Here is a 72,089-nt window from a genome sequence, read left to right as displayed (position 1 = left end):
TTAAATGCCCAACCTTTTCCCTACAATGCTTGTAAGTGACACCTGTTTTCAGAAGGATCTGAGAAGGAAAGACAAAATCTCTGGAGCAAATGGGGAACTGAGGGGGATCCCCAGAAAAACGCTCTGTTTTGGAGTGGAATTAGGCTCATATTTGCAAAATGCTGTGTATGATGCCATTGCATTTTGTTGCGTGACCAAGACAAAATACTTGTCATCACACATGTCTCAGTGTCCTACATCTGTGAGGGTAGTCAGGGGCAATCTTAGCTCAGGGGCATAGTCAAGTCAAAAATGTAGTCAAACAATCCTCAGGATCACACACTCTGATGTGCAGATTATACAGAGCATGGATGCACTGTTTGTTTTCTTGTCCTCTTTATATTTGCCCTAGGAAAGTTGGCTAATATGGAATTAATTATTCAAAAATTAAAGGGGAGATTATAAAGAGAACAGTTCATGTGTTACTAACTTTTTGGAAATAATACTTGGCATCTCAATAGCAAGATTCCTAGGGTGACACAATAATTACCTGTTCTTTATCCTTTATTCTTCAGGCATTTTAGAATACAGATATTTCATAATGGGGAGGAGACACTGAAAGAAAGAGAAATGGGAAGAAAGGGTGGAGAAAGAGACAGAGGAATAGAGTTATAATAAATAGTCATAGCACCTGGTGGGCACTGTGCTCAAAGGCATCAGGAAAGGGAAAGAAAAGGACTAAACAAGCCAATCTTTCATCCTCCGTTTCCCTTTCTCACAACTGCAGGAAGAACTGCACCTCCAGCAGACATCTTGACATCTTGAGCATGAGAGGGTCCATGAGAGAGTTTGAACTTCCACCCGCTGGTCCTTTTATTTCTCCTAATAGAATTTAGGGATCCACACCTTCTCTCTCATTGGCTTCAAGGTTTGTTGATGTGATGCCAATTTTTTTTAATAAAACACTTTGGACCAAACTGAGGGATGAGCCATCAAGGCTTTCAAGAAGTAGGCTCCTTATTTTCCATTCAGACACTACACTGGGAGACTAATGTAGTGCCTAAGTGAACTGAATAATAATAATAATGATAATGGTGGTATTTGTTAAGCACTTACTATGTGCCAAGCACTGTTCTAAGCGCTGGGGGGAATACAGGGTGATCAAAGTTGTCCCACGTGGGGCTCACAGTCTTAGTCCCCATTTTACAGATAAGGGAACTGAGGCCCAGAGAAGTTAAGTGACTTGCCCAAGGTCACACAGCTGACAAGTGGAGGAGTGGGATTCAAAGCCATTACCTCTGACTCTCAAGCCTGTGCTCTTTCCACTGAGCCTGTGATCTCTCAATTCCTCTGAGACTTCAGATGGGATGATGGGCTAGAAAAGGGTCTACAAACTACAAGCTTAGCTATTCTGTATGCTGCGCTGTCACAAGTGAACTCCAGGTCCTTCCCAGAGATGTTGAGTTAAACCTGGGCTTCCATGAAGAAAATCTCAGTGATTTCATTACTGATTTGCATAAGCTTTAGCAGTGCAAACTGTATTTCACTACAAAGCCAGGTCCCAGAATCCTCTGCTTCACTTTTCAGGCTTACATACTAATCTCGTCTTGTTCAGGCTTTTACAGTATGTCCAAGTTGAGTTTAATGTCATGAGCCATCAAATAGTAGAAGAGTCTGAATGAAGAACAAGCAGAGTTGGGGAGCGTGGCTTAGTGAAAGAGCACAGGCCTTGGAGTCGGAGGACCTGAATTCTAATCCTGACGCCGCTACTTGTCTGCTATATGACCTTCTCTGTGCCTCAGTTCCCTCATCTGTGAAATGGGGACAAAGACTGTGAGCCTTTTGTAGGACTGGGATTGTGTCTGACCTGATTATCTTGTATTTCCCCCAGCACTTAGTACAATGCCTGTCACATAGTAAGCGCCTAACAAATACTGTTATTATTATTATCATTATTCAAAGGTCTTCGGTGGTCACCAGGATAGTGATTGGGGCAAAAGGTGAAGAAGAGCTAATTCCAGTCTAATTATTTGTACTATGAGCCCCATGTGGACAGGGACCATGCCTGACCTAATTAATTTGCATCTACTTCAGTGCTTACAACAGTGCTTGACACATAGTAAGGGCTTAACAAATGTAATAATAATCATCTTCATCATCATTATCACACAAACATCTTTTCCTTATGTATCCATAGCTGACCCTCCCCTATTTAATCCTAGATTGTGAATTCTTTGAGGGCCAGGGATGGTGCTTAATTCTCATCCGTGTCCTTTTTTTACAGCACTTAGTACAATGCTTTGCACACATTTAGGCATTTAATAAGTATTATTATTGTTTCTACAGCATACTTACTGGAGCTGCAGGGATAAACATATACAAAAATGCCAATTCTCTATTGCAGACATGCTATAATGTAAAGAGATTGCCGTTTCATCATTTTTGAAGCATTACTGTTGGGGGAAAGAGATCAGAGCCGCCCACATGACTACAGTCTTCATATTATTTCCAAAATTCCAGCATGCTTCAATCAGTGCTCCCGGTCATTTGAATATTCATGTTAGTAATTATCCCCCTACTGGATTAGAATGATGGCTATCCAAATCCCAACAGTCAAGACTCTGCTGAGAAAGACTTCACCATGTTTACTTTGGCAGATTTTGTCATTGCTCTGGCATAAAAGGAAATACTTACTTTAGATTCTGGATCATAAAAGTGTGGAGAATTGAAGACACCTCAAGCAGCCATAAGTACCAGCCTCCTGTCTCCAACAGAAGAGTTGCCCAGGTATAAAGACTCCAATCCTCTTGTTGTTGCCTGCTGTGGAGTTTTATCACTCTGACAGTTGAGTGGGAGTCAAGAGACCTGAGTTCTAGTCCCAGCTGTGCCAGGGCCTGCTGGATAATTTTAGTAAACTTGCTTAACTTCTCTGTGCCTCATTTTCCTTGCCTGTAAAATTGAATTAAAATACAAGCTTCCCCTACCTCATAGGTTGTATACTTCATGTGGGAGAGGAACTGTGTTTGATCTGATTGCCACAGCAGTGCTTAGCACAATGATTGACACATAGTAAGTGCTTAACAAATACTGTAACTAACTGAGGTTGCCCAAGGGTATCCAATGTGTGTATAGAGGGAGTTGGATGGTCTGGAAGGAAGGGGATTGGACCTGAAGGGAATCCAAAGGGACTCTGAAAATTCAAGGGGCAGGGTGGGGGGTCAAATCAAATTGTCCATTAAACAGGGTGCCAGCAGATGCATAACTCTTCAAAAAGTCAAAGGCAAAATTTTCAAATGATTCTACAAATTAGTTTAAGAAACTTGCAATGCAAAAATAGAAGCTTTGGAAAACAGCGTTTAGTGAGAATTTTAATATAATTAATATTCCTCAAATTTGAAGGAGATAAGAGAACCACTAAGATGCAGTTCCACCCAGATCTACATCTCTGCCCCTGCTCTCTCCCCCTCCCTCCAGGCTCGCATCTCCTCCTGCCTTCAGGACATCTCCATCTGGATGTCCGCCCGCCACCTAAAGCTCAACATGTCGAAGACTGAGCTCTTTGTCTTCCCTCCCAAACCTTGTCCTCTCCCTGACTTTCCCATCTCTGTTGACGGCACTACCATCCTTCCCGTCTCACAAGCCCGCAACCTTGGTGTCATCCTCGACTCCGCTCTCTCATTCACCCCTCACATCCAAGCCGTCACCAAAACCTGCCGGTCTCAGCTCCGCAACATTGCCAAGATCCGCCCTTTCCTCTCCATCCAAACTGCTACCCTGCTAATTCAAGCTCTCATCCTATCCCGTCTGGACTACTGCACTAGCCTTCTCTCTGATCTCCCATCCTCGTGTCTCTCTCCACTTCAATCCATACTTCATGCTGCTGCCCGGATTATCTTTGTCCAGAAATGCTCTGGACATATTACTCCCCTCCTCAAAAACCTCCAATGGCTGCCGATCAATCTGCGCATCAGGCAGAAACTCCTCACCCTGGGCTTCAAGGCTGTCCATCACCTCGCCCCCTCCTACCTCACCTCCCTTCTCTCCTTCTACTGCCCAGCCCGCACCCTCCGCTCCTCCACCACTAATCTCCTCACTGTACCTCGCTCTCGCCTATCCCGCCGTCGACCCCCGGCCCACGTCATCCCCCGGGCCTGGAATGCCCTCCCTCTGCCCATCCGCCAAGCTAGCTCTCTTCCTCCCTTCAAGGCCCTGCTGAGAGCTCACCTCCTCCAGAAGGCCTTCCCAGACTGAGCCCCTTCTTTCCTCTCCCCCTCGTCCCCCTCTCCATCCCCCCGTCTTACCTCCTTCCCTTCCCCACAGCACCTGTATATATGGTTGTACATATTTATTACTCTATTTATTTATTTATTTATTTATTTTACTTGTACATTTCTATCCTACTTATTTTATTTTGTTGGTATGTTTGGTTCTGTTCTCTGTCTCCCCCTTTTAGACTGTGAGCCCACTGTTGGGTAGGGACTGTCTCTATGTGATGCCAATTTGTACTTCCCAAGCACTTAGTACAGTGCTCTGCACATAGTAAGCGCTCAATAAATGCGATTGATTGATTGATTGATTGATTGATATAAAAAAAGCAGAACTATAGGGAGATAGACTGGGAAAGAGAACTGTATGTGATGGATAGCATTAATAGTAATAACAATAAAAAACATTACTAGGCAAGAGGAGTATTTTGGGTTCCCTTTGGGTAGATATTCCACCTGAAGAACAAGAGTATTGTATTGAAATTATACCCTAGATATCTGATTAGGATGAGAAACATGAGCAGAAAATATTAAGCAAATTAAGAAGCTGCAAGCTGAGTATTACTAGCAACATTAGAAGGGTTCAATTCTCTTCAAATAGATTGTCTGAATTATTCATCAGAAAGAACTGCAGTAAGGTTTTTTTTTAGGTATGATTAATTATTTTCTGGAACATTTAGCCCTCAATCCATAAAGAAAATAATGCACTCGATTTAATTCTGAGTATTAGACAGGGCTTGGTGCACACAATATAATTGGGAGTGCCACTCTCCCATAATAATTACACATAATTGACTTTAATATTCTTGTTGGGGACAAGAGAAAATAACAACATGGATACTAAATTTTAGAAAAGGGAATGATGGTAAAATATGAACCACGGTTGAGAAAAACAGAGCATTAGCTATTACTGTGGATTGTAAGATCATTGTGGGCAGGGAACAAGAGCGCTATCTCTACTGAATTGTATTTTTCCAAGTGCTTAGTGCAGTGTTCTGCACATAGTAAGTACTCAATACATATGACTGATTAACCATTGACTGATTTTTAAAAAAAGAACCTACAATAATCCAGAATGTGGTAAACACCAATTCAAAGATGAGGTAAAATGTGATCCACATAATTTAAAAATTCCATCAAAAAGAAATTGTGCATGCCTAATAGGCAAAGTAATAGAAGGTGTCAGTGTAAAGAGTCCTCTTTAAAAAACAGAAAGTTCACCCTACTGAAGAGAACAGTAAAAGCCCCTCAAGAGAGGCCATTTGGGTGTAAAGAGGAAATAAAGTATTCCAAAAATGCATAAAACCTCCCAAGGGATGACAAAGTTAATGATAAAATATTCTTTAAAAAATCATAAGCAGAAAAACAAGTAGGGAATTTGGCAGCACTTGATGATCATATAGTATTTACAGCATTCACTTATGAACAGGAGATAGCTGAGTCTCTCAATGAATTCCTTAACATTGTCCCTACAGAGGAAGCTATGGCAGTTATCATACCCAGATTGTTTTTCATAGCAGGTAGGTCAGAAGAACTGGATCAGATCTTTGATAGACACAATACGTTTTAGACCCTTTGGCATTGCATCGACCCAAGAATGCTGCAGGAACTGAAAGGAGAAACTGCAGAACTCCTAGCAAGAGTGAATATAAACTATCATTACCAGCAGTCTCTGTACCAGAGGAATAGTAGATTGTCAGTGCACCTTCCATCTATGAAAAGGATTCCAGGTCATCCCTAGGAATTAAACTGACGAACTTCCTGGAAAATTGACAGGTTTTACCACCAAGTTTATGATCAGCGAACATTTGAAAATATTTAGAATAATTTTTGTTGGGAGAAAGTAAACATGGTTAGTGCTAGAGCTCTTTGAAAGGGGACAATAAGCATGTGAAGAGAGAGGAACTACTGGTTGTACATTTAGATATAATATGTTTCTCAGTGAACTGAAAACTGGGAGTCAACTGTTCAGGATAGACCAGCTTGATGTGCTGCTACCATGAAAAGAGTAGCTCTTTTTGAGCAAAAGCTCTGTGAGGAATGAGACATATGCTGGCAAAAGAGAACATGACTCCAGGTGCCGCAAGGGATGAATGCTGCCAGGATTGAGTGCATCACAATGGTTTTTCCACCTCCACACCCCTATAGGTGAATTTCACTGGCAGTGGTATCTTCTTCAAGTATGAAGTACAACATTTTAGATAATTAGATCATGAAGCAGAGTGGCTTACTGGCAAGAGCCCGGGCTTGGAAGTCATAGGTCATGGGTTCTAATCCCGACTCCTCCACTTGTCAACTGTGTGACTTTGGGTGAGTCACTTCACTTCTCTCAGTTACCTCATCTGTAAAATAGTGATTAAGGCTGTGAGCCCCACGTGGGACAATCTGACAACCTTGTATCTAACCCAGCACTTAGAACAGTGCTCAGCACATAGTAAGCACTTAACAAATACCATAATTATTATTATTATTATATATTCAGAAAGTTCTAGCCCAAGGAAAATAAGCCTGGAATTAGTAAGAATTGCCCATCCTGAGGAAAATGGACTAAAAGATAGGGACAAAGAGTAGTTATCCCAACACTATACACAACACCATCATCCTTCATCTCTCACAGGTCCAGAACCTTGGCATTATCCTTGATTTCTCCCTCTCATTCAACCTCTTTATTCAGTCTGTCACCAAATCCTGTCAGTTTTCTTCCACAACACTTTCTTAATCTGTCCCTTCCTCACTATCCAAATAATCTCCACACTGGTCTGGGCCCCTGTCATATCCCTGTTTAACTCTTGCATCACCCTCCCCATTGATCTCCCTGCCTCAAGTCCATACTTCCCTCTGCTACCAAGATCATCTTTATAAAATGTCATCCTGTACAGATCTCCCCACTTCTCAAAAGCCTCCACTGTTTGCCCATTCCTGTCAACATCAATCAGAAATTCCTTTCAGGCACTCAGTCCTCTCTCTCCCTCTATTTAGCCTTTCTCTTACCTCAACTAAACTCCAGTTCCCGTGCTTCTTTTCATTCAAGCCCACTCATGATAACTTTTTCCTGTCTCTTCTGCTGCCAACCTCTTGCTCATACCTCACTCTGCTTGAAACTCTCCTCTTCTTCAAATCCACCTACCGCAAGCTCATTCCATCTTCAAAGCCCCATTGAAACTTCACGTCCTCCAGGAGGCCTTCCTTTACTGATCTCTAATCTCCTCAGTTTATGATTCCCCCTAACTGCCACTTCACACTACTAAGCACTTAAGTATTCAAAGTCCTCTGTAGCACTCATTAAGGTTATATAACTTTATATTCTATTCCCTCATTTATTTTGGTGTTTGTCTCCCTCTCTAGATTGTAATTTCTTAAATGCAGTATGTCATGTCTGCTAACTATTGTATTCTTCCAAGTGCTTTGTACAGTGTTCTACACAGAGAAAATGCTCAATAAATGTTATGGATTGATTGACTGATTTGAAAGTTAATAATAATAATAATAATAATGGTATTTTTTAAGCACTTACTATGTGCCAAGCACTGTTCTAAGAGCTGGGATAGATACAAGGTAATCAGTTTGTCCCAGGTGGGGCTCACAGACTGTAAAATCCCCATTTTACAGATGAGGTAGCTGAAGCACAGAGAAGGTAAGTGACTTGTCCAAAGTCACCCAGCTGATAAGTGGCAGAGCTGGGATTAGAACCCAAGACCTCTGACTCCCAAGCCCATGCCCTTTCCACTATGCCATGTGCTTTTAATGCCCTCTTAGAGACTGTATAGACCATTCTTCTGAACCAGTGGTGGCATTTCTTATGTTTTAGCATACATAAAATTTAATTAGCTCACAATGACAGAAAAAGGAGTTCCTTTTTGTGTCTAGTGCTCAAAACGTAAGTGCTTGTATACCAGGTCTAGAGAAGTGATCTATGACTTTCTATGTGAGCAAGAGCAAGGGAGAGAATGTATCTAGGAAAAAAAATCCTCTGAGTTACATGATGATGGACTCCTGAGTTATCGGTCATGACTCAGGAAAGAGATCTTTGTGATAATTTTGTCACCTATTTTCTTAAACCATCTGGCCAATATACAGTGGCATCCAAAAAGGCTAATAAAGTCCTGCACGTTATCAGGAAATGACTGGAATGGACAGCAGAAGTCTACCATTAGTTAAAACCATGATACTTCTGCTCCTGGAATACCACATGCACTTCTGGATGCTACACTTTAGTTTGGATAGAAAGAGCTAGAAAAGGCATAGAGGATGGTAACCAAAATGACCAGCTTCCAAATCAGAAAGACTGAAATGATCCGTGCTTCTCAGCCCTGAAAGATAAAGGCTGAGAAGAAAGCATGTCTGAAGTTTACAATGTCATGAAAAGAGTGGGCAAAGTAGATACGGAATTGTTATTCACTAAATTTTAAAACAGCAGGACTACAAAACACCCACTGAAACAGGAAGGTAGAAAGCTAAATATATATCAAAGGAAAAACCCTGTCCCATCTCTTCTTCCCAGGGAAGTGAGGCATTGAGTAGCCCAATGGTCAGAGTGAAGACGTGAAGACTAAGGCCAGGAATACAGGATCCCAAACAGGAAAAGTTTGATGTGGTTGGGTAGACAGAGCCCAGGTGGTAGTAATGATAATGATGATGATCATAATAATAGGCATTCATTAAGCACTTACTGTGTGCCAAGCACTATATTGCACATTGGGATATATATAAGATCATTCATTCAGTCTTAGTTTTTGAGTGCTTACTGTGAACAGAGCACTGTACCTTAGTACAATGGGAGAGTACAATATAACAATAAACAGACATATTCCCTGCCCACAATGAGCTTACAGTCTCAGCCAGACAGTCCCTATCCCACATGGGGCTCACAGTCTAAGCAAGAGAGAGAGAACAGATACTGAATCTTCATTTTACAGATGAGAAAACTGAAGCACAGACAAGTTAAATGGCTTGCCTGAGGTCACACAGCAGGCAAGTTGTGGACCTGGCATTAGAACCCAGGTCTTTTGGCTCCCAGGCCCAGGTTCTTTACACTAGAGCACACTGCTTCCACCGGAGTACACTCAGCAGGCCAGTACAACTGATGGGACTGTTAGGGCAGGCAGCAGACAAAGCAGGATAGTTAACAGCCAAATAATAAAAAATTCAATAAAAAAACCTCACTGTATGGTCTTGAGAGTTCCCAGTTCTAAGCATTTGCTAACCTGACAAATGCTGGATGTAAACCCTGGAGGTGCAAACTAGGTTCTGCATCTCTGACCATTACAATCAATCAATCAATCAATCAATCAATCATATTTATTGAGCACTTACTGTGTGCACAGCACTGTACTAAGCGCTTGGGAAGTACAAGTTGGCAACATATAGGCACAGTCCCTACTCAACAGTGGGCTCACAGTCTAGAAGGGGGAGACAGAGAACGAAACGAAATGTATTAACAAAATAGAATAAATAGAATAGATATGTACAAGTAAAATAAATAAATAGAGTAAAAAAATGTACAAACATATATACATATATACAGGTGCTGTGGAGAAGGGAAGGAGGTAAGACGGGAGGATGGAGAGGGGGATTAGGGGGAGAGGAAGGAGGGGGCTCAGTCTGGGAAGGCCTCCTGGAGGAGGTGAGCTCTCAGTAGGGCCTTGAAGGGAGGAATAGAGCTATCTTGGCAGATGTTGGGAGGGAGGGCATTCCGGGCCAGGAGGATGACGTGGGCTGGGGGTCGACGGCAGGTCAGGCGAGAATGGGGCACGGTGAGGAGATTAGCCGCAGAGGAGCGGAGGGTGAGGCCTGGGCTGTAGAAGTAGAGAAGGGAGGTGAAGTAGGAGGGGGTGAGGTGATGGAGAGCCTTGAAGCCGAGGGTGAGGAGTTTCTGCTTGATGCGTAGGTTGATTGGTAGCCACTGGAGATTTTTGAGGAGGGGAGTAATATGCCCAGAGCATTTCTGGACAAAGACAATCCGGGCAGCAGCATGAAGTATGGATTGAAGTGGGGAGAGACACGAGGATGGGAGATCAGAGAGAAGGCTGATGCAGTAGTCCAGATGGGATAGGATGAGAGCTTGAACGAGCAGGGTAGTGGTTTGGATGGAGAGGAAAGGGTGGATCTTGGCAATGTTGTGGAGCTGAGAGCAGCAGGTTTTGGTGACAGCTTGGATGTGAGGGGTGAATGAGAGAACGGAGTCGAGGATGACACCAAGTTTGCAGGCTTGTGAGATGGGAAGGATGGTAGTGCTGTCAACAGTGATGGGAAAGTCAGGGAGAGGGCAGGGTTTGGGAGGGAAGACAAGGAGTTCAGTCTTGGACATGTTGAGTTTTAGGTGGCGGGCAGACATCCAGATGGAGATGTCCTGAAGGCAGGAGGAGATGCGAGCCTGGAGGGAGGGGGAGAGAGCAGGGGCAGAGATGTAGATGTAGAGATGTAGACAAATGAAGGGGATATTTGTCAAAGACGGCAACAATCATACTAGTGCCACTGGACAAGGCAGAAGTGGACCTAGGAGTCAGAAGGGTATGGGTTCTAATTTCCACTCTGCCATTTGTCTGCTGCGTGACCTTGAGCAAGTCACTTCACTACTCTGTGCCTCAGTTATCTCATCTGTAAAATGGGAATTAAGGTTGTGAGCCCCGTGCAGGACAGGGACTATGTGCATATCAATTTGCTCGTATCCACTTCAGTGCTGAGTAGAGTTGCCTGGCACGTAGTAAGCACTTAACAAATACCATCATCATCATGAACAAATACTATAATTATTATTTGATTTGGTCTAATTATAATTACTCACAACTTACCTATTTGCACTTCAGATCCCTGGCTTTGATCAAGCTGACATCTTGTTTATTCCTGATGAATTTCTTCACCATCTTCCTCATCCCACATCTCAACACCCTCCTCAGTATTCATGCATTTATCTGTTTATTTATGGTTTATGTATTTGTTTGTGTGCATCATTTACATGTGCCCCCACCCTTATACATTGTATTTATATATCAATTTGTCTACTATCTTCCCATTCTGATTATAAACTCCTCAAGAACCAGTTTTACTCCTTTTGTCTGTTCCCCAAGCACTTAGTACAGTGGTCTACATATTGTAAATACCCTATCAGTACTGATCTTTCCTGTGCACTGAGACAGTTGGGCAGTTGAAGGAGCAAACTGTCTCTTTGAAGCATAGCTTCTTCAATTCATTAGCTTCTAAACTTTCTTCCCATCAGGATTTTGAATTCAATAATCTTGGATCACTTCCATTAAGGTTTCCATGCACCTTTAGATCTTACTAACTCAACATTGATTTTGGAGTAAGAATAAAACAAGAAGCATCTCTGCCTCAATTTATTCCTCTCTTTTTGGAACTATGAAATTGCCCCAAGTATAATTAAGCTATCTGATTAGTGATCTGTAGCCTACTGAATGGTTTTCCCCAGAACTGTATTGGATTTAAAAAATCCCCCAACACCCAGTATTGGCCCTAGCCTTTTTTGGTGATTTAACCAAAGAAGGCCTAACCCCACTTCTCTTCCTAGTAGACTCTAGTCATGATGAACAGAGATTTATGGATGTGTGTATGTGTGTGTTTTGTTCCAATTTCATCTTTGGTGTCTTCTTGCATAGGATTTTGCTGATAATTCCATGAGGTTTTCTGCTCCCCTGTGGACCCTGACACGATGGGAATCCCTGAAGGCCCCTTTGGAAGTGCCTTGAGGTCAGTAGAGGAGGTCAGTGAAAAAGCCTCATAATAATCCCAGAGAAATTCCACTTTGGAAAACCCCCCATTGTGGATTAATATGCAGGCCTTTCGAAGGAGTTTGTTGCTAGTTGATAATAACAATAATAATAATAATGATGATATTTGTTAAGCACTTATTATGTGCCAAGCACTTTACTAAGCGCTGGGGTGATATAAGTAAATCGGGTTGGACACAGTCCCTGTCCCACATGGGGCTCACAGTCTCATTCCCCATTTTACAGATGAGGGAACTGAGGCCCAGAGAAGTGAAGTGACTTGCCCAAGGTCATAGAAGCAAACGTGTGGTGGAGCCGGGATTAGAACATGTGATCTTCTGACTCCAGCCCTGTGCTCTATCCACTATGCCATGCTGGGTCTGGGACAGTCCACTTCCTACGCCAAACCCAAGCATTTCTGAGGACCCAGAAATTCTCAAAGGATAATAACAGCTATCCTGTTATAGTAACTTCCTCCCTCTCCTCAGGAATACAATTACTTTCTTGTATCATTTTTAGAAAGTAACAACTGGATTTTCAATGTGAATGGTCTATCTTTTCCATACCATTTGGTTCTTCCTTAATGAGAAGCAAGTGCTTCAAGATGTAGGAAGAGCTTTGATCCAGTTATTATGTTGTGTTGTTTAAATACATTTCCTTCATCACTGCTACTGAGATAGCTCTGTCTTTCTTTTGATTCATTATCAAAAAATCAACCACTCGCTTGCAAGCTGGTTTCAGTGTTTTTATTAGGGTTTTTACGGAGTCCATAAAAATAGAAACGTGTTTTAGAAGTATGGCTCTGGTGATACATATATTTTTAATTTAACATATTCAGTTAAAAGATTAAAATCCCTGATATATAGTGGTGTGTGTCTTTTCTATATTTCAGTATAGAAGCCAGAGGGGAAGAAAAGCAAGGACTGTACAGCTTGCTACAGAAAGGTGGATCCCAATTTCACTATGCAGGTTGGGTCTATACATTTCAGTAGCTATAGGTAATTTTAGGTAATTTTTCTTTAATTGCTCCAGTTCGTGTTCAGGAAAAAATATCCTGAGTGTGATTGCTAAAGATAATTCATCTTTGACTTTGATTGGCTTGTTATGAGACAAGGAAAATACAATAACCTTTCCCTATACATCTTATCTTTCACTATGGTTTGTACATCTGAAAAACAGCATACTCTCAAAAACCAAAATCTATACATACATGGCTACTAATCCTATATACTAACCCTAAAAAATGTTCAGTATTTTGAAAAAACAAACAAAATAAGAGAGTGGTCTCAGAAATGCTTTACATTTAAATACAATTTACATAATATAAACACATTCATATCTTCATTGGTTAAAACTGGTCAAACGTTTCATTCTGGCTTGTGGCCCTAGGCAAGAATCACAGTTTTAAATAAGTGAATACACGTTGTGTCCAAATCATATCGACTAACTGGGGAATCAGGTGGCTTCAGTTTCATATCAGGGCAGGCATAAAGTCAAATGAAAAGTCCTTCTAAAATGCTCATCACTCAACAATATTTCCTTGAATTACTCTCACATTTGCAGTGCTTCCAAAAAGGAATCCATGATGCAGCACTTCCTAGATTTCACAGATTGCCTTCCAATTAAACTTCCATTAGATTTTAAGCTCCTGGTGGGCAGGGTTCAAGTCTACCAGAACCATTGCATTGTACTCTCCCAAGCACTTAGTACAGGGCTCTGCACTAAACTAGACTAGATTCTGCTCTAGACTATAAGCCTGGTGTGGACAAGGATTGTCTCTCTCTACTGCTAAATTTTACCTTCCAAGCGCTTAGGACAGTGCTCTGCAAACAGTAAGCACTCAATAAATACTATTGAATGAATGAATGAATAAGCACTCAGTAAATACCACTGATTCACTGATTGAGTGAATTTAACCTCACTTCCCAAAAGATCTCCCTGAAGGCTGGGTCCTTCTAGAGGAAACCCAATTTGCAGTCAGATTAACACATCACTTGGGTTTCCCACAGATCACATACACTAAAGAGAGTACTGGGTCTTTACCCTCAGAATAAAGCTCAATAAAAATGTATAAAGCCATTGTTGACTATCCCTCAAGCAGAACGATTGATTGATTGATTGATTGACCATTTTCTGATTAGCAGACCTGCCAAGGCAGAAACTGATCCTTTGCCCAATGATGCTGGAGGTCTTTAGATTGTCCTGCTGTGTCCAGATGACTATTTTTTTTTACTTCATACCATGAAGGAAGAGGTGAGGAGCACCCAGTTGATGCCCTAAGTATATTAGTTATTCCAAATTGATTTGATAATAATTATAATAATGATAGCATTTATTAAGTGCTTACTATGTGCAAAGCACTGTTCTAAGCACTGGGGAGGTTACAAGGTGATCAGGTTGTCCCACAGGGGTCTCACAGTCTTAATCCTCATTTTACAGATGAGGGAACTGAGGCCCAGAGAAGTGAAGTGAGTTACCCAAAGTCACACAGCTGATTTTATGTACTTGCTTAATTGAAGTCATGCATAGCGGTCATTCATTCATTCATTCATTCAATCATATTCAATCTGTGTGCAGAGCACTGTACTAAGTGCTTGGGAAGTACAAGTTGGCAACATATAGAGACAGTCCCTACCCAACAATGGACTCACAGCACATATTAAATGAATAAAACGCATGACAATAGAGAGATGGGCTGAGAAGGTAATAGCTCAGCCTATCCAGACAGGTGTGAAGTGCCAAGAAAGGGTCATTTTCAACACATAACTCAATTTCCTAATTATCAGTAAAATCCCTGACTGGGTTGGGTTTACCCAGACCCACGAGGTATCCACCAGAGATTGCTCCTAGCAAAATTTTTAGCAGTGGGAACCAAGACCCATTTCAGGAAATGTGAAAAATTCAAAAACATTTGGAAGTTATAACTGAATCAGGAGTTTGTCTCTCGGTAGGCTGAGTAAGAAATGATGATCAAGCCAGAAGGAGGAATGAAAGAATAACTGGGCGATACTTGATTAATAACAGCATTGACTTTGAACAATTTACTCTAAAGACACAATATCAGAGAGCCAATTTTCAATATCTTAAGGCTTACTGACTGGGATGGAAGACATGGTTAAAATAGTGCAAGCTTCATCATTTTCTTTTTCATTGCTTCAAAACCAGGGTGACTTATACGTTATGAGGTCTCAGTCATATATGCAGTCATTTTTCTCAAGTACACAGAACCGTCAATTAGAGAACTTGTAAGTCCATCTAGTCCAGGAAAGGGAGTTTGACAAGAGGACTCTTGCATCTCCAAAAGGCAATTCCTATCACAAAATTGATCCAGACTGCAAAGATCACCATCTCTTTCTCACACTTTAATGATAATATTTTGAATCTCCCGCAGCATCTTGTGCTTGAATATATCAAGATACACTGTAAATACGAATTAAGTCCTCATTTTACAGGTTGGAGAAGTAGTTCCAGAAGCAGAGCAGTTAGGAAAGAGAATAGTATTGTCACGCTCCATTTTCCACTCTCCCACCCTGGGCTACCTACACCAAGCTTCCTGGACTATAGCTCATTATGGACAGAGAATATCTCTGCTAATTCTGTTGTGGTGTACTCTCCCAAGCATTTAGTACAATGTTCTGCACATAGTAAGCACTCAATCAGTACCACTGATTGATTGATTGATTGGAGATCCTGCAATGGGTTCCACCATTTGGATAGGAAGAGTCCAGGGACAGGCTGTCTCATATCAGATGCAGGTAATTAGGATGGGACAAAAAACACGGAAGGGCTGCCCAAACAGAAAAAAAGCCAAGGACTAGAAGAAATGTTATTCTCTAAGGTGGTAATTGCCCCTACCTCTTCTCTCCTTTGGTCCCATTCTTCCCATCTGGGAGTACTTGTTTCACTTCTTATATGGTTTTCATTCACCTTTGGAATTTTTTTTTGTCTATTTAGCTTGTGTGGTTGTGGCTATAAGATGAAGCCTTGAGGTTCAACTCATTTGATGCATTTTCCAAAGACAGACATCAGTTTATGCTCCGCATCTTGGAATCCTCATCTCTGCTACAGTCTACAGAGAGCAAATAACCACACCTAGGCTTCCCTCCCAGTCCACTGGCAAGAAAACCGTAAACAAGTACAGGTGGTGAGAGATAAAGAATTTTTACTGAACAGCCACCTGCAGCCACATTCCCTTGTATTCACAGGAGACCTGCAGCTCCCTCCTAGCTTCTAATGATTCTCTTGGTAAACTGTTCTATGTACCGTAATATTCTCCTGGTTACATGGTTATTGGAGACTGTGACTGCCACAGCCCCCCGACCAATGGGTTCTGAGTGCCACCAGCCTCCCATCTCCTTCTGCCCTATTCCCTCCAAGGGCAATCATTCCCTACAGGATCCAGACATGGTAATCCGGAATCCCATCTCCCTTGCCATAGCTGTGGCACTGGAATTTCGGAAAAGCTGCCGTTTTCATGTCTTCCAACAGGAACACAAAGTATTCTTATGAACAGAGAACACAATGCCTTATTCTAAGTCCTTTTGCATATAAAAACATGTAATGCCCTCTGATTTTTTTTGTTCTTTTTCTGACAGGAACCGTGAAGTCAAAAACCACATCAGCCCTGCAGAAGAGAAGAACTTCACAATAGAGGCAAAAATAAATCAGAACCACGTACTGCATCATATTTCACAGAAAACTGTGTACATTTTTTCCCCATACAGGACATACTTCAAATAACAAAATAATTTTAACAACTGTAATGATCCTTCCTCCTTTAGAAGTAGATTTTTTTTCCCTTTTGGTACATAAATAGAAGGAAATAGTCTCTGAAATATTTACGCCCAGGAATTGTTGCTTTGCAGTTGGTGGTTGTGTGTGTTTCATTTTTGGTTTAAACTGTCGACATCTTTAGTTTTCATTTTCTCTCCACCCACGTGCATTCTTTCCAAATTTATATACCAGTCTCCGTCCATCAACTCGTTCCAGAATTTCTCTCTTATAATAGTATCTGTTAAAAAGAAAATTGTACAAGGGCTAGGTCAGATTGGGGAGATGATACATCTGAGAACACTCCAGGATAAGAAATTAAAATTGGTCATGATACATGTTCACTTTAAAGGTCTTTGGACACAGTACCTCATGGCACGGCTCAGTTTTTCATATGTCATGCTGCTGTTGTTTTTCTTCTTTCCCCACAGCTGAGCCACTGCCTCCGATTTCAAGAATCTGAAGATGCCCTCAGACCTGTCTTCCCATTTTATTAACCCCGGGTTCTTGTCTGGATTCAGGAGAATATCTCGGATAAACTCCCAGAGGTGAGTCCCTCGGGGATCTAACAGAAAGAAACAGAGAAGGGTGTTGAGTAAAGAAAAGGACCGGGCAGCAGGGGAACTAAGGACCAAGAGTTAAGTGCTGGAATAGATATAAGATAATAAAATCAAATGGACTGCCTGTCCTACATGGGGCTCCCGTCTAAGAAGGAGGGTGTACAGATATTTTATCCCCATTTAACAGTTGAGGAAGCTGAGTCACAGAGAGATTAAGTGACTTGCTCAAAGTCACTGACAGCAGGCAAGTGGCAGAACCAGTACTAGAACCCTGGTTTCCTGACTCCCAGTTTCATGGTCTTTCCACTAGGCCACAACCTAGAACTCATACACGATGCTTCTATGAACATTCATCTATTACTCTCAGCTAAGCGGCTCCGTGCTTCCAAAGTTTTTCAACTGCTGGAACTTATTGGGGTGGGAGGAAGGAGGAACAAGGTTGGAGAGTGAAGTGGCCTCTGAAACAGAAGACTGAAAATGATATTAGGCCACTCAAATATTCAGAATCAAATCTTGAGAACTATCAGAACTCTCCATTCTTCCACAAGGAGTGTTCCTATCAACCAATCAATCAATTGCATTTATGATTGCTTACTGTGTGCAGAGCACTGAACTCAGCTCTTGGGAGAGTACAATATAGTTGGTCAACATGTTCCCTGACCACAAGGAGCTTACAGTTTTACTCCATCTTTTAGATTAAGTGTCATTAGAAAATTGGGAAACATCCTTCTGACAACACATGGCTCTGGGTACAACTCAGCCCAGTGTCGGAAGAAACACATGCGCACGAATCTTCAGTTTCAGCCAAAGCGGAATCACCATAGAGCACAATTTGGCCTCCAGGGAGTTTGTCGGGAATGTACAGCCCCCACATTAGAGGCACACTAAGAGGAGATCCAGCTGCCCAGAGCATGGATTGGACATCTCAGAGAAGGGAGACTTCAAAATCCCAACTGATGGATCAATCAATCAATCATTCATATTTGTTGAGCACTTATTGTGTGCAGAGCACTGTACTAAGCACTTGGGGGGTACAACACAACAATATAACAGACACATTCCCTGCCCACAAAAAGCTTACAGTCTAAAGTGGGAACTGATGCCCAACTATCTCTCCTGAACAGTCAATTTCACAGGGTAGTTGAAAGAAGACCCTTCTGGGCTACCTTACATCATCCTTGCAGGTCCACTGGGTGAGATTATGGGGCCCATCTTTTTTGTTTTAATGGTATTTTTTGTGCTTTTACTATGTATCAAACACTGTTCTAAGTGCTGGAGCAGATGCAAGTTAATTAGGTCAGACACAGTCCCTGTCCCACACGGGGCTCACAGTCTAAGTAGAAGGAAGACAAAAAAGGAACACTGAGGCACTCGGAGGAGTTAAGTGACTTGCCCAAGGTCACACAGCAGGCAACTGGAAAAACAAGGGTAGAACCCAGCTCCTCTGATTCCCTGGGCCATGCTCTTTCCACTAGGCCATGCTGCTACTTCTTATTTTTATTATTATTAATAGTAATAATAATAATAATGGTATTTGTGAAGTGCTTACTAAGAGGCACGCCCTTTACTAAGCACTGATGTAGATACAAGTTAATCAGATTGGACACAGTCCCTGTCCAATGCAGAGCACACTGTCTCAATCCCATTTTACAGATAAGGAAACAGCGATACAGAGAAGAGAAGTGACTTGCCCGAGGTCATGTAGCAGACAAGTGGCAGAGGAGGGATTAGAACCCATGACTTTCTGACTCCCAGGCTTGTCTCTATCCACTACACAATGATGCTCCTATAAATATAAGTGTATATTATATATTACTTTATACTATGTAAATTGCATCTTTTATATTATATAATATATAAATATATTGTATTATATATTAAGATATATCAGTTATATTTTCATATATATGTTAATAAATATATAATTAACCAATTGTTTAAAACGCTCTTGCTCTGGTATTAGACAACTCAAAAAATGGATGCAGATGTGTGACAGAGAAAAAGATTTGCTTATTCCTGGCCAGTTTACCCTTGAGCCTAATGTGCAGCTCTTCTTCCCTCGCTCATAACTCCCATCCCCTGTTAAGGCTAAGGTGTTCATCTGACAGTCATCAACTTACTGTGCTTTTTGGTATGGGATTTCGGAGGGTGTTCTTGCTCCTTTTTCATATCAGGAGAATCTGTAGAAGATGAAAATGAGACCCACCCCAGTTACATATTCTCAATTCACCTTTTTTCCTAATATAAAAATGAAAGCATCGATTACAAAGGAGATTGTCTTTCAAATCAAGGGAGTTCCTTTCTTATATGTGTAAAGTTATATTTTAATCAGGCTGACAAAGAAACCATTGATGGTTAAGAGCTGGGTACAGAGGGCTATAGTTGGCTGGTGAAACATATAAATTAGTTTAACAAATGACTCACACCGTGCTCCTTGCCCTTGTCCTGGAAGGAGAAATGTCCTCTATGGCAAAAAGGAACTCAGTTGTGTGGAGAATGAAATGGGTAGGCCTCTGCGGAGATTTTTTTTGTTTGGGGAGGTCAGAGCTGGTGATGTGTAAACATCAATTCTTCAGAAAATATATATATCTTTGTAGCTTTCCATTTACTAGAAGAAGACACCCTTGATGATGAAATTCACCTGTGGTTGTGTGTGTGGTTGCATCGGGCTAAGTGGGATTCACAGTCCCAACTACACTGGACACACAAAGGCAGTTTTTTGTTGTGTGGCTGTGTTTATTGTTTGAAGTGCCTGGCACTGGGAATGACATTATCATATACTCAGTTAGCTAATATTTTGCATTTGGGATTAGCTTTGGGTTGAATAAAAATTCAAGCCAACCTGACTAAAAGATTTTTGATGACTCCATTTCCTATTGTTCCCCCCATCCTTTAGACCCTTACCAGAAAGACAGACAAGTCACTGATTCAATCCCCTTACAACAACACATTTCTCAGAAGCCAGAAGCCAGGAAGATTCAACCATTGGGCGCTTATTGTGTATTTAGGTCTAAGTCACCCCACCCCTTGGAAGAAAACAAATTTTAAGCTGGAGAATTCTCTGTGTCATCCTTTGTTGATTAAGCAGTTTCATGTCTGACGGCACAACCGTACAGCTTCTCTCCACAAAAGGCCTCTGGTGATTTCTTAAAGGTACTACTCCTCTGTGCAGAGTTGCACAGCCATGGAGGGAAGGTTAAAAGAATCTGACAAGGTATTACTCTGCTTAATCCGACCCAGTGGAGTGGATAAAAACTTCCCTCTCTTAAACCCTTATGATGGTAGACACACAACTCCAACTCCTGTTGTGGTTGGTTTCTCTGGAACCCGGTGAGACTAACTCACAGGACAACTAAATTGCCACTAGGCGGATGGGTGCAGGGCAAATTTGCAACATTTCTTCATGAGGTGACAGTGTTGCAATAGCACTGGCCCTGTCACATCTGCCAGACAATGCTCCATCACTGATATCATGGTTAATAATAATGGCATTTATTAAGCACTTACTATGTGCAAAGCACTGCTCTAAGCACTGGTGTTGTCCTAAAGACAAAGGGAAGTGGCTGATCAAGGTCCTGGTCAAACTAACTTTTCAGGAGCATGCTTGAGAGATAGTGGTGGCTCTTCCAGGCCTGGAGTTGGTTTCTGAGAAATCCCAGGGCTGTGGGGGCCTACCTGACAGTCAAGTCAACTGCTTCATTTTTAGGTTTATTCAAAATTTGCTGGGCTAGTCTATTAGGAATAAAGTTTTTTCCGATTTTGCAGAGCTAGAGGGCTACAACACAGCACATTCCCTACTTTCAGACCTTCCAAAAAATGAAGTTTTAACATAAGGGCAGTGAACCAAGGGTGAAAGACAGAGTCTGAGTTTTCTTTCTTTTATTTTTTCCTTCTTTCTTTCTTCCTTTCTTTTTTTCTTTCTTTCTTCCTTTCTTTCTTTCTTTCCTTCTTTCTCTCTTTCTCTATTTCCTTCTTTCTGTCTTTCTTTCTTGCTTTCTTCTGTTAAGCACTTACTATGTGTCAAGCACTGCTCTTAGTGGTGGGGTAGATACAAGTTTATCAGGTTGGGCACAGTCCCTATCCCAACTTGCACTTCCCAAGTGCTTAGTGCAGTGCTCTGCACACAGTAAGCACTTAATAAATACAATTGAATGAATGAATGGGGCTCACAGTCTGAGAAGGAGAGAGTAGGATTTAATCCCCATTTTACAACTGAGGAAACAGAGGTGCAGAGAAATGAAGTGACTAAGCCAAGGCTACACAGCAAGCAGTTGGCAGAGCTGGGATTAGAACCCAGGTAGGCCCCGGCTCTTTCCACTAGACCATGCTTCTCCTCTCCCACCGCCTCCACCCATCTCTCCCCAGTGCACATTCTACTTGGTAAGAGAGTGAAATTACTGACCTGCCAATGGAGTCACTCCTTTTGATCTCTAAGTCTATTTTAAAAAATCAAAAAAGTGCCCCCACTTTTTGATGCTTGCTGGGTGGTTTAATGATTCACTATCATAATTGCTTGCTCTGGGAAAGTTTCACACTTTGCTTTCGCCGGGTCTTGCCCCCACTACCCTGGCACAGAGGCCTAGTTTTAGCAGAGTGGTAACAAGCTGAAGATTTTATGGATCAAAGTGTTAGAGCATGACTTCAACCAAGAGACCTTGCAAAGCAGCAAAGGTTTCAAATATTTGCATATGATTCACCTATGAGCAATTTCTTTACGGGATATACAAATTTCAATTTTATAATAGATTGTGCCACCCTAGCTTTAGGCTCAATAAGCCAGTGGATAAACCCATCAAGCCAAGTTAGAGTGATTGGGCCTCAGGACTATCAGGTGGATCTGGAATACTGGCAGCCATTTTCTGAAAATGGGCGGATGACAGGAAAGAAAAACGAAATCCCCGCCTGCCCTCCCACCCCCACTTTATCACAGAGTGCATCAGTTTAAGTTGTGCCTCGCCTTGGCTCACCTTGTTACTTGAGCTAAAACATAGAGAGATATTTAATTACAGTACTTTCATGAAATCCTAGGATTTCAAGACCAGATGACTCAGTAAAGGTACACAGAACTTTTCACCACATATGCATCCAGCCCAGATTGACTGTGACAGTAACAAGTTCCCACCTGGGCATGGGTCAGAAATCTGTGTAAAGCCATAATCAATCAATCAATCAATCCATATTTATTGAACACTTTGTGCAGAGCAAAGTACTAAGTGCTTGGGAGAGTACAGTACCACAGAATTAGCAGACACGTTCGCTGCCCATAAACGAGCTTTCAGTCTAGAAGGGGAGACAGATATTAATATTAACATAAAAACCCATCCTGCTGTGGTATTAGTGTGCAGCAACTTTCTCCCAGGAACTCGTGCCTATTTGCAATTCTTTCTCCCCAGTCATCCTTCCAGGAAGGTATGGGATAGGGCTTACTACCCCAAGGCCCAGTGAAGTGAAGTCACTTAGCCAGCATCAGGCAGCTTGTCACCACCGGGGGATCCAGAAGCTACGTAATAATAATTATAATAATGATGGTATTTGTTAAGCGCTTACTGTGTGCCAGGCCCTGAACCAAGTGCTGGGGTGGATACAAGCAAATCAGTTTGGACATAGTCCCTGTCCCATGTGAGGCTCACTGTCACAGTCTCCATTTTACAGATGAGGTAACTGAGGCACAGAGAAGTGAAGTGACTTACCCAAGGTCATACAGCAGACAAGTGGTGGAGCCAGGATTAGAACCCAGGAACTTCTGACTCCCAGGCCCGTGCTCCAATTCCCAGGTCGAAGTATGCCACCTCAGACCTAATAATTGGGGTTCCTTAGTTCATCTATTCTCCTGTTCCATAAAGGTCCCTCTACCAAGTGGCATTGGGTAACACGGCTGGAATTAGGAGACTTGAGCTCCATCTCATGCAGAAAAGTTATTTTCTCTGATCTGGAACACAATTCCCAGCCTGGATAGAGGTCCTTTCCTGAAGGGGATTTTTAGCTTCCAGCACTCTAAAGAAAACATTCCTCATTATCCCATAAAGAGGCAACTGCTAATCAATTCCAGAATCTCACACCTACTCAGTGTCCAATTCTTAAAATGCAGAGTCAGGCTAAGCTAGCAAGCAACCAGCCATCTGTCTGAATGACAGGGGAGGAACAACCCTTGTCCAGGAGGGAAGGAAGGGAGAAAAGCATTGGACAGCTGCTGAGCTTCCCTTAGTCTTTCAGGCTGGTGACAGCATATAGGACATGCTCATCACTCACCCTGTTCCAATAATAATAATAATAATAGTGGTATCTGTTTAGTGCTATGTGCCAAGCACTGTACTAAGTGCTGGGAGAGATCAAATAATCAATCAACCATATTTACTGAGTGCTAACCATGTGTAGAGCACTGTACTAAGCGCATGGGAGAGTACAATGTAACAGAGTTGGTAGACACATTCCCTGCTCCCAAGGAGCTCGGTGTTGAGAGGAGATACAGCATAAGCAGATTAGACACAGTCCTTGCCAACCAGAAGCTCTGCCCAGTGATCATGCTGCCAAATGGCTACGTTTTTCATGGCTAATACATGCCCCAGGTCTCATTTGACAAAAAGAGCCTGATCTGTAACTACAACATTTTTACCTATTCCTTTGGCACAAGCAAATCCAGCACTTGCAGGTTCCTACAAGCAAACACACACACACACACACACACACACACACACACACACACACACACACACACACACACACACACATATATATCAAGGAATAAAATATCGAGGCATCTTTTTATAACCCCAATTTGCCTGGGCAAAGACTCATGATCACATATACACTTCAGCATTTGTAGGTCCTATAAATCAATGTGCAGTTGTGTGGAGGCAGGTCTCAAAGGGCCCTCAAAATGCTACTTTATTCTGTACAAACTTATTTTATAGGCACAGGAATTTAGAGACACAATTGCCCACCTACCAATTACAACCATGACGATGTCCCCAAATATGAGGGGAAAGACACTGCTAACAATTGCAAATTGCACGCATAGCTTCTGGACTTAGGGAGATGTGCAAATTCTTCTTCGGAAAATAATGGCTCACAAATTAGAAGACCTTTTCCCCAGGTTAGTCCTTTCAGAACCTCCTTGGGACAAGAATCGGTTCTGATGAGAAAGATGGGGAAGGGACAGAAATCTGACATGCAACTGATGTATGCCTGTGTTTCTGCCCAACCAGAGATGTCAGAAAGATAGCTTACCAAGAGGAAGGTGTCCAGTAGTTGTCATGGAAATCTGGGCTCGGCAAAAACTTTTACTGTCCAATAATTCTGTCAATGAAAGGAGAGTAAAAATGTAAAATCGGTTCCTGCACCAATGAAGTTTTTGAGACCACAAAGATGCTTCAAATGTTGTGAAGTTAGTTACCTACTGTACTACCATAGTTGGTGTCATATAAATAATTCTCTTCTTTCCAAGTCGCCATGATTGAAGGATCTGAAAATGGAAGGAAAGGAAGATGATCAGCAATTTGAATTTCTATCCAGCAAAGCAAATGATGTGCTGACTGTCCTGTTCTACTGGAAATCAGAGAAGAGATGTCAGAGAATTGGAAATCCATGAAAAAGAAGCCAAATTTTGTACATTTATTCCAATGGGTGCCATGGCATAGAAACATCCTCCTTGGAGAAAACTAATTTGAAAAAAATATCTGGAATATTTTTTTTAATTAGTCTTCTGATTAGTTGGGCTCTCTTTCTGAACAGTACAATAGTGTCAATCAGTAAATCAGTGCAGTCGTTCAAATGGTGAGTACATCCTAGCACTTAATATTTTGTGGGTTAAAACTTAGAAGGAAAACTGGGAAAAGGAAAGTCTGAATCTGCACTCTCAAACACACAAAATTTGGACTTTAATGTCCTTCACCAGAGGCTCCTCCCCTTTTCACAACGGAGAAAGAGAGGGGAAAGGTAGAAAACTTTCCCACTGGATCAGCAGGTTCTTTACTCTGATTAGATGAGGATCAGTTTGTTTCCTTGTATTCGCAGATCTGAAACACCCCCTCCTTTAGCCGCATCCATGATTCCCAGTTCCGAATAGTATGACTCCAGGAGAGCATTGTTTTGTTTTGATAATATAAATGGAATAAAATCTGAGTCATTGGCTAAGTCCTCCTGTTTACGACATAGGGATTTAGCTGGTATTTTAACTAATAGCTACGTGTTTGGGCATCCCAAGCCCAAGTTCTTTGGGTTACACCCACTCCCTGTTTGGTCACCTCCTACACCTGTTGTTGTTTCTAAAAACAAATCGAATCGAGGAGGTTTGGGGGGTGACAGTCCCCTCTCCTCAAAGGGTGGACCTACCTCCACACCCATCATCCCCAGTCTCTGAGGCTCCGTGACCCAATCGTCTCCCTTGTCTACACAAGGAAAAACTGAATTCCTGAGTGAGCTCCCTAGGCATGCCACTCGTGACTCTCCTTGTGAAGAATTCCACAGGGTAATTGGGGCTGTTCACTACCCAAAGGACAGCGGCATGGAGCCAGTCACTGAAGGAGACCAAGTCAGGCAATAAGCCTCCAGTTTCTGGTGTGGCTGTGTACAAGAGCCACAGAGGTGGCTGCTGAAGCTTAATTAATGTGCTTAACAGATATTGTTTTTCTTTTAATAATGGGGGAGTAGCCATTTTATGAAGTAGTAAATACATGCATGGGGCCAATTTCTGCCCTGAGTAAGTCACCACAACCTCAGGGCCAAATTCTGCCTTCGGTGGCTGGCACGCAACTCCCACTGAAGCCAGTGGCAAGATCTGTCCCATACAGTTTGCACTCTACATAATCTGGGAAGGGACTGAGCATTCGGGGGTAGATCCTGGACTACTGGGTCCTTCCATCAAGAGACGGAGGCCAGACTCCCTTCACTTCCCAGGGAGTCATAGGCTCTTTAATGTCTCCCATTTTCATGGGCAACCCAGGGGGGAAGTGTGGGGTCTTAGACAAGCCGGCCCATTTCATAACACTCTCACCACACCTCCTTGAAGAGAGGCATTTACTAGGAGGGCTCTCGAAAGGGACTTCCTTCTAGAATTGGATCCTTGGGGAAAGATCTGGAAGACCCATCCTAAACACTAGATTAACTTTGCTTTCTATAACTAAGCACCAGTAGGGTCCTCCTTGCTCTTAAGTGCATACCCAGAAATATTGGCATTTCGACACCAGTGCTACTCACCTGTTTGTTCTGTCTTAACAATGACATTGTGTGTTGACTGGAATAGATCACTGCCACACTGACCTTCAAGAGATTGAAGCAGAAAAAGCCAAGTGAAACTAAGTTAAAAAAGAGCCAAAAACCCATTCAGTTTAAGCTGAACTTATTCACTGAACCCACACTCATTCAGGAACCACCTTAGCTACTAGCAATTCAAGCAATAGTCAGGACTATTAAGAGATACGCTTTCCAGAGGAAGGATTCAGTTTAGCCATAGTGTCTCTCATTTGATTCCTGAACCCATTACTCCCCATTACTCTGAGGGTGGATAGATTATAATTGTAATATTTGTCAAGCACTTACTGTGTGCCAAGCATTATACCAAGTTCTGGGTCAGATATAACATAATCAAGTCCTACAAGGGACTCCACAGACTAAGTAGGAGGGTGGTGGGGGAAAAGGTATTTAATCCCCATTTTACAGTTAAGGAAACTGAGGCATAGAGATGTTAAGTGACTTGCCTGAGGTCAAACAGCAGTCAAATGGCAGAGTCAGAATTTGAACTCAGATCCCCTGACCCCCATTCCAAGATTCTAGACCATGTTGATTCTCTTAATGTAGCCTGAATGCTATGGAAGAGGATTAGCCCTTGGGGAATAGTAGTTCTTCATTTCTACTAGAATCAGGCCAAAGAGAAGCAACATGGCCTAGTGGACAGAGCAAGGGCCTGGGAGTTGGAAGGACTGGGGTTCTAATCTCTGCTCCGCCACTTGTCTGCTATGTGACCCGGGGCAAGTCACTTAACTTTTCTATGCCTCAGTTATCTGTAAAATGGAGATTAAGACTGTGAGCCCGATATGGGACATGGACTGTGGCCAACCTGATTTGCTTGTATCTACCTGAGATCTTAGTATAGTGTCTGGCACAAAGTAAGCACTTAAATAATAATAGTAATAATAATAATAATAATAATAATAATAATAATAATAATAATAATAACAGTGGTATTTGTTAAGCATTTAACCATGTGCCAGACAAATACATTAACAAACACATTTTAAAAAAATTAGTCTTATAGTGGTCGAAAAACCAGGAAGAGCTTCTTGCAGTTAAAACTCGAGTAGATTTTTGAAAGAAGCAGTAGAATCCCCTACCCTGGAATGATGCAAAATATGTAGACAGCCATCTGTCTGCACCATAATCTGGAAGCAGGGGAATAGACTACATGGTCCCACTAAGGGATGTCTTGCAGCCTAAGAATTCTCTCCGGATGGAGAGGGTCAGATGTGGAGATGAAGGGAACACTACAGAGGAAATTCTGAGCTGGGAAACATCTTGTCTAAGAAAAACACTCCTCCCCAACTCAGAGGTGTCAATAGAAAAATCAGAGAGGATGAGAAGCAGCATGGCCTAGTGAATAGAGCACAGGCCTGGGAGTGAGAAGGAGCTGGGTTCTAATTTCTGCTCCACCACTTGCCTGCCATAAGACCTTGAGCAAGTCACTTCACTTCTCTGTGCCTCAATTACCTCATCTGTGAAATGGGGATTAATTCTCTGAACCCCGTGTGGGACATGGACTGTGTCCAACCTGATCAACTTGTATCTACCCTAGCACAGAGTAAGCACTTAACAAATACCATTAAAAAAAGAAAGATCATCTCCAAGTTCATCTCAATCAGCCAGTCAATCATATTTATTGAACACGTACCATGGACTAAGCACTTGGGAGAGTGCAATGCAACAGATTTGGTAAACACGTTCCCTGCCCACAACACAAGGAGCTTGCAGCCTAGAGTCGACATACTCTCCCTCCTCGAGACCCTGGGTAGCCACTCCTGGCCTTGATTTAGGATGCTGTCTAAAGGAAGTAAATTTTATATGGGGGAGATATTTTCTTGTCAGCTGATCATTATTTCTGGGAAATTTTTTTAGTGTCTTGTCTGGTTTGTTTCTAGTAAAAAAGAAATGAGTAGCAGTGAGCTGGGAGGGGGTGACTGACAGCCTGAGAGTGAGCTCATCCAAAATGGCTAGTGGTAAGAGAGACCCAGATGGGTGGAATGCTGTTGTACCAATTATTTTTCAAGCTCCCCCCTTGGGTTGACACTATGTTCCAGAACAAGTAGCTTTGACAGAAGTATGCAAAATACCAGTCAAAATATCAGCCAAATTAATCTTGGGTTCATTCGTCTCTATGTATTTTACAGCAGGATGCTTTTACATAAGATACTGTTTGAAGAAAACATTCTAGGAAATACCTTTCACATCACTTTCAAATCCTGAGCTAAGGCAAAGTTCAAATGAGGTAAAATTATACCAAAATTTCCCAATACATATTTTCTTCATGAAATGTAATTATGCCCACAGTGAGTCTGTTGTGGGAACACACATCCCCTCATGTATTTTGTGAGCATCATCAGAAAAGTGTCTTTCGAAGATGTCTTTGGAAATAAAGTTCGATTGTGTAAATTCCATATGGAGTTTCGTATTTACATTTAGAATCATAAGGCATTCTAGAGTTATGCAGTACTGAATTCCATAAACAGCTACAAGCCTACATCATCAATCATCATCATCAATCATATTTATTGAGCGCTTACTGTGTGCAGAGCACTGTAATAAGGGCTTGGGAAGTACAAATTGGCAACATATAGAGACAGTCCCTACCCAACAGTGGGCTCACAGTCTAAAAGGGGGAGACAGAGAACAAAACCAAACATACTAACAAAATAAAATAAATAGAATAGATATGTACAAGTAAAAGAAATAAATAGAGTAATAAATATGAACAAACATATATACATATATACAGGTGCTGTGGGGAAGGGAAGGAGGTAAGATGGGGGGGATGGAGAGGGGGACGAGGGGGAGAGGAAGGAAGGGGCTCAGTCTGGGAAGGCCTCCTGGGAAGGCCTACACATATTCACTCACAGTTACAGAGGTTTGGAAAGAAGGAGAAAGATATATGTATGATCAATTAATCAAAGGTACTTAGGACTTACTGTGTGCAGAGCACTGTACTAAGTACTCAAGCCTGATGTATCAGTGATATTTATTGAGCTCTTACTATGCGCAGAGCAGTACATGTCTGACCTTTTTTCCTTAAGTATTAAAAGAATTAGCACAAATTGTTAGTACTCTGTTTTAACCTGTCAGTATCTTCTTATGTGTCTGTGACTTAGACTTAGCCTGCAGAACACCTTCACTTAAATGAAACTTCATCAGAGAAATCAGATTCTTGTAGCTATCAACTTATATGTATGCTGCCTTAAGGCACAATAGTTCCATGAAAATACTAGCATCAGGGAGAGAGGGAAAAGTCCCCCACTTGTCTGCTGTGGGACCTTGGGCAAGTCACTTAACTTCTCTCAGTTAGCTGTAAAATGGGGATTAAATCTTCCTCCCCCAGACTTGGACTGTGAGTCCCCTGTGGGACAGGGACTGTGTCCAACCTGATTATCTTATATCTAACCCAGCACTTAATACAGTGCCTGGCACATAGTAAGTGCTTAACAAGTACCATAAAACAAAATAAGAAAACCCTCCCAAAACCCCAACTTTCTTACTTCCATGAATTCCCAAAATTCAATGCAAATTAGCAACAGATTAGAAGCAGCATGGCTGAGTGGAAAGTCCATGGCCCTCAGAGCCAGAGGACTTGGGTTCTAATTCTGGCTCTATCTCTTGTCTGTTGTGTGATCCTGTGTGAGTCACTTTATGCCTCAGTTTTCCCATCTGTAAAATAGGGATTAAGACTGTGAGCCCTGCGTGGGACAGGGACTACATCAATCTTAATTAACTTGTCTCTACCCAAATAATAAGAATAAGAATAATTATAGTATTTGTTAAGTGTTTACTATGTGCCAAGCACTGTTCTAAGACCTGGGTTAGAGAAGCAGTGTGGCTCAGTGGAAAGAGCACGGGTTTAGAAATCAGCAGTCCTGGGTTCTAATCCCGGCTCCACCACTTGTCTGTTGTGTGACCTTGGGTAAGTCACTTAACTTATCTGTGCCTCAGTTCTCTCATCTGTAAAATGGAGATTACTGAGAGCTCACCTTCTCCAGGAAGCCTTCCTAGACTGAGCCCCCTTTTTCCTCTCCTCCTCCCCATCCCCCCTGCCCTACCTCCTTCCCCTTCCCACAGCACTTGTATATATATATATATATATATATATATATATATTTGTACAGATTTATTACTCTACTTATTTTACTTGTACATATTTACTATTCTATTTGTTTTGTTAATGATGTGCATATACCGTTAATTCTATTTGTTCTGACGATTTTGACACCTGTCTACCCATTTTGTTTTGTTGTCTGTCTCCCCCTTCTAGACTGTGAGCCCGTTGTTGAGTAGGGACCATCTCTATATATTGCCGACTTGTACTTCCCAAGAACTTAGTACAGTGTCCTGCACACAGTAAGCGCTCAATAAATATGATTGAATGAATAAATGAATGACAACCTGATTACCTTGTATCTACCCCAGTGCTTAGAACAATGCTTGGCACATAGTAAGTACTTCACAAATACCACCTTTATTATACAAGGCAATCAGGTTGTGCCATGTGGAGCTCACAGTCTCAATCCCCTTTTTATAGATGAGGAAACTGAAGCACAGAGAAGTTAAGTCACTTCCCCAAGGTCACACAACGGACAAGTGGCAGAGCCAGGATGAGACACCACAACCTCTGGCTCCCAAGCCAGTGCTCTTGCCACTAGGCCATGCTGCTTCTTATAATGTTTGGCACATTATAAGCACTTAAGTACCATTTTAAAATTAATTAATTAATAAGAAAAAAACACTCCCCCTCTCCACCTCTTTCCTGTATCAGGAAATGAAGTAATTGGTCATGGAGACAATATTTTACCCTGACTGATGAAGAATCCCATCTCTCAAGCTTTGTCTGTGCTCTTCCCAATATGCTTATCAGAAAACTCTGTCTCTACTGGGGAGGGAGATATTCACCATTCCATTTTAGATGCTGCAGGTTGCTGTAAAGGAGCTGCCCAGCTGTTCCAGCTGCCCGGGTGAATTCTTGCAAGCTCATACTGCACAGGTGTTCACCATTGATATCAAACTCCTGAAAAGGAATGCAGCTGCCATCCAGTTGATTGGTGTCCAGGAGATGCTGGAGCCATTCCCACACCTGGTACTTGGTCCAATACTGAGGATGTATCTCGTGCCACTGACTTCCAAAAAATCCATTAGAAACTGCAAAACAGTAGCTTCAATGACCTGTTGTGCTCATAATAATAATATCAGACATGAATATGCATCAGTTCCAGTTGGACGGATTCATTGTAACACATTGTGGGCCCCAAGAGGGACAGGGACCGTGCAAATTTCCCACCCTTGTACTCTCTCCCAGTGCTTAGTAAAGTGCTCTGCACACATAACTGATTAATAAATATTATGCTACTATGGCTATTACATCCACAGTTAGCATTTTCAGGAGGGACAGTGGTCTCATGGATAAACTACATTTAGGAAATGGGGTGTTGGTTTCTCGCCCAGATCTTCAACCAGTTTTCAATGGACCCCAAGCCAATCACTTACCCTCTCTGAACCTCAGCTTCCACACTTGTAAAATTGGGATAATAATACTTCCTAGCTTTCTCACCAGGACTTTATGAGGACAAATGACATAAACTTCTTTCAAGTGCTTTGAGCTCCTTAGAAGAAAGGTGCTATGTAAGCACATAGTATTACTATATATTCCCCAGTTTATGTGCCTGCCCAATAATTATCATACACACAAACAACAACCCACCCCACTTTTCACCAAAGATTTATGAAAAGAGCACCGAGATGCCTCCAGTGACCCTCTCCCAGTGGCGGATAGATTATTCACTAATCAGCAAAGGTAATTTCTCACGGAAAAAAAAATATACTGGAAAAATGCTGATCCAGAGAAAAACGACAAGGTTCATTGGGTCCTGAAAGGATCTCAGCTATGGTGTTGTCTACCAAACTGTTTATTCCCACATTTAAGAATGTGCTCAATTGTCCATCAATCCTTAATCAAATTAGCAAAGGTGTGGCATTCTTGTAAATAAGCATTTGCAAGTAAGCATTTGGTGAATCTTTAAACCCACCCAAGTGTTGGAGAGAGGCAGCTGGAGGAAACAGCATTTGAAATGTTCCCAAAAGAGCCAAGTTCAGGCCTCTTGACTAATGTTCCTTTTCTCTAGTCTAATCCCTGGGGTCTTTGGCTAAACTCAGTAGAAAAATATATGTGGAATAATGACGGGTGATGCCGGTCATCAAGGGCAAAGGAGTGACAGGAAAGCTTATTGTTTATCCAATCCAACTTGGGGGTGTGTGTCCAGAAGCTCTCCTCCACTCCAATCTTAGAAAACTTCAAGGAATGGGTGCATAAACTTGATTTAAGGCAGAGTAATTCAAGGGAATGGGTTCAGAGTGCAATCCCAAATTGTATGCATCTTTCCAAAGTGAGGTTAGCCCAATTTGGGCCCATTAAAGCTGGACTTCACATTCACCCCCTAAGGGGAAATCAGGAGAACAGGGCATCATTGCTCAGTGGGACCCCAAAACTGTTTCCTTTCAGGGGGTTTCTGGGGAAAGTTGTTTGATATAGCCTTATTGCCCCAGTTTTCTTGCCCAACTACAAAATGAACTTCAAGCAAGAACATGTGCCCCGGATCACTAACTCTTTGGATTCTACTCCCACTCTGCTGTCCTTCAAGAGAATCCTGGGGTTGACTGAGAAGACTGCCCTCAATAACAACCTTTAGGCCGATGCAGTTGGGAAACGTGAGCCATGATCTGCACTGCATACCCTTGGCTTCTTCAGTAATTTCTTTAAACGCCCATGAGCCTTGGTGACAAGTCTTCATTTTCAATGTGAGCCTGATTGAGCTTGATCTGTCAGCATCAAGGTGAAATTGTAACTCACTCCCATTTCCGGTTGCCCTCTAGGTGATTCCTGGGACTGAATTTGTGGCTTCGTGAGGACTTCAAAGTTAGAAAGTCAAAACTGGAATTTCTGCTCTCCACCAACCTAGTCCAGCCCAGCCCGGAGTATGTCCCCCATCGACAATCTGAAAATGGAGCAGGGACTGCTAGACTGGGGACTCTGAAGGGTCTTCCTGCTGCTGTTTTGTTTTGTTGTCTGTCTCCCCCTTCTAGACTGTGAGCCTGTTGGGTACGGACCGTCTCTATATGTTGCCAACTTGTACTTCCCAAACGCTTAATACAGTGCTCTGCACACAGTAAGCGCTCAATATATATGAGTGAATGAATGAATGCTGCTCTTTCAAGTTTCTTACTGAAATCCAGAGAGCAGAAAAAGTTTGGTTTGCATTCTCACAGGCTTCTGAAGGGGAAATAAAGCATGGAAAAACACTGAAAGACACCCCCTGAAAAAGACAGAGGGTAGAGAGCTCTAGCTCGGGAGCTGTTCCTCTTTCATTGTTCAAACTCAGTTCTTCTGATTATCCTCATCAGCGGAATTGGCATCATTATTGCTTGAGCCCCTTCACTGGGAAGAGCCTCAGACTGAGCCCCGTGTCTGGGATTGGGTACTTTTTTTAAATGGCATTTATTAAGCACTTATTATATGCAAAGCACTGTTCTAAGTGCTGATGAGGTTACAAGGTAATCAGGTTGTCCAACGGGGGGCTCACAGTTTAAATTCCCATTTTACAGATGAGGTAACTGAGGCCCAGAGAAGTGAAGTGACTTGCCCAAAGCCGGAATTTGAACTCATAACCCCTGACTCCAAAGCCCATGCTCTTTCCATTGAGCCACATAGTACCTGATCTCACTTGGTTGCTCTGCCTAGTGACCCTGCAGGGGCATCCAAATATTACCCAGGACAAAACCAAAGTCGACGGAATAACTCTAGAGGTTACCCAGTGATTCAAAGGCAGAGTTCTTGGAGTCCTTGTTCCAGCTGGGGCTCGTTCCCTTTCACTGCCATCCCTCTTGTCTGACATGCTTTAAGAATCAAATTCTGATGTACAGATTTCCGCCTCCTGGATGTTGGGCTAAATTCAGAACCAGGTGCAGTAATGAGTTTAAGGGAACAGTTTCCAATAATAATCCCCAAATGTTTCCTCTCTCAGTCAAAATGTCCTAGACGAAGTGCCGAAAGAGAGTCCTCAATGAACAGGGCCCCCGTGGGCAGTATCCAGTGCCCCATCTCTCTAAACTGGCACCTAAACTTGGTGCACATTAGACTGATCTCTGACATATGTAGCACCAGAACTGAGCAGCCCCGACAACCTCAAAGACTCCCCACAGCACCAGATTAAAATAGACAAGGAAACTTGACCCTCAGCCTGTTCCTGCTCCGTGAACCCCTCTCTTCCAGGCTGCCAATCTGACGCCTTTCAGGAGAACTAAGTTTGCTTTGCCATAAATAGGAGCAGTGGGAAAATCTCCAAAATACCTATCCTAGGAGGGGACCGGGGATCACCAAGGAGTACTTCAGGGAGTTACATTCCCACAACCGCTCCAGAACATCTCCAGAGTTTTCAGAACAATTCCAAACAAAGTGGGGTGAACGCACGACAGGAGGAAAATGCCGTGGATGCAGGCATCGGAATAGAGGTCGTCAAAGCTAAAAATCTTCCTACCATTGCACGTGGGGTAGCCATCTGTCCAGGAAGGCTGCTGATGGAGGAGATTGCTGTTGGGATTGAGATTCATCACACCACTTCCTTCCAGAATCATGATCTGCAAGGGAATCAAACACCCCTCTCAGTTAGTGGCTTCTTCTGGAGAGCGCAATTCAGAAAGCGCAAATGGTGAAGTGCTTTTTTTTTTAAAGTAAGTCCTTCTGCACAAGCATCACAAACATGTTGCCACAGCCCTTTTCGGGAAAGGCAAAACTTGTCTGCGATTAAAATTTCCATGTCCAATTTTCATATGCATGAGGCAAGTTTTTACAGCCACTCATTCACAAATGAATAATCTCTGATCAGGAATGAAGCCGAATGAAAATGCAATACCTCTAGCAGAGCAATGCTGGATGACTTCCAGGTTTACAAAAGCGAAACACCAAGAATGTTTTTTCTTAAAGCGGCATTTCAGTAAGTGCAAAACTCAAACCTGTGGCCGCTTAAGCAGACGCTTCAGCAGGACTCAGCTCTGCAAGCAAGCCCTCAACAATCCAAACACACCCTCACCAACGCACACGTAGGCAGCTGTCCCACTGACTGGCTTAGGCAGTGATCAGGCAGGGCAGGAGTGATTTCCAAAAAAACAGGTACCAGGTAGCCAGGGGTGGCAGCCAATATAAAGATGAGCATGGCAGTTTCTCTGCCACTCCCAATTCCAAAATGTTTCCAGGTCCCGGACCCGACAGAAAACCAACCCCAAGGAAGGGCATCAGCCAAAGGACAGCCATTTCATTGCTTTGTCTTTGGCCTTAGCTGATAAGTCCTACCAATTGCCATTTACTAAACATGATGGAGCATGAGGGTTTTCAGAGTAGAAACAGGGGCTGGCTTTGAATTGGCAGCAAAAACAAGTCTCAGTGGGCCCAGATGCTGAGCTGAGAGCACCTTCTCTTCACATTCGAATGAGAATTCGGACTAATGACAGCAGGGGTCACAGGAGAATCATGGAGACGTATCTTACTGTGTGGCTCTTTTGGTAAAGAAAAAGAGGCCATGACTCTCTGCCGTAGTTCCAGCCTAACAACTTTGACCCCAACTGAAGGTACTTTTTCTAAAAAAAAAAAAAGTATTCTTCCCTGAATGGGCTGAGCTCCCAAGAATCACATTTTGCATTCAGAGAAGCAGTGTGGCTCAGTGGAAAGAGCGCGGGCTTTGGAGTCAAAGGGCATGGGTTCAAATCCTGGCTCGGCCACTCATCAGCTGGGTGACTTTGGGCAAGCCACTTCACTTCTCTGGGCCTCAGTGACCTCATCTGTAAAATGGGGATGAAGACTGTGAGCCCCCCGTGGGACAACCTGATCACTTTGTAACCTCCCCAGCGCTTAGAATGGTGCTTTGCACATAGTAAGCGCTCAATAAATGCCATTATTATTATTATTCCCTTCAAAGTTAGTGTCCCCTACCCAAGGTGCGAAGACCCTCCCGCCCAGAGCAGGGGAGGCCATATCCTTCCTCCCTCCCTCTCCCCCAAGTCACTCCTCCACCCCCCGTCTTCGTGCACCACTGCGTTTGAGGTCTGGTGGACTGATGCCTTCCGCCAGAGCCTCCTGTTCCCTGGAACAATCCAGAGAGGGAGAATTCAACTGCAGAAAGGGAGGGGTGCTGGCGCTCCAACCACGGTTTATGCAACTGTCACCCAACAATGGACTTTAGTAGAGAAGCTGGGGAAAAACAAAAGTGAAAATGGTTCACCGAGCTCTGCCAAGGCAGAGGTGGGAATGAAAAGGTTGGGGAGACTGCATTCCCGGGGTCACCTGTCACTCAGCGACAAAAACAAACTGCTCCCCATTTTTCTTTACAAACCACAAATTCTATATGGCTGGAACCTTTCACGTCATGCTACCTGAAGCCTCTTCCCTCCCTCTTTCCAGTGTGCTGAATATGGGCTGTGGAGGGTTTGTCCCATACCAGAGAGAATTGGGCAAACTCCTCTGTGCATCTGAAATCTTCCCCAATACAGAAGGCTCACCGCTCCATGGACTAGTCTTCTCCCGGCACTCCGTCTGCCCTCCCCCCTCACCCATGCCACCTCCCAACCACCACATTGCCAACTTTAAATGTTTGCTCAACAAACAACCATAGTAGGAAAGTTACTGTTTAACATTTTAAGGTTTGAAGATCATCACCCAGACCCTTTTCCCAAGGCATTCAATAGGCAGGTTACCAAACCAGAGAAGGGCAGACTGGTTTTTTTCCTCAAAATTCTTCCTCTCAACTTTGAGCACTGCGGTCACTGAAAAGAGCCATTTCCCGAGGAATTAAGAGGCGGGCAGAGCTGACCGGTGACCTCACTTGGCTAGGGCAGTGTGGGCAAAGTAGGGTTTTCATTTGCATTTCCCAGCTTTTGGCAGCTGCAGTCAGTGTGGGTCTCCTCACAGAGTCCTACTCTTAACTCGCAGCCCCGGGAAACAGTGGAAATAGACAGATTTTGAAAGAGTCGAAATGGGTTACCTTCAGTGACAGTTCTTCCTAGGAAGGGCAACTGAGTGAGGCCCCTTCATTCTGGGACTTTTATGTAAATTTTAGTTCTCCATTCATTCATTCATTCATTCAATCTTATTTATTGAGTGCTTACTGTGTACAGAGCACTGCACTAAGTGCTTGAGAGGGTACAATACAGCAATAAACTGTATCCATGACAAAGGCAGGACACTGCTACTGATGACAGTGTTAATGGTATTTGTTAAAAGTTTGCTATATGCAAACCACTGTACTAAATGCTGAGTTAGATACAAGATAATCAGGTCAGGCACAGTCAGGATCCCAGGGTCTAAGTCCAAGGGGGAACAGGTGTCAAATCCTCCTTTTACAGATGAGGAAATTGAGGCCTCGACTGCCTCAAGGTCACATAGGAGGCCAGTGACAGAGCCAGGATTAGAGCCCACGTCTTCCGACTGCCAGGCCCATGTTCTTTCCACTAGGCCACGGTGCTTTTCTTAATGCTGCTATATATGATCCCACCTGCCAATCTCACTGAAACTGGCAAATTCCTCAGCTGAACGTGTTTCTGAGGTGTGTCTGCCCAGTTAGGCCCCCTTTCTTGGGGAAAGCTGTCCAAGTGAGGAGGCTGTAATTTAAAGGGCACATAAAAATGGTTACTACTTATAGAACATTTTACGTGGCTTAACTCTTTGTGATTCAGAGTTCGTTTTAGCCCAAATGAGGTTATGCAAGCCAGAAGGTTGGAGAGTATTCATCAGCCAATATACCGACACCTCCGAAGTGCTAATGTACGGTTCACATAGGGGTATATTGATTGTTTAATGGGGCTTATTAAATAATCATTTTAATTGTAAAATACATAGTTCATTTTAATATCCCTATTTAAATCACTTGCTTTTATTTAACAAGTTATTTCAGTTAAAAATAATGCTCAAGTCTTTTAAATGTTCCTTTCATTTCTCAGTCCTCTCTCTTCCCCCACCTCAAGGGCTACAGGCCAGTCCCTTCTGCTCCTACCACAGGTGTTTCCTCTAGGTTCTGACCCTTTAGAGAAGCAGCAAGGCCTACTGGAAAGCGTACAAGCCTGAGAGTCAAAGGTATGAGTTCCAATCCCCATTCTGCCATGTCTTCTGTGTAACCTTGGGCAAGTCACTTCACTTCTCTGTGCCTCAATTACCTCATCTGTAAAATGGAAATCGAGACCGTGAGCCCCATGTGGGACAGGGGAGTGTGTACAACCTGATTACCTTGTATCTACCGCAGCACTGGGAACAGTGCTTGACACATAGTAAGCGCTTAATAAATACATTTATTATTATTTTAATGCTCATGATCAAGGACTATCTACGTGCCAAGTCCGTGATAGATAATCAGATTGGACAAAGTTTCTGTCACATAGAAAGTCCCTACTCTAAGAGGAAGGGAGAGCAGGGTATTTTATCTCCATTGCAGAAACTGAGGCAGAGAGAAATTAACTTGATTCACCCAGGATCACCCATGCCTGAGGCAAGTGGCAGAAGGGGGATTAGAATCCAGGTTTCCTGCCTCCTAGTCCTGTTCTCTTTCCATTAAGCCACACTACCTCCTTGCTTTATGAAGAACACATGATTCAGTGCTCCAAGCGGAAAGCAAATTTCCCGAAATGCATTTCCTTTGGCAAGTCTGGGGTTGTCCCAGAGAAATCACCATCCACAGTTCCCTACCCTACCCTCTCATTTAGTTTACAGGTTGTCTCAGTTCTTGATGCAGCTCTATTGTTTTTGTCTTAAATTGTGGTATTTGTTAAGTGCTACTATGTGCCAGGCACTGTACTAAGCACTGGGGCAGAAACAAGCAAATCGGGTTGGACACAGGCCATGTCCCATGTGAGGCTTACGGTCTTCATCCCCATTTTATAGATGAGGTAACAGGCACAGAGAAATGAAAGGACTTGTCCAAGGTCACACAGCAGACAACTGGTGGAGCCAGAATTAGAACCCATAACCTTCTGAGTTCCAGGCCTATGCTCTACCCACTATGCCATGCTGCTTCTTTGCTGCTAATCTTTCCAGCCTCTGGAGCAGCAAACCTCTGTACTCTGTGAATGAGTTGGTGCAAAGAGTTTTTGGACAGAGAAAGAGAACAGAGATCTTCAATATTTTAAAAATAAAATTATCCATATAATTCCAACCCCCCCAAAAAATTCACCATGGCCTGGATATTTTAAATGAAAATGTTTCTCAGTTTGCAATACTCAGATCAATAAATTAATCCTATGTACTGAGCACCTATTGAGAGCACAGCACTTTATTGAGCACTTGAGGGAGAATACTAGAAAGAAAAACACCTGGAGATTCTCAGAGGGACCAGTTGATGACTGTTTCCATATTCAGTAAAGTTCTCTACTCTTGACTCTCATTTACTGCTAATGATTTTACAATCTCTACAGAGTTTCAAAATCTTTCTGAGACACTATCATCATCAGTATTATATAGTGCCTATTCTGAGGGCTTGGGAACATACAATAGAATTAGAAAACCCAATCCCTGTCCTCAAGGTTTTTAGCATTCATTCATTCATTCAATCGTATTTATTGAATGCTTACTGTGGACAGAGTACTGTACTAAGCACTTATAATAACAATGATGGCATTTGTTAAGTGCTTACTATGTGCAAAGCACTGTTCTAAGCTTTGGGGGGATACAAGGCGATCAGGTTGTCCCAGGTGGGGCTCACAGTCTTAATCCCCATTTTACAGATGAGGGAACTGAGGTTCAGAGAAGTGAAGTGACTTGCTCAAGTTCATACAGCAGACATGTGGCAGAGCTGGGATTAGAACCCATGACCTCTGACTCCCAAGCCCATGCTCTTTCCACTGAGCCACGCTGCTTCTCTGCTAGCTGCTTCCTAGCATCTAGGAAGCATCTTGGCCTAGTAGAAAGAGCATGGCCTGGGAGTCAGAGGATGTGCAATCTAATCTCTGCTCCTCCATTTGTCTGCTGTGTGACCTTGGAAAAATTACTTAAAGTCTCTGTGCCTCAGTTTTCACATCTGTAAAATGGAGATTAAATTCTCGCTCCCTTAGACTGTGCGCTCAGTGTGGAACAGGAACTGGGTTCAATTTGATTATCTTGTATCTACCCCAGTACTCAGTACAGTTCTTGGCACATAGTAAATGCTTAATGCGAACAAATGCTTAATGCGTATAATAATAATAATAATAATAATAATAATAATAATAATAATAATAATAATAATAATAAATCACGTCAGATGTTGATATGTCTGGAGGCAGAAGTAGGCCTCCCTGAAGTTGAAGGACAAGAACGATTCACTACACAGTTGATATTGATCAACAGACTTTCCACTACCTTCCCCAGCACCTCTGAATCTTTCTGAGGCTTAACTTTGTCATCAGGAATAAGTCATCCATTTGCCCATCTTTAAGGCTTGGAAAGAAGAACTGCTGATGCTTCACAAATACGAAGTGCCCTGGACTTGCTAAATAATTATCTAAGCGGAAAGAGTGACAGTGAAAGACAGAGCTGCCCTCTTTCTCTGACCTTCCCTCTGCTACTTTGCCACTTTGAGTGGAAATGAGGCTGTCTATCGGGAAAGAGGCATCCAGCCAGCAGACACCTCCTTGAGTGTCTGCAGAGGGTGTAAGGGGAGGGCTAATAGCTCTCAATGTGGTTACAAGATTTCAGCAAACCACCAACAGCAGCAACCTCAGAATCATGTGCTCATACCCTAGAGCAGGCCCTGTCTTAGGCTGGGCTTGGCTGCTGCCTTCAGGAAGCTGCTATTTATGGTGTATCCTCACAACTGAGCTTTGGCCCTCATTTATCAAATTTCCTGTTCAAATGACTTGGTGATGTGTCATACTGGGTGGTGGGCTTGCCCAGTAGCCTGAAACCAATCCCCCCCGCCCTAGCCATTATCGTTCCCATTGTCTACCCTCTCAACTAATCTACGGCTTCCTACCCCCTTGATCCCCCACTTTGGACCGGTCATGCTGGGTGGCAGGTTTGACAGGAGGACTTCCTCCCTGACGCTGGCACCACCCAACTCTGACCACCGCCTGCACAGCGATTTGGTCGTAAATATAAGCAAGGCGGAAGGGGATGGAGGGGCAAGAGCCATCCGAGATGGAAGTTCCTAGAGGGCCAGGGGTATGACAAGTCTTGTACCTCGTCTTTGTCGGTGTTGGGGAATCCAATCAAAATGGAGGAAAAACCATAAAACCAAACCCCAAGACAAGACAGGTGGTGGTCCCCAGGTCCTGTGAATGGACTGGGAAGAGCCACCAGACTTAACAGGGCTGAGGTCACCATGGGAGGGTGTGACTCCCCACAGGGAGTGACTGCAGGAAGCCATCCTGTTTTGTTCTCCCTGCCTGAAAAGAAGCAATCTCTAATAATAAAGTGGAAATGGCTGGACAGAAACCTTCTACGAAATCTGTAGAGAGTGACTTCCAGCTGATTTGAGCTTTGGCTCAACTGGCAGAGTGGACAAAAGACTCTGGGAATCCTTAGTCCAGGGGACTTTGGGGTCCTACCTGCTGAGAACAGTGGACAGTTCTGATCAGTGAGCTCTGCCCCAGTTTGTGCTTGCCAGTGTCTAAGTCACATTCCCTCTGCCTGCAGTGCTGAGAAGCAGCATGATTTAGTGGATAGAGCATGGGCCTGGGAGTCAGAAGGACCTGAGTTTTAATCCCTGCTACACTACATGTCTGCTATGCGACCCTGGACAAGTCACTTCCATGGGCCCCAGTTACCTCTTCTGTAAAATGGGGATTAAGAGTGCAAACCCCATGTGGGGCAGGGACTGAGTCCAACGTGATTAACTTGTATTTACCCCAGTGCTTAGAACACTGCTTGGCACATAGTAAGTGCTTAACAAGTACCATAATTATTAGTATTATTATTCCCTCATCATCCTGGAGTGGCCACTTAATGTGAATAAAAATCCCTGATTCATTATTCTTATTTCTGTAGAGCTTTTAGTCCCTGCACAGTATATTGCTATTCCTAATTAACGTGCTGGCCTCTCCCAGCCACTCAGGGAATGTTAGTCCCATTTGTGTGGCTCAAAGGAAAGAGTAAGGGCTGTGGAGTCAGAGGTCATGGGTTCAAATCCTGGCTCCATCAATTGTCAGCTGTGTGACCTTGGGCAAGTCACTTGACTTCTCTGTGCCTCAGTTACCTCATCTGTAAAATGGAGATGAAGACTGTGAGCCCCCCTGGGGACAACCTGATCATCTTGTAACCTTCCCAGTGTCTAGAACAGTGCTTTGCACATAGTAAGTGCTTAATAAATGCCATTCTTAATTAATTAATTAATTAATTTGATGAATGGAGAAACAGAAGGAGCTTGGGAAGTTTAGGTAATTCACCCAAGGTCACAGAATGAGGCAAGGACAGAGCTGGGATTAGAACTCTGATCCTTGATTTTCCTGTCTGTTTATCATTCCACAGCCTTTGGATAAAGAACCAGAGTTCCCTGCTTCCAACCATCCTTCCCTGCCCCATTGTCCCAACTTAATGGCTAGCCCAACAGAGCAAATGTTGGTTATTTTGCTGTGAGACAGAGCTGAGTTGAGCTGAATGCTAAATTGGAAATTCCCCCGTGGGTAGAGGCTAACTATTCAAATCTAGTCATTCCTCAAGCCTGAGGGCCAGGTCATGACCTCAGGTCAGACACATTCAAAATAAAGACTGAGAGACCTGGGGATAAATTCAGACAATTCACAGAATAGACTTAGAGACACTGAAGAACTTTGAAGAACCCGAAGAGTCTTTCTGACTGGTTCTGACAATCAGACTATATTTTTAAAGAGTTATTCTGGAATTTATTCATCCCAAATAAGAAATAACATATTGTCTATAATTGCTTATGATACATAATCCATGCTTTTACAAATGAATTGGATCATGAATCAAAGCTTGGGAATTTATTTGATCCTTTGAGGATTATGTCACATGCAATTTCATACTTCAGTAATATGTTTCTAAAAACACTTCATATTCAAGTGCATTGTTCAGGGCATTATGCCTCATATTTCAGGTATTTTGTGGTTGTTTATGCTTATTGATATAGGTTGCGTCTGGATCCATCTGTGGATGTGCTCTGCCATTTGTGAGCCATTTGAATATGCGTACACACACACACTTAGCTTAGTAAGTGCTTAGTACAGTGCTCTGCACACAGTAAGCGCTCAATAAATACAACTGAATTAACACACACACACACATACAGACTTCTGTGATCTTTACTACCAAAGGTGCTATTGACAGACATAGAGTTGAACACAAATGAACACCAAAATAAGACAGATGCAAAAGTTGACCAGAAGACAACCTTCACCTCCTAGGCCCTGGCAACTTCATCTTGAGATTGCAACCTAAGAATTGTCAAGAATACGAGGAAAGGTTTGGGCTACAAGGTTGGACTACAGTTCTTTTAGTCTCCTTAACTGGTCTTTCAACCTCTTCCCACGTCAATCCTATATGTAGTTGAATAGATCATCTTATTGAAGCACGGCTCAACCTACATCTCTCCTCTCCTTAAAACTCTCCACTGGATTCCTGTGTCTCTTCGCATAGAATAAAAACTCCTCACAGTCTACTTCAAGGCTCTCTACCATCTGGCTCCACCTCACTTATCTGTTCTCTTCTGCTATTCCCCTACTCTACTCTCTTTGCTCCTCTCAATCCAACCTTCTAGGATTATTTCACTCTTGACTCTCCCTGCCCTGCTTTAATCCCCTCGCTCATGCTGTTTCCTCAGAACTCCCTTCCTCATGACATCAAACTACACCTCTCCCTGTACTCAAACCCCTCTCTAATACCAACTCCTTCAACAAGGTTTCCCAATTAATTTCCCAGCATCCTGAACCATATCATCCTTTCAGTCATCTCTAGCACTTATAAATTTATTTACACCTTTCTTAGCACTCATAAACATATATAGATGTGTAGCTATATATAAAGCAGGTACAATATATAATACGTGTGTGTGGGGGGGGGGGGGGGGGGTGGGTGTGTGTGTTGGCCTCCCTAGTTGTAAATATTTTTAGGTATGCCATCCTCATTAGAGTGCAAACTTTCTGTGGGCTGATAATGTGTCATCAAACAATTCTGTACTTCCTAAGCACTTAGTACAGTGCACAGCACTATGGGCACTCAATTAAAGCTATTACTACTACTTCTACTACTACTTCTAGTACATCTAGTAGTACTATTACTACTACTACCACCTCTTAAAGAGATCCAAATTTTAAGATGTGAGATACAACTGGAAGAGAAAAAGATGTAGTTGAAGATGGGCAATCAAATCTCATTTTCCTTCATGGTACACCCAACTTTTCACCAAGGACAGGGAAGGGAATCAGCAGTCCTGCAGTTCTCCCTGCACAGCTTTGCCAGGATTCAGATAATACACAGAGCATAAACTGTGTGCATCCTTCTGACAGCTCACCAACCAGCTCCAGATGGAAAGAGACCCAGATTTAGGATTCACACACTGGCTTCACAAAGTCCCCGATGTCAACTTTTCCTTTCTTTTCCCTTTCTCACTTTACAAGACCAAATAGTCATTTGTCTTCCATGCTAAAAGAGGTGATAACCAGTACTGGCATTGAAAGAAATGGTTGCACCCCACAGGGCACATAGGTTTTTGGGATACAGCGGTGTGATCTACGGTGCTGAGGAAGATTCCAGCCAGGGTAGCGGTGGGGAATGTGTCTGTTTATTGTTATAATGTACTCTCCCAAGCACTTAGTACAGTGTTCTGCACACAGTAAGAGCTCAATAAATATGACTGCCTGACACTGGTTGAGGCATATCCCATTTCTGGTTCAGTTTCAGTTTCCCCCTGCTCCCTCTAGAAAGCTGCAATTGCAGGGGTCTGTGGTGAAGAGTGGTAGACACTAGAGTATGTTAATAGTGACCATTAGAAATTCTGTAGTTTCTTTCCTGCTCTTAACAGAGAAGCTAACCCCTTCCAGTGCTTCTTCCCTTACCACACAACATCCTGCCTTGCTCTCCAGTGACTGAAGCTAGGAGAGGAGACCTGCTCATTTCTTCAAGAGAAGAATGCTGGCAGCCTTATTTTCAATCCAACAAAAAGCAGCTTGCCAACTAGTACTCTCTGTCACAATTCAACCCAGTGAGGCTGAAAAAAATTTAACTGAGTTTGAGGAAGCAATAACTTTTTCCCAAGATTGTTTCTGGGAGTGGGCTAACCAATTGGTGGCTCCTTCCCAGGGATCCCAGCAGTCTTGTGCTCTCCCTCTTCCTACTCCCCAGCCCTCTGCCAGTCTGTCTTGATCCTGGGAACTACTCTGAGTTCCCAACCTCTTATGGGAGAGTGGAAAATCTGAACCATTATGGTCAACCAGACAGGAATGCCCTGTAAAACTGTAGACTGTAAGGCCAGGCTAGACCTTCAGATTTCTCTAATGCTTGGCTTGCTACCTGGCTTTGCAACTGTCTGCAGTCTGGCACTGAAATTAGCCTGCCCTGGTTAGAAACACAACCTTTTTTTTTGGAGAATCAGCATGGTCTAATAGAGCACAGGCCTGAGAGTCAGAAGGACCTGGGTTCTAATCTCACCTCTGCCATTTGTCTGCTGCATGAACTTGCGCATGTTACTTAACTTCTCTGTGCCTCAGTTACTTCAACTATAAAATGGGGATTAAGACTGAGACCCTTCTGGGACATGGACTGAGCCCAATATGATTATTTCTAGACTGGAAGCTCACCTCCAGCCTGCAACCTCATTATGAGAAAGGATAGTGTGTCCTAATTCTATTGTATTTTACTCTCCCAAGCACTTAGTACAGTGCTCTGCACATAGTAAGCACTCAATACCATTGATTGATTGATTGATTTAGGTGAAAAACACCTCTCCCCAGAGCACATTCACCACACATAGATGTAGTCAAGTAGGAAAACTGCCTTTGAACCAGGGCTGATGAAAGGTAGAGAACAGTCCCAGAATTGTCAGAGGTGGATAATTTGACCGGAATATCAGATACTTAAGGAAAACACCACATCTCTGGCAAGTCTGTAATTCCAACTTGGAATCACAGATCGGAATAGGTCACTCCACTATTGTAGTACCCTGGGACTTGGTAAACCTGGTCTTACTTGGATAATTATCAGTGGGCATTTCAAGGCAGATAACTTATTTATCCCCCAGGATACAGACTCTGGCTGGCGTCCTACCACAGGGTTCACTTGGCCTAGTACTGATGGGGCATCCTGGATCCTGTCACATACTGGCTCCCCTTCATAGAATCACCTGACCCGGCCGGGATCCAATTATAGTTTACAATCCCTGAGAAAGAAGGTTTTGGAAACCGATTCTGGGCTGTCCAAGAAAGACAAATTGTCATCAAAAATGTTTGTCAAGGAACAAGGATATTTTTTTCAGCAAGGAAACCCTTTGAAAATCTTGCTTACCAAATCAAACTACTGAAGTTTCTAAAATGAACATCCAGTGAATGATTTGAAATGCTAATAGAAAGCAAAATGACACAACCTTTCCCTCACCCCGAGGGAAGAAATAGCATGAGTCTGCAGATCAAGGTATCTAGATCATTCGGCGGGCTTATGCTTCGGTTAAAAACATTCAGCTATTTCAGGCTTTTCCCCTGAACTATCTAGATCATTCTGGTCAATGTGTATTTTGGGCCTCAAACTCCTGAGATAGCATGCCTGTGTCATCAAGACCAGACAAGCAGTATGTCCTGGAGTCTGGAAACAAATTTTTCAAGGGTCACAGGAAAAAACCAGGAAAGGCCTACCCTTTTTATCAGCTGTATATCCCTGCTCTTGCAAAGACCTCTCTACAAGGGCATCAGTATTGCAGCCTCCATAACCCTTCGCTGGGAGAGCTCAGGACAAAGAAGAAATGTGCTCTGAGCAGGATAAAACAGTTGGTTGTCTGGGTTGGTGGACAGCCTTCCCCAGTACAATAGAGTGTTTTATGTGTCAGAGGGTTAGGAGCAGGTTGTTAAGGTAAACCCACCGTAAACAGAGCTGTTAATTCAGTTGCTGGCATGGGTTTCTGTTATCTCCTGAATACCTCCCAGAGGGTATTAGCCCTACCTTTTCGTTTGAGTTGGCAGCAGAGTTATTTTTTTGCACCTGTTGCCCTGCTCCGATAACAACACAGTTAAGAATTGATTTGTTGAAAAATAAACAGAAAAAGCAAAGAAAGGCATCTGCCCAAACAGCCTGAGCTGGTTTGACTCTGCCTCCATGCCAGTGTGTTTTCTTATAAACCAAAGAAAAACCTGTGCTTTCAGTTTTGGTGTGAACTCGCTCTGCTTCAGCATAAACCCTGGGCACAGACTCACTAGCTGGGGCAGGCAGAGTCCACGATTGGCCATCAGGCACTGTAGTTTTCCACTGGGCAAGTCCGCGGGGGCTACGAGTGGAGTCAAAAACAGGCCGACCAAAATGAACAGGGAAACGAAGCAATTCTAGCTAAGGATGCTGATAATGCAACACCTGACCTCACCCTGAAGGGGAGTTCTGATTGACACTACCCCTGGAAGACAACTGTTTGCTCCCAACCTGCACACCTCCATATTGTAACTTGGAAAGTCAATATTGTCTAAGGAATGGGTGGAGTCTAAAGAAGGGAGTCAGAGCCACTGGATCTTAGTCCTACCTCTTCCACTAACTTTCAGTTTGACCTTGGGCAAAGCACTTCATTTGCAAACCACCAGTAACTGGACTGCAGTTTCCAATCCATGAAATGAAGATAATGGCCCCTGCCTCTTGGGTGTGTTCAGACTTTTTCATGTTTGCTGAGTGAGGTAAGATCCTGGGTTGAAATGCAGTGGAAAAGCATGAGGCATGATCTCCACATTAGCCCAAGCGTCATTGTTCCCTCTCCTCTCTTAAGCTTGCCAATATCACATGTTGAGTTTGGGCCAGGCCAAAAGGGTCACAAAGAGCTTAACAAATCACTCCAACTGAGATCATGACAGCACTAATGAAGAGAGGCATCATTCCCCACCCCTCGATGCGTGCCCCATATTAGGGAGCGTCTCAGTAACTCTTTTTAAATGCAAGAAAAGAACTTGTTAATGCCAAAAGGCCCCCAGGGGAATTGACTGCCCCTTTCTGTCTACCCTGGGGTTTTTCACAACCAAAGGGCAATGAGCTGATCTAGAAGTGCTTCCTGGGAGCCAGGGAGACAACCACCTTTTCTATCAGGGAGCATTAAGAACAGGATGTTCTGACAGCAGGGGGACACAGGTGGCTGAGAGTTCTCAAGCATTCTCCTCAAAAGAAGGACAGCAAATGGAACTTCTTGAAACCCAGTTGGGAAGCTAGAAAAAGAAGAGGTTTAACAACAACTGTGTGCTGTGAAATAAACCGCGTTGGAATGTAGAAAGGTGGAAGCCTTCTGCAGAGAGGGGATTAGAGTCGGAGCTGGGTCCCAGATAGGCTCAGTTGGGAGTCTGCCGCAGTCCCACGCAACTGGAGTTCTGTGAAAGAGTAAAAGACCCTGGGAGTCTTTTGGCATTAACAAGTTCTTTTCTTGAATTCAAAAATAGTTACTGCGGTGCTTCCTAATATGGCACACATATCGAGGGGTGGGGAGTGATGCCTCTCTTCATTACTGCTGTTGTGATCTCTTTGAAGGTATCCCACTTGAAAAAAAAAACTTCTGGAAATTTTGGGTCCCTTTCTAGGAAAAGGAGAAAGGCTGAGAAGCTCAAACTGAATTGTCAGTCCTTCAATCAGTGGTATTTATTGACCACTCACTCTTTGAAGAGCACTGTGCATTATACTCTCATTTGAGAGAGGATAACAGTTTTGGTAGACATGATCCATGCTCTTGAGGGGCCTACAATCTAATGGGAAAACAGGCACTAAAATAAATTACAGGAAGGGGAAGCAAGCAGATGTAAAGAAATCCACGTAAGTGCTGTGGCAGGAGGACATGGGATAAATACCTAAGTGTTTAGAGGGAGGGGACCCAAATTCATAGGTGACCCAGTAAAGGGGGAAATAGGGTGGAACGATAGGAGATTAGCCAGGGAAGGCTTCCTGGAGGAGAACTGATTTTAGTAGGGCTTTGAGGATGGGGAGAGCAGTGGTCTGCCAAATATGAAGTGCGAGGGAGCTCCAGACAGGAGGAAGGGGGTGAGCCAGAAGGCAAAGGTGAGTAGGTTGATATAAGAGGAGCACAATGTGTGGGCTGGGTTACAGTGGGAGAGAAGTGAGAATAAATAAAGGGGAGAGAGCTCACGTAATGCCTGAAAGCTGAGTGGCACCTGCCCATGCTTGTAACCCTAAAAGCATGGACTACTACTAAATGTAAACTATTCATAGACTTGTGTGTAGATTCCTGTATTCCCGAAACAAAGGTTCTTTTAAAAATACATACATATGTAAATATTCAAAGTGAAGACTGGCATTCTATATGGGCAACTCCCATAAACCCTTTTTACACTCAGGTACACAGGTACATGTAATAATCCCTATGTCCCAAGATGAAAGAATCCCAGTATACACAGTACCTGACACACCAGAAAAGCTCCTTCACAGCCACTCTAATCTATCAGTCAAAGCCCTAATCAGGCTTCCTGTTTAAAGTGCAGAATTGACTCAATGGATTGGCCTGCCCTTCCCCCCACCCTGCAATGTTGTCACAGGCTTATTAATAGTAATAACAAGAAAAACAACGTCAATAATGAGGATGTGAAAATCCTTAAGAAAACTAATTTTTGCATAGGAAGAGCCCCTCTTGTTTAAACCTTAATATCTTGGCAATTATCTTGGAATTATTCATTTTTAAATACCATACACATTAGCACATATTGTGAATTCATAATTAGTTGAAACCGAATTCTAGTTTTTTTTCAGGTGAGGAAAAGTCCATTCAATCTGTATCTATTAATTGGTGGCATTTATTAAGCACTTCACTGTGTGCAGAGTGCTGTATTACACACTAGAAAAAATACAGTACAGCAGAGTTTGAAGACATGCGACCTATCTGCAATATCTAGATTGTATTTTATTGTTCCATCTCATTCTACAACTATCTCAGTCACTTCAAAAAAAGTCAAATATTGACAACTGTGGAAGCGCAACATGTAACTGAAACATTTCAACTGCTCAAAGAACCTGGAGAGAGGGATTTTTTTTTTCTTTTCTTCCCATACGCAAAGGGAGAAGGAAATAAGCAGAGAAAGAGAAAAGAATTTTCATCCACAGACCCATGCAATGGTATTCAAAGAGGAGAGGAATCTTGGGCCCACCAAGCCCTTTGCTTTGTGATTCTAGGAAGAGATTCCTAAGGCATTTATCCCCTGTTTGAGGTTTCTACTGATTATCCCCAGTGCACCCATGTTTTATATGATCTTCTTTGACCAAGTGACCTCTTTTTACCAACTTATCTAGCATTTCCTCTGCTTCTTAAACTTCCTCCCATAAATCAGTATCCCCAGGAACTAGATTAGGTAGTTGGAAAGTACAGAGCCATAGCCTTCCAGGGGAAGAAAATTATTCTCCCAGGAGTCAGTTAATTTCTGCCCCCCAGAATTAAATAATAATAATAATAATAGTAATAATGGCATTTGTTAAGCACTTACTATGCACAGAGCACTGTTCTAAGTGCTGGGGGGGATACAAGGTGATCTGGTTATCCCACGTGGGGCTCACAGTCTTAATCCCCATTTTACAGATGAAGTAACTGAGGCTCAGAGAAGTTAAGTGGCTTGCCCAAGGTCACACAGCATACATGTGGCAGAGCAGGGATTATCACTATCTCGTCCTAGACGACTGCCACTGACAGTCTCAGGATTAACTGAGGGTGTGAAGAATGAGCTTTGCCACTACCTTTTTCTGGCCTTTTTCCTGTTCTTAGGGTCAGACTACCCCAATGGACATTCGGACAAGTGTCCCATGGCCCACAGGGGGGCCAGCTGCACTGTGGGCCAGAGACACCTGTTCGGATTGTATTATACCAACCCCAGCACTTAGCACAGAGACTGGTACACAATAAATGCTTAGCAAATGCCACAGTTATTATTATATCTTCTGAAGGGCGGGGACTAATGGCCCTAAGCTATGCCTCTGCCCTTCCCTAAACCCTGTCACCAGTGGCCATAGCAATGTGTATTTACTCCCAGGATAAAACACAGAAATCTCTTCTGCCGCCCTCCCACTTTTGTATAGTATGTGTTAAGCGCTTACTACATGCCAGGCACTGTACCAAGCACTGGAGTAGATACGAGCTAATCAGTTTGGATGCAGTCAATGTTCCACATGGGACTTACAGTCTTAATCCTCATTTTACAAATGAGGTAACTGAGGTATAGAGAAGTGAAGTGACTTGCCTAAGATCACACAGCAGAAAAGTGGTGGAGCTGGGAGAAGAACCTAGGTCCTTCTACCTCCCAGGCCCAAGGTCTATCCATTAGGTAACACAAGTTTTCTTCCTCTGGGGTCCTGGAGGTGGGAGTTGGATAAAAGTGCTGAGGAAAACAGCATCTAGCATCATATTACACCCTCTGTTACCAGTGTGGACATGGAGACCTCCATATCCTCCTCAAGGACTGAAGGCTATTTGCTCTGCTTGAGCATGGAAGACAACAGCAATGGGTCTCCATCCAGCCATTCCAGGAAGAAAATTAAAGTTTGGTGCATATTGAAGATAATTGAAGTTTGGTTCACATCTGTCCATTCAGACGTGAACCATTCCAGCAAGAAATAGGAAAGCACCTGCAGCACGAGGCCTCCACAAAACACTGTAACGTTGGCCACTGAAGCAGTCGATGCAGCCGTAGGTGTGCCTTGGACTCTAAACCATGAGGAGCATGAACTTCTGCTCCTCTAGCCACAGCATCGTACTGATTTCTGTTTCTATTTTATGCATTCGTCCTTCCATTTTATGACATTTTAGTGTTTTATTGTTTCACCATTCCTGGTATCTGTCTTGAGTCCTCTATCCCCCACTTATATTCTTAGATTGTGAGCACGTTTAGGCCCAGGGGCTGTACCTGATTTCCACCTGTGCATTCTTACCCAGAGCTTAATACTGTGCTCTTTACATAATAAGAGCTTAATAAATGTTTTTACTACTACTACCTCAAGAACCATTGAATACATTGATAAGATCTCACTTTCAAAAGCATCATCTTCAAGCTTGAGCACAGTCATTCACATACACACACACATTCTATATGTGTGTGCTCAGATATGGATGTAGCTTGAATTATAGACATTTTTAAAAATGTGCCTCTGAAAATGGCTACCATCCTTAAGGATAGTTTGCCAAGTACCTTATTCATCATCATTTCAATTTAAAAAATGAAAAAAATTGAAGCATTCCCAATTCCCTCTTTTAACTACTAGACCTCACCAGCTCCACACTGAATATTAATCTGCTTTTCCATTCCCTGCATTCAGGCATTTCCTTCTTGATTGCCCAAGTATTGGATTCTAAATAGAGTGCCTTGATTCTGCTTTACTGACTGCTGTCCAGATATTCACCCCATCCTTTTCACCTTCATTTGGTAAGTGTTCATCAGATGGCATCCTCAGTTACATCAAGGAAAATAATGCCCCTGTCTAGGGCAAATGATGTGCGACTCTCTCTTTGTTCAATCAAATGCTATAAGACATTTTGACCATAGAACCGTTGGCAACACAGAGAGTGGGCAAAGTGCTTTGCCCAGAATCACCCCCTCAGAAAGAAAATTGTGTTTTATTTTCCAGTAATTGCCTAATAGGCCTCAAAGGGAAACCTCAGGCCAATGAGAAGTTGCACCTCTGGGGCATTTGAAGAGACCAGGTTGCCTAGAAAGTTAAACAGGGTCAGTCAGTACGATCCAGGGTTCAGCCCCAGTTGACCTAGGAGCTTCTGTTCCCCTTTGTGGTTGAATGAGCTCTCCCCCACTCAGGCACATACAGTTACTGGTGACAGGCAGGAAAAATCAGAAAATGAAACCTTCCCACTCAGAAACTTCCAAACTACAATCCACTGAGCTATTAGAGAGCCACTTTTCTCTGTTGCCCTTTTTGAGTGTATCTCTAATAGCTCAGACAGACTTTACTGTCATGTCAATACTTTATCTAAAAGTAAAACTATCTGTGTTTCTCCTCAGTACTAAGTAGATAAGCCAGAGAAATCACTATCCAAATGCAGCATTTAGGGTCAAAAATCCATCCTAAGTAACTCTACAGAGATTTGTCCATTAGAACCCACTGAGAAAAAAAAAAGGTTTAGAACAAAGACATGAGAATAGTGTTCTATATGTTCAATCTGAGGTCAATCTGCATCGGCAGTACCAGTGAATCTGCTGGACGATTTCTAGGCCTATTCTGGTCCCCTTTCTGACTCTGAAACAGAACTGAAGCACAGAATATTTAATAATGATGGCATTTGTTAAGCGCTTACTACATACCAAGCACTGTTCTAAGCACTGGGGTAGATACAAAGTAATCAGGTTGTCTCACATGGGGCTCACAATCTTAATCCCCATTTTACAGATGAAGTAACTGAGGCACAGAGAAGTGAAGTGACTTGCCCAAAGTCACACAGCTGACAAGTGGCAGAGCCAGGATTAGAACCCACAACCTCTGACTCGCAAGCCCGTGTTCTTTCCTCTAAGCCACACTGCTTCCTAAGCCACTCTGCTTCTTCACTAAGGAGAAGTGGAAGACCTCTCATTTCCAGAGGATTCTGCAGCATTGCCAACAACACTAATCTCCAAGATGCAGGATCCGAAACTTGTACCATCAACAACAGACAAAATGCTCTACAAACTGAAAAAAAGAATTATTGAGTGAGTGGATACTGATGGCTGTTTAGAGATTGAATCTTTCAAGTTTCATTTTTAAATCCAATGAAATACTGAAATGGGGATTAGGAACTAAGGGTTTCATAGGACTGGGTTGATGTTCATTGAGGGCATTTTTCTGGGGTATAGCTGGGTCCCTGCTGCTTATCTTCCAGTTGGCCCATGAATGGGTACAATCGATAGCTGATGTTTGGGATGGTCCTGGTGGATCTGTGCACTCTCTCTCTCTCTCTCTTGCTCTGTCTCTCTCTCTCTCTCTCTCTCTCACTCAGACAACTGCCAGCCTGCTTGGGTCTGGAGAGCACTCTGAGATCATTAGACCAGCAGATGGTTAAGGGACAGGGATAGAGAGGAGATAAAGCTTGAGGCGCTGTTTGTCAAGTAGGTCAGTGAGGCAGAACATGGAGAAAGAACATCGAGGCAGTGTTTAGTGACCTTGACAAAGTCTGCTGGGAGCATCTGGCTAGACAATGTAGCTCACATCAACTTGCTAATCAAAATTTTGAAAGTTTAAAAATGCTTGTTTTGGCCAAAGTAATAGGAAGGTGTCTTTGGCCTACGACATGCTCCCGAGTTAAAGCTATTTTGTCAATGTTTTCTTGAGGGAGATTATAGTCACTTGTTAGAAGTCATTCTGGCTCAAAATAAGATAGATCAGTCCCCAGGCATGGGTATGAAAAAGAAACAAAAACCCGGTGATGAATCTATCTGTATTAATACAGCCCAACCTCAGAAAAACACCATCATCACCATCATCAGTGGTATTTATCTCAGTAGTACAGAGCACTGTACTAAGTGCTCAACAGAGTTGGCAAACAAGTTTGCTGTCCACACGAATAAAGTCCGGTGATCAAATTGTGTTCTGAGTAGCTGTGACGCAGAGTGAAAATAAGATGGCTGCCAGAGTTTTCCATGAAAATCAGTGCTGGGTGCCAGTAAAACCAATTTTCCAGGGAATTATTTATTCAAGAAGTTAGACTTCTGTTGAAATAGGAAATTGAAAGAACATTCCCTTTTCAGGTGCTTACTTCAGAGGGAGAGAAAGGGCATGGATCACCAGAGTGAAACCCCTATCTCAGGGCAGTCTGCCAGCGTGCTTTGACTAGGCTGTTCCCACTTCCATTTACAGTGTCGTCCTTTGCTTCCCTAATTATTGTGTCTTTACCAAACACTGCAGCAGTCTAAAAAAATAAAAATAAAAATCTGAGGGAATGCTGTCTATGTTTAATGGCCATTGTGGTCCCAGACTCATTTTCAACAAAAAAGGGGAATTGGAACCTTGTAATTTTTGTTGTGATTTAGCTTAGTTCACCTGGTAAATGCTAGGTTAAGCTTACGAAGACAAGGCAGCAGGTCCATGATGTATGCTTCCTTATGTGGGACTCCTGACTGGTCTGGAAATCTGATTGACAGCTGATATATGGGGGGAGGTGGCCTTACCTCACCTCCTCACCCCCCTCACCAAGCTCCACTGCATCTTGCTCCCAGCCTTTGTAGGCTCTGAGTGCCCTGAGACCATTCAAAGAGGCAGCAAGACGGAAGAACGGGGCTTGAGGAGCCGGGAAATCCTGGATTTCTGCTTGTCAGTGAGGGTACTATGGGGATATCAGGGTTTTTGGGTAGTCTAGAATCCAGGACTAGATGTACTTAACTCCCTAACCTATTGCTGTGCCGTCCAAGCCCAAACACCACCAAGACAAGGTTGCTACTGAGCATAAAGTCTGAGTCATATGTCTATAGAAAGCAAATGGAAGAGTATACTGGAAAATTCCATCGCAGTCCTCTGATTTCACATCTTAGGCTGTATGTTCATATCTTTAAATTATATATTATAAATTACTTATTTATTCATATTAATATCTGTCTCTCCCTCTAGACTGCAAGCTCGTTATGGGCAGAAAACATGCCTGCTAATTCTGTTGTGTTGTACTCTCCCAAGTGCTTAGTACAGTGCTCTGCATGTAGTAAGTGCTCAACAAATACAACTGATTGATTGACTGATCAATCTACTTACATAGAGTGAAATGGAGAGTGTTCCAGTTCATTTCATCATTGTAGATGCCAAATTAAATCATTCAAGACCCAGGTTTTGAGGTTTAAATTGATCAAATTAACTGGATAATTTCTGTATCTTCACTTCACCCTCCATCATGTAAGCAGAACCAATATGTCTTCATGCTTCTGTATGTCAACCAACATGCAGTTATGTCCTTGAAAGCCAGAAAGTCTGCAGCCTACAGAGACAATCTACTTCCTCCAGCCCAGATATTCATTATCATATTATTATCACTGTATTTGTTAATAATAATGATGGTACTTGTTAAGTGCTATGTGCCAAGCACTGTTCTAAGTGCTGGGGTAGATACAAGATAATCAGGTTGTCCTACGTGGGGCTCACAGTCATAATCCCCATTTTACAGTTGAGGTAATGAGACACAGAGAAGTTAAGTGACTTGCCCAAAGTCACACAGATGACAAGTGGTGGAGCCAGGATTAGAACCCACGACCTCTGACTCTGAAGCCTGTGCTCTTTCCACTGAGCCATGCTGCTTGTGTCAAGCACTGCTCTGAGTTTACCGGGCCAGGCTCTTGGGCCTCTCAGTTTAAGTAAGAGGGAGAATAGGTATTGAATCCCCATTTTACAGTTGAGGAAATTGAGGCACAAAGAAGCAGCATGCCCTGGTGGATAAAGCACAGGTTTGGGAGTCAGAAGTACCTGGACTGATTGTTGCCGATTTGTACCTCCCAAGCAGCTTAGTACAATGTTCTGCACACAGTAAGCATTCAATAAATACGATTGATTGAATGAATGAATGAATGAACTGTCTCTATCTGTTGCCGAATTGTACTTTCCAAGCACTTAGTACAGTGCTCTGCACACAGTAAGCGCTCAATAAATACAATTGAATGAATAAATGCTGTGTGACCTTGGACAAGTCACTTAACTTCTTTGGGCCTCAGTTACCTCATCTGTAAAAGGGGGATTTTAGCCCCCAGCCCCATCCGTTAGCCCCAAGCGGGATATGGGATATATTGTATCTACCTCAGTGCATAGTGCAGGCCCTGGCTCATAGTAAGCATGGAATGAATACCATTAAAAAAACAGAAAGGTTAAGTGACTTACCCAAGGTCACATAGCAAACAATTGGCAGATCCAGGATTAGAACCCAGGTCCTCTAACTTCCATGACCATGCTCTTTCCAGCAGGCCATGCTGCCTAATCTCCCCACTGACAACCCCACTGAGACAAAATCCACCTATCGCTTAGTCCTCAGCCTGTGGTGAATCCAGCTAAAACTCTGGAGTTCTGTTCCTGAAACTGTTTGGTAAAGCCCTCAGATCATCCCAGTCCCTATGCTGTGATTTCTAGAAAGTGGTGGAACTGAAATCCGTCTGGGTTAACATGAGTAACTAATATGTTTTTCAATCATACTAGGTAATTCTCTGAAGACTTCTGGATAATACTGTGGATCATACTGGGTAATAAATACAGCACTGAATCAGGCTTTCTGGGAACCTAAGAAGGGATAGTATTGTCAGTCCCACTTGTTCAAGCCAAAGCCATTTCATTTGTAGATCATAAATGCCAAGACTCATGCAATACACCCTTTTCAGCTAGGTTTTTCTTACACCACCATTTGTCTTTTGAACACCTTACTTATCATAGCAATTTAGTGCTAGGTCTATAACCAATTTGGATTTTTCTCTGACATATAGTAATTAATCTTGCAACCATTTTTAAATTCTGGTCTTCACCCAGCTTCCACAAAGCTTTCCTTTCATACATGAGGAAACTGAGGGTGTTAACTGTGGTTAAGACACACATCCAAATCTCCTATCCACCCAACGGCAAAGCAAGATTTAGAATTCACTCTAGACTGTAAGCTCATGGTGGGCAGGGAAAATGTCTACCAACTCTGCTTTACTGCACTCTCCCAAGCACTTAGTACAGTGCTCTGCACACAGTAAGCACTAAATAAGTGCCATTGATTGATTGATTGATATGGACACGAGAAGCTAAAAATTATCAGCAGAAAGTTCCACTATTCCTATAATCCAGTTGATGCTCAACCTTTCCAGACCCTCAGAGTGCATGGTGCACACAGATGAGACTAACATCAGTGGAAACCCAGACAAAATGGGTTCCTCTCTAGTAGTAAATGAAATAATATCCCTTCTTCAGGTGAGTACCTCAGAGGACTCTGGGCCAGCCTTGAAATCCAGACAACAGTCAATTTCATAGACAGCAGCTCCAATCTCCTCCTCAATCTCCAGTTTTTTCACCCTGGCTGGCCCCAATCTTATATCCAGAGACTTGGTGGGCTGATGACAGAGTGAGGCCCAAAGGAGAGCCACCAGCACCCCCAAAATTCAGCCATCAATTGATTATATTCCCCAGCTAATCAGAAGATGGACACAGGACTACAACCCTAAGGACCTGTTGCCAGGCCTCCATGAGTCCCCAGTTAGTGTTTGCCCAATGAACCATGTTGAACTGCAGAAAAAATGGCCGACACCTCTTTTCACTGGATCAAAACCAAGGCTGGAACCCCAACGGCTACCAAGAGTAGGCCATACCCGACTCCAGCTCTTTTTATTGTTTTTTCAAACTGCCACACAATTCTCCTGTTGTGTGTCCAGTTGGACGCCTAATCCCTTCAGCCCCACAGCCTCCCTCTCGAGGCCCCACCCAAAACAGAAACTAAAGTAATCCAAACAACACTGCAATTGTAACGAGAATTGGTGGCTTTACACTGCTACAGGAGGGTTTTGGATTAGGCTAGCTGGAAGGAAGAACTTCCTGGCTAGTCTGCCAAATCCTGGGATGAGTTCTGAAAGGCAACTGCAAGATACCTCTCCCTGGTGGTCTTTAAAAATAGCAACTTTGTACCCAACTGTTTGGGAATATTGAGGTAGTGTGGTCTTTCCTGAAGGATTGCAAAAATGTTCCTTCCTACCCTACTGTTGGATAATTGATTCTGTATTAGGGAGAGAGCTGTACAATTCCACTGGTCGGTTCAGAGAAGTAATATAACCTAATAAACAGATCAATGGCATAGTGTAAAGACCACGATTCTAATCCTGTCGCGAACACTTGCCTGCTATGTGACCTTGGGAAAGTCACTTAATTTCCCTGTGCTTCGGTTTCCTCATCTACAAAATGAAGATTCAATACCTGTTCTCTCTTCTCCTTAGTCTGTGAGTGCTGTGTCTGGTTATCTTCAACTACCCCAGCCCTCAGTGCCGTGCTTGGCACATAGTAAGCACTTAACAAATATTATTGTTATTATTATATCATTGTCATTATTATCACCGGAGGAGGAGTTTAGAGGTCTGGATTTTCATCCCAGTTCCCCCAGAGGACTTGCTGTGTGAACTTGGACAAAAGTTTTAACCTCTCTGTGCTTCGATTCTCTTCTCTGCCATTTGGAGGGCATACAATGTAGTGAAGATTCACAAGCTAAAGTCTTCAAACAAATGTACCCGCCTTGGGTTGCCAAGAGCTACAGTTCAGTATATTCTAAGCCTATTCTGGCTCAAAATGACACCGGTGAACCTCTTGTTTAATGCAAGCATGAAGGGTCTACTATTTTTCTGATCAATATGATGAAGATATTGAGGTTTTTTCAAATATTCCTCACTTCACCTGCACGCATTGCATTAGTATAATTTAAAATGGACTACAACCAGGTACTGGAGATTAGATCATGGAAAACAGAAGCCTATTGCCTTGTGGTCTGTTCTGGCCCTCATGATTTCAGAGAACCACATAATCCTCTAGAGGTCCTCCAGTCCATCATCCTGCCTTCGGGGAGCACTGCACCTAAACCATTCCCAAAAGATAGTTGTTGTCCACAATATTCTTGGAAGTCCTAGAAAAGAGGAGCCTACAACCTTTCTTGAAAGTAAAAATGTAAAACTTTCAGTTTATTATCTATTAAATATTTCTTCATATGCTTGAAAATTATTAATAAGACCCTTCTCAGCCTTCTCTTCTCCATGAGAAATAATCCTTTATTAGACATTTTCACCAATAAACTCCATGATTTGGTATTCTTGGCAATATATCCCGCTCTCAAATGTCTCTTCTTCTAACTGCAAGTTGCTTGGGTCTTTGCTCACACAGAGAACAACAACTAACCAGGTAATGAGCACTGAAGTTGTCCTCAGAGGTTACTCCCCACAACTGTCAGGGTACTGTATTTACACTGCCTACTCCTTTATAAACAATTGCTTGATAAAAACCACCCCAGAAGTTGAAATATTGATTTCATGTGGAGAAATCTAATTTGTAGTGGTAAAAGCTCCTTTCCCACAGCGTAGTGAGTTACTACGCTGCCCACTAAAACTGAGCACCTCTTTCAGTACCCTGGTCTTCTCTATATGGGCCCAATTTTAACCATGATACCCCAAACCTGACCATGGAGTCAAAGGGGCCAGCAACTGTGAAGGCAACAGGAGCTGCTGAGTCACTTCTGCCTCTATCATAATGTCCCATTGTGGAGCAAACAAAGGATTAGTCTGTTCTGCTACAATATGTTGAAACTCTTCCCCTGAAATTGAGGTTTTTTCTCCACACCAGTTTGTCTTTCTTAAGCCATAGAGCTTTTCCAAATACACCTGCTTGCTTTGGCTGCCAGACCCATTTTAACAACAAACCTTCACTCTTCTCCAAGAAGGATGAGGGCAAAGTGAGAGAGCCAGTTCACAATATAGGCTGACAAGACTCCCATTTCCAAAAGGTGAAAAGGCAAAGGCAACCCAAAAGCAAATATGGTTGCATAGTTTCATTTAACCCCAAACTCACAGGTCAAAGACAACAGCAACCCCATGACTACACTCTGGGAGAATAACAGCTGTTGGACAAAGCAGCTTCACCTTGTGGAAGGGAATCAAATATCAGTATTACCCGGGGTTCTTTTCCAAGGCTTCAGAAGGACTCCAGTATGTGAAAAAGTCTGTATCAGAGTCCTTAGTGCAAAAACCAGAGGAATCTAAATTTTGAGTTCAACTAATAGATATTGGCTTAAATAAAATGAACAGGATTCACTAGCAACATTCCAAAGAGGCCACCTGAATGCCAAATAATAAAATTCTAACAAGCGCCAGTCAGGTGAACATAAAAGGTTAGCTTTAAACATTTCTGTTTCATTTCTGTTAAAGCATAAGCCATCTACAACAACATTCTGAAAATTCAAGGCAGGTGATCAGCAGAGTTTAGTATTACTTTTTGACTCAATAATTTAAAAATTAAGATAAAAAGAAGGTAAAAACTCACCTCATTTAACTAAAGATTCTGGCTGGGAACTCCAGTAGCTGTGGGGTAGAATAGAGGACAGCAGAGTAATATCTACGCTAGCTCATACAGGTGTTGGGTAAACAGTGGTGTTAGGTTATCACTTCACAGCCCTCATAAGAGTGAAGATAAATGCATAGGACATTAATTTTAAATCATTTTGTAGGATGTTAAGCAATAAGCCACCAACCGGGGAATTCCTTAAGTCACTTCCTCCTCATCTGATTGGCTGCTTCTCCTTTAAAAAAATAAAATAAAGGATTGCAAACATGAGCTCATTTGCATTTGGCCAACTCACACATTAGTGTTCAAACAAAACAGGTCTAACCAGGTTAGGCTTGGGTCTCAAGCACAGAGGCAACCTGTTAATGGATGAAGAATTGATTCCACGGTGGTTGTTCTTTTAAACCCAAAGTATATTTCAGAGAGGAAAACCATTAGAATGATCAGAAGAATCAGTGATCAGGATGGAAGGAGAGAAGAGAAAATGACAAAAAGGCCAACTGAGGGAAAATCTGTCTGTGTGGTCATGGGTGAGCGGGTCGGTCTGCCTGTGTGTCTGTGTGTATTTTCTGTGAGTCGAGTCAAAAGCAAACCCCACTGTGAAAGCTAGCAGAATTGATGAGTTGTTGCGAACCAAGGGATGTGTGTGACACAGAAACTGATCCTGGTGACATCTTCTGTAAATCAAGTCCAAGTCCTTGTCCAAGTCCTTTTCTCCTTTGCCAAGTCCCATCTACGGGCCTGTGCTGCTACCAGTCTCAGCATTTGGGTTCCAAAGGCCAAACTGAAGTGGTCCACAAAATTCAAATCCTCTCAGCCAAAGATCAGTCTTTGCAGATCCTAATATTAATATGATAGTATGATACTTGTTAAGCCTTACTCTTTGTAAATACAGTGCTAAGCACTGGAGTATGTACAGAAAAATTAGATCAGACACAGTTCTTGTCCTAAATGGTGCTCACTGTCTAAACAGAATAATTTAATCCCCAATTTACTCTTGAGGAAACTGAGGCACAGAGCAGTTAATGGCTGGCCTAAGGTCATACAGCAGAAAAGCAGCATGGCTTAGTGGATAGAGCATAGGCCTTGGAGTCAGAAGAACCTAGGAACCAATCCCAGCTCTGCCACTTGACTGCTGAGTCATCTTGGGCAAGTCACTTAACTTCTCTCAGTTACATCATCTGTTAAATGGGGATTAAGACCATCAGCCACATATAGGACATGGACTGTGTCCAAACTGTTTAACTTTTGTCTACCCCAGTGCTTATCACAGTGCCTGGTACACAGTAAGTGCTTAACAAATACCAATTTAAAAAAAGTAGTGGGGCTGGGATTATAACCCAAGTCTCCTTTCTTTCCCCTAGACAGTGCTGGAAGGGGACTCTAAATCCTGTGATTATTCATTCATTCAATCATATTTATGGAGTGCTTACTGTGTGCAGAGCACTGCACTAAACACTTGGGAAGTACAAATCGGCAATGTACAGAGACAGTTACTACCCAACAATGGGCATTAGGCAGGACTATAATGAATTCTGGTCATATGTCCCACTGACCGAAATGCAGCCACCAGGACAGAGACAAAAGTCCTGCTTTTGTCTAACCTGCCTAGGTTTCACGGTTATGGAAATGGCAGCGGCAGGGCACCCAGGGACAGCAGGCCAGGGAAATGGCAGCCATGAAGAAGCGCAGAGAAAAGGCTACAACTTCTGTCCGCACTGCAGCCACTGTGCCACCCCTGCTGCTCTCACTGGTTCCCACTGGTGCCAGAACGATGAATGAGGTGGCCTTGGCAGAAAGTTCTGGAGAGTCTCTGTAGACCAAAGGCTCATTGTAAGCGGGGAATATGTCTGCCAACTCTGTTGTATTGCACTCTCCCAAGTTCTTACTTAGTACGGTGCTCTGCATAAACACTCAATAAATATTATTGATTAAATGGAGTAATTTACAGAGGCAGCAGAAGTGGTGGCCGCAGGAGAGGAGAAGCACCAGTGTGGCTTTTATGCCGCTGTTATTGTTGTGGGCTGCCTTACACCTACAATGCCATCTGTGAGAATGATGGTCAACTCCTTGCTGGGTTATTTTCTGCCTCTCTCTCTAATAATCTCTGTCCATCTCAGTCTAGAGACTTGAGTGCTCTCTGCCCCCAACTCTACTTCTATCTCTATTTCTGTATTCCTTTCTTTCTCTGTGTCTCTCCTGGCTTGCTCTCTTTCTCTGCTCCTCTCTTCCTCACTCAATTCAGGGGCCTTTCATTAGCATCCACACCACAAAGCAGGCAGGGGGAAGGAGAAAGGGTAAAGAGAAAGGGGGTGAAGCTTAGGTAAGTCAATTTTATCACCTGCTAGCTATTCTGGAAGAAGAAAACAATGGTCATGGAGATTAATTGGAAATAGTGGCTAAATGCAGTTGGGAACTACATACACAATTATCCACATTCCCCCTCCCCGCCATTACCACAGACAGTGTAGATTTGGCTGAATCTTTCTATTGAATTCTGAGGCCTGCAGACTAAAAGGAGTATTTGGGAGAATGGGCTGCCCCCCTGGAAATATTGATGCCTGTTGCTTTCATGCTCAGTTTGACAGCACCTGTTAGCTGACTGAAAGCTGGGCCCCCACTTACTAGGCATTGATCAGAGATTTCTTTCAGTCTGTATGGGAGGACTGCACTCAGGGAGAGTCTTCACTGAGGTAAATGTTTTGAAGTAAAAATAAAGCAACTTTTTCCCATAGAAAGTGGTCCCCAGGAAGTTAGTTGTGGGCTGGTATCCAAAATAGAAGTATCCCAAAGGTCCCTACCCAGGGTGGATGCAGATCATCTCATGCCCTGGCAGTCCTGCACTCTTCTCTGTCCTCCCTGCAACCATGGAAATCCATTCCCAGGTTGCCCCATGGTTCCTTGGCATGGTTGGTTCTGGCTCCCTGCCACCATGGACATGAGCCTTTCTCCTCCCTATGGTCACTTTGGGTGGCCAGGAGAGGCTGAAGATAAGCTCCTTGAAGGCAGGGATCGTGTCTACTTATGACACTGTTTTCTCTAAAGGGCTTAGGACACAGCTCTACATAAAGTGAAAGCTCAATAAATGAAACCCAATATTGATGGCATTTATTAAGTAGTAGCTTGACTGAAGAGACCCAAGGCTGGGAAAGGAGTCCTTTATGAGTTGGAGTTCTGGTCTCCCACACCTAGGCCTTTCCAGACTGAGCCCCCTCCTTCCTCTCCCCCTCCCCATCCCCTGCCCTACCTCCTTCCCCTCCCTACAGCACATGTATATATGTTTGTGCAGATTTATTACTCTATTTATTTTACTTGTACATATTTAGTATTCTATTTATTTTATTTTGTTAATATGTTTTGTTTTGTTGTCTGTCTCCCTCTTCTAGACTGTGAGCCCGCTGTTGGGTAGGGATCGTCTGTATATGTTGCCAACTTGTACTTCTCAAGCACTTAGTACAGTGCTCTGCACACAGTAAGTGCTCAATAAATACAATTGAACGAATTGAATGAATGAATGAATGAATGGTCTGAGAAGCCTGGCCCCCTCAAAGGCATTCCTATGAAAAACACTCAGAGTGACAGAGTTAGTCCCGCATTAGGTATATCCAGCACTCTATGTGACTAGTGGATCACACTAGCAGGTCACACTGTATGAGGATGGCCTAGTGGAAACAGCAGCATGGCCTACTGGGAACAGCATGGACCGGGAGTCAGAGGATGTGAGTTCTAGTCCTGTCTCCTCCACATGTCTGCTGTGTGACCTTGGTCAAGTCATTTAAATTCTCTGGTCCTCAGTTATCTCATCTGTAAAATGGGGATTAAGACTGTGAGCCCCACGTAGGACAGGAACTGTGTCCAACCTGATTAGTTTGTATCTACCCCAGCACTTAGAACAGTGCTTGGCACATAGCAAGCACTTAACAAATAGTGCAAGTATTATTATCATTATTATTATTATCAGCTTCCAGAGCCACAGATTCAGCACTGTGTTGAGGCTAAGATGACCACTGATGAACCTCATAAATTCCACCCAACGCTGTACAGGTGACCACACATGAACTACACCGGACAAGCAGCATAACAACAGGATTCCCCAGGCTCCATATAAAAAAATCTGAGAAGGGCCAATCCTAGAGCATTTCTTCTGGGGGTCTCTGACACTCCTACTTCCCCATCGTCACTGCCCTTCCCTCCCAGGCCACTAGGAACTTCAGCTCCACATGAGGGGTGAAGAACTGGGCAGCAGAAACTGCAACAGAGGGAAGCTTGGGGCTTAAAATTTAAAAAACCAAACCTAAAAGCAGCTGATTTCATAGTGGTACTGAACTGAGGGTAGGTCAGCTTGAAAGCAGACTGTCCAGGAGGAAACTGAACTGGGGCCACCTTAACGGAGGCTGGGAAGGCCCAAAGTCTATTGCTACCAGACTACCTCCACTCAGGCCAGGAAGCAGTACTATCCTGGAGCTGAAGGAAGCACTCACTCCCTCGGCTGTCATTGCTCTCCTCCACAGGGCCGGAGGCTTCACCCAGAAACTCCTGCTTGCAGAGGAGGAGGTAGCCACACCAGGTAATAATGATAATAATGGTATTCCTTAAGAGCTTACCATTGCTGAAGTGCTGTACTGAGCACTGGAGTAGGTACAAGATAAACACCTCGGAAACTATGCTTGTCCTTCACGGTGCTTGCAGTCTAAATAATAATAATAATGATGATGATATTTGTTAAGCACTTACAATGTGCCAAGCACTGTTCTAAGTGCTGAGGTAGATACAAGGTAATCAGATTGTCCTACGTGAGACTTATGGTCTTAATTCCCATTTTACAGATCAATCAATCAATCAATTGTATTTATTGAGCGTTTACTGTGTACAGAGCACTGTACTAAGCACTTGGGAAGTATAAGTTGGCAACATATAGAGACAGTCCCTACCCAACAGTGGGCTCACAGTCTAGAAGGGGGAGACAGAGAACAAAACCAAACATATTAACAAAATAAAATAAATAGAACAGATATGTACAAGTATAATAAAATAAAATGTACAGTTACAGACGAGGTAACTGAGCCATAGAGAATAATAATAATAATAATAATAATAATGGTCTTTATTAAGTGCTTACTACGTGCAAAGCACTGTTCTAAGAGAAGTTAAGTGACTTGCCCAAAGTCACACAACTGATAAATGGTGGAGCCAGGATTAGAACTCACAGCCTCTGACTCCCAAGCCCAGCTCTTTCCACTAAGCCAAGCTGCTTAGGTTAGGAAGTCAAGCATTTAATTCCCATTTGAGAGATGAGGAAACCTAGGCACAGAGAACTTAAGTGACTTCCCCAAGGTCACACAGCAGGTAAGTGGTGGAGGAGGGATTAGAACCCAGGTCCTCTGACACTCAGGTCCGGGCTCTCCACTAGGCCATGATGATTATCAGTCTGAAACGTGGTATTTCTTACATTCTTACCAATGGGTCATGGATGTGCTAGCATACTGGGGAATGACTGGAGTTATCAAGGAAGGGTTCTAAGAGGAAATGAGCCTCCAGAGGTGATTGAAGAGGTACAGAGAAAGTGTGGCAGAGTGGAGAAAGCACAGAACTGAAAGTTGGAGGACCCAGGTTTCAGTCCTGTCTCTGCCACTTATCTACTGGGTGACCTTATTTGGCAAGTCATTTAACCTCCTCCAACTCAGTTTCTGTAACTATAAAATGGGGATAATAATACCTAACCCTGCCTCAGAGGGGACTTGTGAGGGCTAAATTGAGATAAGTAATGTAACATGCTTGGGCAGTAAAAGCACTAAATAAAACTAAGTTTTAAGAAACAGTGAGGCCTAGAAGAAAGAGCAGAAGCCTGAGAGTCAGAGGAACTGAGTTCTAATACTGACTCTGCTGATTGTCTGCTGTGTGATCTTGGGCAAATCACTTAACTTCTTGTGCCTAAGTTTTCTCATCTGTAAAATGGGGATTCAATACCTGTTTTCCCTTCTATCTAGACTGTGAGCCCTGTGTGGGAAAGGGACTGTGTCCAGTCTTGATGACTTGTATTTACCCTAGTGATTAGGACAGTGTTTGACATCTAGTAAGTGCTTAACAAATGCCATAGTTACCAATGCCATAGTTATTATTCCTATTATTATTATTATTATAAAGGTTGCTTGGTGAATAGGAACAGAGAGGTTGTCCCATGCTGAATTCAAAATAACTGAAACATGAACCAAAGCAAAGGGCCAATTTTTTCATTTGGAGTACAAAGGCAGAGTGGGGGCAGGGATTATAGGCAAGATATAGACTGGGAGGGTTCAGGTTTCAAACAGCTAATAGGCTGATAGGTTAGTGGCAAGAATATGGGCTAGGGAGTCAGAAGTCGTGGATTCTGACTCCTCCACTTGTCTGCTGTGTGTCCTTGGGTAAGTGGCTTCACTTCTCTGGTAATCAGTTCTCTCATCTGTAAAATGGGGATTAAGACTGTGAGCCCCATGTGAGAGAGGGATTATGTCAAATCTAATTACCTTGTATCTACCCCTGCACTTAGAACAGTGTTTGGGCATAGTAAGCACTTGACAAATACAATAATAATAATAATAATAATAATAATAATGGAAGCAGTGTTTCCTAGTAGAAAGAGCATGGGTCTGTGAGTCAGAGGACCTGGGTTCTAATTCTGGTTCTGCCAGTTGCCTACTGAGATCTTGGTCAGGTCACTTAACTTTTCAATGAATCAGTTTCCTCAATTGTAAAAAAAAAAAAAAGAAAAATAGGGATTCAATACTTGTTCTCCCTCCTACTTAAAACCCCATGTGGGATAGGGACTGTGTCCAACCTTGTTTTTTTTAATGGTATTTTCTAAGCACTTACTGTATGCCAGGCACTGTAGTAAACATTGGGATAGATACAGGCTAATCAGATTGGACACAACCCATGTCTCACTTCAGGCTCACAGTCTTAATCTCCATTTTACAGATTCACTGATTTTACAACCTGATTAGCTTGTATCTAGCCCAGTGTTTAGTGCAGTGCCTGGGACACAGTAAGTGCTTAACAAATACCAAAATAAATACATAAATCCAGAAAGTCACCATTTTGGTTCTAACTGCCAAGTCTTGGTCTTGTAAGAGAGCTGCCGATGAGCCAAAAGAGCACAGCTCGGACAACTGTCGCTCTGGTAGATTGGGAAATGATGAGCCAAAGCACATTAGAAATCATCCCAAAGTAGACACGCTCTGAGCCAGATGTCTTTTGCTCACAGGCTCCCACTTATTTGGTTGGATTCAGCAAAACATTTTCTACTAAATTCAGAACTGCTTGAGGAAGGAATCAGAGGAGATTCCTATCAATTTCATTTTCCCACACTTTCATTTCCTGGCTCACATTCATTCATTCAGCAACCTCTTGGAGGTGGATAGAGGGACAGGCTTGATAAGCTCTGTTTAAGATGTAAGCCATAAGAAGCATGGAAAGGTGAAGCAGTTCACCCAAAACAAGACGTAGATGAAGAGTGGGAAATAGAGGCAAATTGTCAAATCTCCCAGACATCAAATCTCCCTCCTGGCTCTTTAGGAGATGTAGCCAAATGAAGCCACCAATCTGAGGCATTGAAGAGGAGGAGGGAGAGAGGAGCCAGCCCATTGATACATCCACGACAGAAAGTGTGGAGAGAGAGCCAGAACCTCTGGATCTCCTCCTTCCAAATCACTGAAAACCCAGTTTCAGGTGGTTTGCCTCCAAGGCATACTGCATCTCAAGCCCAAATACTCTAGGTATCTTATCCCATATTTCCTGCCAAGGGAAAGCACTCTTCAAAGCCTAGTTTCAAGCCTTGGGGTAGGCACAGTTTTTTTCCTTCAGCACACTGCAGTCACAACTAAGTTTAATGGGAGTGATGTACGTGCTTTGCAAGAAAGGTGATGAGGGCATATATTACATAGCACCTTTCATCCCTAAGGCTTTGTTTAAAAATAGGTGTTTGGAACCAACATTTCTAGATATCTCACTTCTTCCAACCTGAAAATACAGCAGCTCCAGGGCAAAACATGACACCTGTTTATCATTAGCCCGGTCACATTCCCCACAGCTGTTCAGAAATCAAATGTGAAAAAGAATTCCAGAGCCCATTAAAATAACTGGGGGAATTAAAAGAGGGTGGAATATTATAATTAATTACCTGGACTAGAGTCAGGCCAGGACAACTGGGTTAATGAGCATCATCTTGCAAAACAATGCCGTGGGATCTTTATTAATAACTGCAGTGGTCAGAGCACCTGGATTTCCCTGTCTCGTCTGCTGGACTTCTCAGCCCGCACTGTTAGAGGTCCCGATATTGGTTTCAGCTTTGGCAGATGGGTGGAACCCCACAATCATGCCTCAACCTGACACATTTATGCCTATGTTCTTAACATGAACTCTGCCGGTGGCTTTCCACGTTGGCTGGAGAGATGAGATTGCTAAAATAAGGAGTGAGACCACTTCACTGCCTCCCTCAAATATTTATGTGTACTTGGCTGTACTTGAGAACACACCCAACACATATTTTTTCAACTGTCCAGCACTCCCAGGTTTAATTATCCTCAAGAATGCCTCCTTTTCTAACTCAATCCCTTGACTTGTCCTTTCTGCTTACCTACATGTTGGTACCCTACCATGTATAACTACACAGCATCTTCACTCTTGGTTAGATTCATCACTGGGCTCTGGCCTAGTCCATCTCCCTTAATTTGTTTTTCCCCACCCAAGAATAACTGTGGCTTGGATTTCATGTGGTGCTGAGTTTCGGCAAAGGAGTTAAATTGAGGATTAGGTCAGGGACTGAATGCTGACCCACAGCAAGGCCTATGTGGGAGACAACCACCTTCAATTTCTTTGGCGGTTTTTCACAGTGAGGAGCTAAAGTCAGAACCACGCAGGCCCAGCCTCTGATCCAATCACAACCCCTACCTACCCACCCACCACTACCACCAAACCTAATGAAGAACCTGACAAAGTACCAGGCAGATACACTTGTCAACTAAATTAGTCAATCAATAGTACGATTTTATGGTATTTGTTAAGTCCTTACTATGTGTGAAGCAGTGTTCTAGAGTGTGGAGCAGCTACAGGTTAATCAGCTTGGACACAATCCCCATCCCATATGAACTCGCAGTCTATGTAGGAGAGAAGACAGGTATTAAATGGGGAGAGAGTGCCTGGGAGAAGTGAGAATATAACCAAGTGTTTGCAGCAAGAGAGATAAGAATAATGATAAGAAGCAGTCTGGACTAATAGAAAGAGCCCAGGACTGGAAGTCAGCTTACTATAAGAGTAGTGAGAATTCTCTCACTAATGTCAAGCACTGTACTAAGTACTGAAGTAGATACAAGCCAATCAGTTTGGACACAGTCCATGTCCCACCTGGGGATCACAGTCTTAATCGCCATTTTTCAGATGCGGTAACTGAAGCACAGAGAAGTTAAGAGACTTACCCAAAGTCACACAGCAGACAAGAGGCAGAGCTGGGATTAAAACTCAGGTCTGTCTGACTCCCAGGCCTGTGCTCTATCCACTAGACCATGCTTCTTCTCTAAGGCCACGCTGCTTCTCTAATACAACAATTATTATTACAAGATACAGTAAGTATGTTGGCTTGAGAAGAATGAAGCACATGGCCTGGGATGTAGTAGGAGAGGAATGTGGATAAGTAAATAGGAGAAAGCTGATTAAAGTCAAGACAATTTAAATAAAAAGAGATTTCCAAAAAAGGAAGAGGAATTGAGGTGGGAGGCAAAAAAAAAAAACCAAAAAACATTCTGAGGTTATTATTTTTCAGTGAGTATTTACAGAGCTCCCACTCTGTGCACTAGCATTGAAGCACTGCTCACTTTAACACAAAGTTGCATTGGGTGGGACTCCTTGGATAAAGGCTGTGATAGCAAGATATAACAACTGCTGTAAGGAAAGGTGAAACTGGGAAACTAAAGCAGGTAGGACCAAGGAAATATTTTAAGACAATAGTGAAACAAAGCATCAGTAAATATTTTCTCTCAGTTGAAAACTTGGAGTCAATTGCCATAGGTAGACCAGCCTGTTGCGCTGCAATGGAGAAGAGAGCAACCCTTCTTGAGTAGAAGCTTCTTGATGGTCATGAGATGAGGAGGAAAAAGCTAAAGGAAAGTCAGAAGCTGCAAACATGAAACATGACAACATAGGAAGGGAGCCTTTTGCGTGCACACTGAGGCTGGGAGTGTGGGTCTTGCTTCAGCTTTTCAGACAGACATGCACCCCACAAGGAAATTTTGCCATCTTTTGTTATCTTCTTCGAGTTTGAACAAGACACTATGACAGTCATCACTGTGTACACACACAGGCACACACACATATGAAAGACATCCCTTAGGAAGACTCAGTTCCTACTCTCCATAACCAATTTTACAGAAGCAAGACCATGAAA

General features: G+C 43.0%; 1 protein-coding gene across 1 annotated transcript; it reads right to left on the bottom strand.

The window, feature by feature from the left end:
* Nucleotides 1-16,626: 16,626 nt before the first annotated feature.
* EHF (ETS homologous factor) lies at nt 16,627-61,832 on the bottom strand. Its single transcript, XM_038764865.1, has 9 exons — nt 61,655-61,832; nt 35,076-35,175; nt 31,441-31,686; nt 26,494-26,556; nt 24,692-24,760; nt 24,526-24,594; nt 19,419-19,478; nt 17,108-17,303; nt 16,627-16,979 (listed from the first exon to the last, which is right to left on the bottom strand). Exons 2-9 carry the CDS (start codon nt 35,170-35,172, stop codon nt 16,880-16,882), a joined length of 900 nt encoding a protein of 299 aa, XP_038620793.1. The 5' UTR covers nt 35,173-35,175; nt 61,655-61,832; the 3' UTR covers nt 16,627-16,879.
* Between the last annotated feature and the right edge of the window lie 10,257 nt (nt 61,833-72,089).

The sequence above is a fragment of the Tachyglossus aculeatus genome, chromosome 22, assembly GCF_015852505.1.
Source record: "Tachyglossus aculeatus isolate mTacAcu1 chromosome 22, mTacAcu1.pri, whole genome shotgun sequence".
NCBI classification, from domain to species: Eukaryota; Metazoa; Chordata; class Mammalia; order Monotremata; family Tachyglossidae; genus Tachyglossus; species Tachyglossus aculeatus.
This window is presented reverse-complemented; position numbering and strand designations above follow the sequence as displayed.

What these genes read in the sequence shown, in the direction of transcription:
- EHF (XM_038764865.1), bottom strand. Translation starts at nt 35,172, where the DNA reads ATGATTCTGGAAGGAAGTGGTGTGATGAATCTCAATCCCAACAGCAAT. An exon ending in TACTGGACACCTTCCTCTTG is followed by an intron (nt 19,479 to 24,525) that starts GTAAGCTATCTT and finishes CATCTTCTACAG; the next exon opens with ATTCTCCTGATATGAAAAAG. An exon ending in AAACTGAGCCGTGCCATGAG is followed by an intron (nt 16,980 to 17,107) that starts GTACTGTGTCCA and finishes TCTTTTTAACAG; the next exon opens with ATACTATTATAAGAGAGAAA.